Raw genomic sequence first — 72089 nt, forward strand, 5'->3', positions numbered from 1 at the left:
AAGAGACAATTTATGCAATCAGACACATAGCATATGCAATTAGAGATACAACTTGTGCAATCAGACACATTTATCCTCTCATAGCCTTTCAGAACAGGAGCTTATATTTCCATTTACTATTCAATATATAGGTGGCTCAGGAGTAGTAATCTAACTATTTTAGGACCCTTAGTATTTAGAGGTGACTACGAGTACGAATTACGTCTGGAACCTCTAAATGGAATTATCTCTAAACTCATATAAGACATCATTTTCCTTACCTTAATCCCCTTTCAAAGAGAGAAATAGGCAAGCTTTATATGTACTACTTATCATCCTATAGAAAACTTGAAAGGTGAGGACTCCACTTATTGCAGGAGTTCTAACATCCAGAAGTGAACAAGGGTATTGACTCCTACTCAATGCTTTATGAATGGAATGACTCCCAAATTTCATATATATATAACTTAAGTCTAAGACATGCCAAAAGAAAAGAAAGGGTAAGCTTCACATATATTTTGTGGATTAACTGTAATCGAGCTCGTCTCGTTACCTCCTTGACCTAATAACATGAGTGTAATACTGAGGTTAATGACCTTTCTCTTTCAGAATTCCAACTCTACAACAAGTACCCATAGGAATCATTTCCTTATCCAATACCCTTGACTAGTTTTTTACAAGTTCAAAAGTTACCAAAAATTGGACAGCATCTCTCCTATAACTTCAACATCCTCGAGATTTTACTTGAAAAAAATGTCAACAACCATACCAACAAAAAAAACTAGCAGAATATATATAAATAAATCATTTCAAAATTACCCAATACAACTCCAAACAACTAGCTCAAAACTACGATACCAAAACAGAATTTTGAATCTTTATTTCGTAAAACCTTTAACCATACTAAATGGGGGGTCGTGTGGCTGAAACCAGCAGAACCCACAAACTTTACAGAACCCTTTACATCCCTGCAACACACAACAACACCAGCTACAACCGCATCCCACAATCACAATACCCTACACGACTTCGATTTAGGTATGACGACTTCAATTTAGTTCATTTCTAACGTCAAGCACCCTTATGAAAATTTTCCACTTACAACCTTATTTAAGACATTTAATATACCTTATAAAATTATTATAAACTCCAATTTGAAAGGAAACACCTTAACTTGCCCAAAACTCGCCAAACTCGCCAAAACTCGCCTCGAAAGTTCCTTTAGCGCGACTAAAACTTTATGGCTGCTTGTTTTCCTTTTATTGCTGCCTCAAATCATAAATTTATATTACTAACACCTTCATACCTTCTTCGTATACCGTATATAACTAATTTATAGAACGAAATTGGAGAACTTACCTCTTTTTTCCTCCCCAAACCGTGGCTCTCTTTCTCATCTAGCTAGAGTTTCTTCTCTTTTTTTTTTTTCTAGAGTTTTCTAGAATTTTGAAGATAAGAATAAATTGTTGGATAATGATGATCATAAAACTTATATATATAGGTTACTTTAGGGGGTGACATGTGTCAAGCCCTAAGTAGTGACACATGTCAAGCCCTAAGTGGTGATATATGCCAAGTCCTCATTCGGCCAACACATCCCTTCCTCCTACCATAGGCTGCCACATGGCAGGTGGGGTCCACCTCTTGCTCCAGCTACTGCCATGTGGCACTCTCCCTTGATTCCACATGGCACTCTCTCATGCTTCCACATGTCACTCTCTTTTCCTCCTCGTGGGTTCGTAATCTCATTTTACTTTACAAACCTATGTAATACTTACTGCGTAAGCTTGGTATGTACTCAAGTAGCTTGAGTATGTAAGATTTTCAAGTAGGTAGCTTCCGTATGTAAGTCGAGTCGTACGACTCATTATTCGGTCTCCAACTTCCAGATTCTTATAACTCTATTTCCAATCTTCTCTACTATGGGATATCGCATTCTCCTTTCCTAAGAGTTGTTTGATAAAGTTAGATTACCCGGATCACATGGTAACTCTTAAGAAGTTTAAGAGTTCTTAAAAAGGCTTAAAAAGCTTTAAGAAACTTTAGGAAATCTTAAGAAACTTAGGGGGCTTACGATCCTTCCAAGAACTTAAGAGACTTTCAAGAGACTTAAGAACGAATTCCAAAGTACAAAAGTATGGGGTGTAACATCCACTATATGAAATCCTACCTCTAGATAAGGTACTAGAAAATAGACAACAAGAACATGCCCTCTTGGGGTCCCCAAACGTCTCTTGAACTATCAACATCACCTCCTTGGTAATGCTTATTATGAACTGGAAGGAAGCCTTCTCACGGGCTGATCTGTAACATAAGAGCTGAGAGAGAAGGTCAACACTCTCACAAACCTATGGACCCTCTCCTCCTTATCTGGAATCAAAGACATAGCATGGCAAGATTACTGCTAGAACGTGCCTCATACTCAGTAATAGATATGTCACCCTGCGTCAATCCCTCAAAGCTCAATCTGGTCTCCTCACGTATGCTTAAAGGAATGAAGTGATTCTCAAAAGTACTGGAAATCACATCCCACTCTACCAGAGGGGATTTCACTGGTCGGTATCACACTCTAGCCAAAAATGACCTCGACATCACACTCACAGGAAATTACCTCGACATTACACACTTGGCAACAATGACCTCAGCGTCATAAACTCGTCAAAAATTACCTCGACATCACACACTTACTGAAAATGTCCTCAACATCACAATCGCACTAAAAATGGCCTCGGCATCACAAGCTCACTGAAAATAACCTCGGCATCATAATTTCATCAAAAATGACCTCGACATCACAAACTTACTTGAAATGACCTCAATATCACACACGGTCATCTTATCACAATGTTCAGTAAAAATAATGCATTTTCACACAGTAATGAGAAAACGATGTGTTCAACACAATCACAATCACAACGAAGCTATCAAAGCAAGTTATAGGATACACATCAGCATCAAATTCAAGTTATATCACACTTCTAAGTTATAGAATTAGCAACACGTTGCCTTTTTCTTATCCCATATTTCATTTAGGATTAGTTCACATGAGAATATACCCATAACCTCATTTCCATTACTCCCCAACATGTACAAGAAATGAAATTCGGGAATTCTACAAGTTTCACGGAGTTTTAAAAGTTCACTTGCTTTAGACAAAGTCTCGATTAATTACATACTTGAGCCTTCCCTTTTGATTATAGTATGAAATACCACAATCTATTCAAATAATGATTTACAATTAAATTTCAGAACTAACAAGACCAAAATAACAAAATTTAGATAAAAGGGTCAAAATGACTCAATAATTTGATTCCAAAATGGGGTTTAAAATTTGGAATTATTTGTATGTAAATGATCCTCAAAGCATTTGAAATCTATTGGTGAAAATCAATTCAAATATGGAGTGAAAACCAATTCATATTCAACATTTTTATAAAATATGAGCTTCTTGAACTAAAACCCCAATTTATTCAATTCAAAATCACTAGTTGGATGCTAAAATCAAGATATAATCAATTGGTTATGAAGATTATGAGTTAAAATAACTAACCCAATTTATTTTTCCACAAAACCCTCTTTGAAATTGCCACCTACTAGCTCCCTAGATCCAAAATATAGAAAAATGGCCAAATCTCTACTTTTGGGAAGAGCTACTATTCAGGGATTTGTTTAGCCCTTTGATATTGTGGCTCACTTAGCCCGCAAATTTGATGACCAAGGTATTACCCCTCCATGATCGCGGCCTTAACCTCAAGAATGTGAGGGTCAAGCCATCTGGCACTCCGCGATCGTGAGTGTGGCATATAGCCTCATGGATGCACCGAAGGTGAACTGACACAAGACAACAACAACACTTAGCACACACACAAGTCACAAAATGAATCCTCGGAATTCGTTCGAAATCCTGTGAACACAAAACAAAATGCAATCCCACTAAATTCGATGTTCTGGACTCAATAGAACCATCCAAATTCAACTTTGAGGTCTCCTTGGCCCAAAACATGATATGTCACAACCAAACTAACTTTAGGCCTCAAAATATCAAATCATGCTTGGGACCTCTAAAAATTCAACCACGACCACTCCTATGTGTAAAATCATCCCCCAAATCCAATGGAGTCACCAAAACTTAATTCTGAGCATCTAATCTCTGAATGTTGACTAAAGTCAACTTTATAGTTAAAAACTCAACAATTTCTAATTCAAGGCCTCAAATCCCCAATACAACCCCAAAACTAATCACATTGACTCTCCTAGGTAATTTTCATATTTCAAAACTAATGAAAATGATGGAATTCCATTCCAAGATCCAAAACTCTAAATGACATCAAAAACCATTATTTGGCAACTTAAGCCTTTGAAACTCTAAACTTTCCAAAAAATCTTAAATGTTTTCTAGGAATTTCACAAAACTAATTTTGGATAATGATCAAACATGACTCGGGGCAACAAAATAGAGGGGTTAAATGGTCATTTTATGAAAATTACCAAAAATGACTTATAGGATCATTACAAAGATGAAAGGAAAAGGGTGTCAATTGGAGTTGAAATGATCCATGATAGCTAACATCATGATTAGACAATAGTTCAACACTTTGAGTGATTGAATTGCTCTCATCTACGACAAAAATAAAATACATAATTAGCCAGTTATAGTATTCTTTAATATATTTCTAAATTGGGATATGAAACATTTAGGAAATATTTTGTTATATCAATGTGAATGAGCTCTAAAATTATCAAAATGTAAAATTATAAATATTAAAATTTATTAATTTAATAGAGCAACAGAAAAAGAAATAGTGTTTCCATTTTTTCTCATTTTCCTTTTTTCCCTTCTTCTAGACAACACCATAAACCTGTTAAGTTGGTCGGGTCAGGTCATACTGGCCCACTAGTATAAGTGCCCAATGGGTTACCAAATCAGGCAAGGTCAAACCCTCCATAACTGGGTCGATCAGCCCATAACTGGGCCGATCCCGTCCGGCCTCAATAGTAAAAACAAAAACCTTGATGGCCCAGCCCATGACCCATTAGGGGTACTATGTCGGGCCTACCGGTCCGGGTTTATTGCCCATCGGGCTTAATGGGCCATTTTAAAAAAAGTTTTATCGATGCTTACATATTCAAAAATTAGAGTCAATCATTAATATAGTGTATCTGAATCTATTTAATTTAGAAGTAATTATAAATATTTATAATAATGGAATACTTACATTATATTATTTATATACTTAATATATATAATTATATACTTACATTATATTACATATATACTTATAATATATATCAAATATACTTATAATATACTATCTATTATAATATATAGTTAACTTAAATTATATATACTTGCAATGTATACAAAATTTTGTAATGACCCTCCAGGCACTGACTGTTATGTCCCTCGGTTCTTTGTTTGGATTTTAGGCCTGTTTCTCTATTTTGGAGCATTTATAACATGAAAAGTTAAGTTCGGTCATTACTTCAGGTAAATGACCTTAGAATGGAATTCTAATGGTTCCATTAGCTCTAATATTGCCAAATTAGGCTAGCATTATAGTCAGCACAAGTATCGAGGTAATCAATACCAATTTGAGTCCATTTGATCTGTTAACCTTTGAAATTTAGTCTAAGGTTGACTCTAGTCAACATTTTTGGTAAACGTACTTCGATGAATTTTTTTCAACATGGTTAACTCCAAAATGTCGAGTTTGATCTAGAAGGTCACTTCGTTTGCTTACTAATGCTTTTGGTCTAATCCTGAGGCTCGTAGTGGAATTGGGCTAAATATGACACTTGGTTGTGGAACCAACTTTTTGTTAAAAATGACCTCGTATAAAAATTTTGAATGTGCCATTGAGTTTGGTATGTTGAATTTGGTGGGATAGTATATATATTTTCCCCGCACGAGATTCTGAACGAATTTCGAGCACCCCGTATGAGAATTTAGACTTTGCCAAAATAGTTATTGCTGCACTATGCTGTTGCAGATGACTTCCTTCATCACGATCGAAGTGAAGCCTTCGCGATCGAGAAGTGTCACAACACCTAGTCCTCGCGATCTCATGGACCTTTGTCGTGATTACAAAGGAGTGTTGACTGGGGTTTCACCCCAAATAGTCTTCGTGATTGCAAGACCTGAACCTCGCGTTAATGGTGGACTTCTTGGTTTATGGTCGTGATTGAAACACTTTTCCTTGTGATCGCGATGATCGAGCTCATCTAGTCTTTTAAATAAAGACCAAATGCGATCAGCTCAAAGTCCCACCTTTAAATATTCATATCTAGAGCTAAAGAACTCCAAATTAGAAGATTACAACTATTATACATCCGTAAACTTCATGTATTTATGGGTGACTAGTCGGAGATCATCACAAAAGTGTCATTTTAGCTAAAAGACCATTTTAAATTGATGTCCTAGCTTTCTTATTGTTCTTTAATGGTGAAAATACTGCATGTGTTGTTTGAGACTATTTTGGCCCCTAACTTGTGTTCCATTTTGGAGCATATGTTTGAGGTAGTGATTAAGACTCTTTCACGGATAAATTTTGCATTACTAAAATGGGTCCCACATTCTCAATTTTTACTCCAAAATTGGTCCATCTTGGGTTTTAGTAATTTTAATGGCAAAATGACTTTAATAATATTGTATATCTATTTTTGATAGCTTGGAAATGTTTAGAGGATACATTTTCCCCTTCTTTAGAATAATCTTGAGAATAGAATTACATATTGATTAGTTGGAATTTGGGATTGGGTGGTATTGAATCTTGGTTAGACGTTAAGAAATACTGTTTTAGGCCTTTTTTGAGGTTTTACCGGGTACTTGTGAGCATGCTACTTGTCTTGCTGATTATTCATGTCTCTTGTTGTATTTGTCTACTCATTTTATTTTCTATGTTCGGGCTTAGTCTAGGTTTGAGTGGAGATTCCCTTAGAAATGCATGATTCAGATAGATAGGCCTTAGTTTTGCCTCAATGTCATTCGGCCATCTTAGCTCCTTGTAGACTTGTATAGAAGACTTGAGTCTAATAGTTTAGGCTCTAGCTAGGCAATACGCTTGCTCCGATGACCTTCTAACTCAACTTTCCCAATTCCACTGCTTCACGAGTTTTGGCGGCAACATCGGGCTTTGTTCTATGATTCAATATTGGTTTGAAGTTCAGTTCAAATGGTTTTATTGATTAAATAACTATGGACGGTGATCCATGGAGTTTGGAATCTATCGATCTTTGAGGAGCACTTGCTGTAGTAATATTGGGCACCTTTGTTGGGCATCCGAATTCAAGGTCCAGCCTTTACCATGTTAGCACTTTTGAAGAGCATCCGGTTAGAGGTCCGGCCTTGGACCTTTGGATCCTTATAAAAAGCAGTCGGTTAGAGGTCCAACCTCAATTACTTGATACTTGATCATCTTTTGGATACTTTTGGGGAGAATCTAATTTGAGGTACGATCTCCATACTATCAAATTCTACTACATTAGGTTGAGATTCTGGTTCTATAATCTCTATTCTTGGGTTCTCACTTGCTTTTCTCAGTGGTTGTAGCTATTTTGTGTATTCATCGGGCTTATAGGGTCTGGTTGGGGTTTTCTTCAAACTTCCACACGAATGTACCTTCTAGACTTATGGGGGTCCAGTTTGATGTAGTTTAGTTGTAGATTACCTAGTTACTTCTCTCTAACTTGTGTGCATTCCTTTACTTTACATTAAACTTCCACTCTTGACCACTTTTCCATTTTATTCCCTCTTTTAATATTGCTTTTACTTTTCAAGTTTAGTCGGTATGTGATACCTACTAGGTACTATTGTTTTGGTACTCATACTGTTCTTTCAGTTGTGTAAGCCTTCCACCTCTCCTTCCACCACAGAGCAAGCCAGTTTGCATCGGTTGGTGTGTTCCATAGTCTAGTGTTGGAGTATAACAAATTCTGCCTTTTTTCCTCCCACTCTTTCTGTTGGTCAACAACCAACTAAATAGGTGTCCCGAAATGATTTCAAGAGGCACGTACCCAGCCGTGGATTCGTCCAGGGCTTCTTCATCTTATAAGAGGACGCTCGAGAGCATTCAATAAATCGGATACACACAAGAGTATTGAGTCGAACCCCTTTCCTTACAGTTAAGTGGCCCAAGGGCCCCCTTTAGAGAAGCTATTTCTGACGGATAGCTATGTTAGCTAGGCCACCTGCCTGATCAGGTCACTTTAGCATCTATTTTTGTGATGTAGGTCCGAGCACAAGTGGCCAATGTTGATTCCATCTTTGAGCGGTTTGATTTGTAGATAGAGGTAAGAACTTAACATTTTATACTATTTTGGTCTCTATCTATATATATATAGACTACTCTTGTGCTATTTGAGACAGGTTTTATTTCAGTGATCCACTTTTGGGACTTGTACTCTTTTGTCTAGTCAGCTTTTTACTAGTGACTTTCAGATTCTGGGAAGGATCAATTGTATATACATTCATTTTGGTTTGTCTTCCACTTATTTATGTTATTTATGTTAGAATTGCTTATTCATGTTTAGTTTCTACCCTTATCCCATTACTTGTTGTTTCGGGTTACGGGTTGGCTTACCTACTGGTGGGTTATAGTAGGTGCCATCATGGCTCAAGAAATCAGGTCATGACAAGTTTGTATTAGAGCCCAAGGTTATCCGGTAGCTTTTGTTAAGAGCTAACGTCTAGTAGAGTCCTGTAAATCGGTGCAAATACGTACGTGACTTATGTTTAAGAGGCTATAGGATGTCGTTAATAAAATTTCCTATATTATCTCACTTTCGTACAACACCTATCTTATTGGTTCCTTGAAATCTTACTTGTTCTACTATTTCATAGGATGGTTCGCACGCGAGGTACAACAAACAAGGATGATGTATCCAAGCCAATAGATAAAGACCTAGCTAGGGGTAGAGGCTGATATAGAGCTCATGAGAGGGCTACAACACTAGAACATTACAATGAGGAGGCTCTTAAGCTTTAAGAGGAGCCACAAGCAGCAAACCTACCTCCACAGTTAGTAGGGACAAGACCAATCTAGGCACTACCCGCACCAGGTACAGCACCAGAGATTCATGCCATACTCACTAAGATTTTGGTAGCTATCAGTGAGATGAGATAGGCATCAACTCTAGTACCATAGGGTTAACCTATAGTAGTAACCTTATAAGGAAAGCCCCTACCAGCTCACCTAGATTCACAACCAGGTATAGATGATTGGGTTATGCCACTACGTGAGCAAAAGATGCTCAGGGTATTTAGAGGCTTTCACCAATGATGTTTATTGGAGAGGCCGAGGAGGATGCCCATGAGTTCTTGACTACATGTCAGGAGAATCTTCAGTCCTTAGGCCTTGTGAAGTCGAGAGGATCCAACTTCTTTTCATATCAGTTCTGTGGTCCCACTTATAGTGGTGGCGGTCGTATTTACTGTGTAGGCTAGTGGGTCGCCTCCTGTATCTTGGGATGAGTTTTCAGAGACCTATTTTTATCTAGAACAGGCTTCGTAATCACTTTTCTAGATTGGAGCAGGGTTCCATAACCATTTTAGAGTACGAGGTGAGGTTCCATAAGCATTTCTACTATGCCACTATGATTTTACTCATGGAGGAGGAGAAAGTTTTTTTTTGTACTTAGGTTATGGTATAGAACAAGAGTTGATATACATCATCTGGCTTTAATAAGTCATTCATTTTTAGATGTAGTCGACATGCCCAGTCTGTGGAATATATTTATTGCGAGGCCCAAGGGGCAGCGATAAGAGGCCTTGCTACTAGGGCAGCTACGATGTGTCTCAAACTAGAAAGGGACTCATATGGTAGGTCTTGCTAGAGATTTCAGCAGATTCAGTCCAACCAGCATGTTCAGGCGGCATTACCTGCTTTTGAGGGTAGTTAGCGTCACTAGGGTGGTCCTAGCATGGGCCAGAGCTTAAGGAGATCAGACTCGCTCCCTTTCTATCACGGTCAATTTATTATGGAGTTTTCATCTTTAGGGTGTTATGACTACAGTTCGTTTGATCATTAGTCCCGAGAGTTCCCATAGCTAAGAAGAGGGGCAATTGTACTAGATTCTCTAGTAGCTAGACTAGTGATAAAAGTGCCTCATCTAGTCAGAGGCGGAGTTCAGGTTCAGGATCATTGTAGTGGTAGACAGGTTGCTAAAGGTAGAGCTCGAGGAGGCGGGTCAAATGCATTAGGTAGAGGTGCTCATGACTATTTCTATGCATCTTTAGCAAGGGCAGAGATTGAGCCATCTGATGATGTCATTACAGGTACACTTTTATTCTTCCACCAGCCTAGTACAAAATTGTTTGAGCTAGGGTCCATTTTTTCATATGTATCTGTGTATTTAGGTGCTCAATTAGGTATGCGGTCCTAGTCCTTAGTAGAGCCAATTAATATTTCGACCCTGGTAGGTAAGTCTTTAGTAGTGGATTAGGTATTGCAGTCGTGCTTAGTGATCATCCTAGGTTGTGATACTAGAGTCGACCTTATTTTGTTAGATATGCTAGATTTTGATGTGATTCTGGGTATGGAGTAGTTATCCCCTTACCATGCAATCTTGGATTGCTACTCTAAGACTGTTACCTTATCCATTTCTGGCATTCCTCTGGTGTTGTGGAAGGGTTCTTATAGTCACACACTGATAGGGATCATGTTTTTTATGGCACCTCGATAGTTAGTTGCTTCGGGATGTCTAGCTTACTTGGCCTATTTGCGGAATATTAGTAGAGATAGAATATTTGTTGACTTAGTTTCTATGGTTAGATATTTTGTGGATGTATTCCCTACAGACCTACCTGGCCTTCCCCTAGAGCATGATATAGATTTTTCCACAAACTTAGATCCAGGCACTCAGCCTATTTCTATTACACCTTATCGGATGAAACCAGCAAACCTAAAGGAACTCAATGTTTAGATTGAGGACCTCATAGGTAAGGGGTTCATCCATCTCAGTGTGTTAGCGTGGGGTGATCTTGTGTTATTTATAAAGAAGAAAGATGGGACTATAAGGGTGGGTATTGACTATAGGCAGTTAAATAGGTGACTGTGAGGAACCATTACCCCATGCCTTGCATTGATTACCTATTTGATTAGCTTCAGGGTGTCGCGGTATTTTCTAAGATAGACTTGAGATCCAGTTACCATCAACTAAGTAGGGTAGTAGATATCCCTAAGACCACATTTAGGACTTGTTAGGGCCACTATGCATTCCTAGTAATATCTTTTGGGTTGACTAATTTCCCTGCCGCCTTCATGGACTTAATGACTCGAGTGTTCAGCCTATACCTTCGTTCTTTTGTCATTGTCTTCATTGATGACATATTGGTGTACTCATAGAGCTGAATTGAGCATGAGTAGCATTTAAGGGTGAGGGCTTCGTGATATATTGTTATGTATTTGGTATTTGTTTGGATTGTGTATTGATGCAGCAGAGCATAGCTATTGCTTATGCATTGAGGCAGCTTAAGTTGCATGAGTATAACTACCCCACTCATCACTTAGAATTTGTAGCGATAGTTTTCATCCCTAAGATTTAGAGGTACTATCTTTATGGAGTTTATTGTGAGATGTACACTGATCATATGAGCCTTCAGTGTATAATGAGCCAAAGGGACCTTAATTTGAGGCAGCGTCGATGGATTGAGCTCCTGAAGGACTATGACCTCTCTATTCTCTACCATTCAAGCAAGGATAATTTAGTTGTGGACTCCTTGATCCAGAAGGCAGTAAGTATAGGAAGTCTAGGCTTTCTTTTTATTTTGGAGAGACCTTTGGCTTTGGACATCCAGTCGTTAGCTAACCGGATAATTCGACTTGATATATCAGATTCCAGATGGGTATTAACCCATGTGAGCGTCAGTCATATTTACTTGATCGGATCTGTGGTCGTTAGTTTGAGGATTTAGTCTTTGGTGGCACTCAAAGATAGGGTGTTGGCAGGTGATGTTGGACATACTACTTTAAATTTAGATGGGATTTTGAGATTTACTAGCTGATTATGTGTTTGAGAGTTGGTAGTTTGATTCATTTTATCCTTAGCGAGGCCCATGATTCCAGATTTTCCATCCATCTGGGAACAACTAAGATGTATCATAATTTGAGAAAGCACTACTTGTAGAGTAGTATAAGGAGAGACATGTCAGACTATGTGTAATGTTGCTTGTGTTTCTAGTAGTTTATGGTCGAGTATTTGAGGCTTGGTAGTGAGATCTAGAGATTACCCATTTCGAAGTGAAAGAGGGAGAATATCACCATGGACTTTATTGTTGGTTTTCCTTAGATTTCTAGAGACACTAATAGTAACTGGGTCCTCGTAGATCGATTGACCAAGTCAGCACACTTCCTACCCATTCATACTACCTTTAGTGCCGAGAGGTTGGCTCGTATCTACATTCGAGATATGATTCATCCTTATGGTGTGCCTGAATCTATCATCTTAGACTGGGGTTCAAAGTTCACTTTCAACTTTTGTAGGGATTTTTAGGAGTAGTTGGGCACCCATGGTCACCTTAGCACAATATTTCACCCGCATACTGATGGATAGTCAGAGCGTACTATTCAGCTTCTTAAAGACATATCTTGAGCCTGTGTTATGGATTTTAGGGGGTCAGTGGGACCTATTATTTCCCTAGGTGGAGTTTGCATACAACAACAACTACCACTCTAACATTCAGATGAACATATTTAAGACCTTATATGTAGGCGTTGAAGCTCTCTAGTTGGTTAGATTGAGTCTATAGAGCCAAGGCCTCATAGGAAACGCTTTCTTCAGGAGGACTTGGTTCGAGGGTGATTTAGGTTAGGCTTAGGATGGCTTAGAGTAGACATGAAAGTTATACAGATCACATGCATGGCCATTGAGGTTCACAGTAGGTGATTGGGTATTTTATCGAGTATCACCCATGAAGGTCGTGATGAGATTTAGGAGGCGGGGCAAGCTCATCCCTAGGTAAATAGGGCTTTTTGAGATTTTATGGATAGTTGGTGAGGTTGCCTATGAGTTAACCCTACCTCCATAACTATCAACTATCCACCCAGTCTTTTATGTTTTTATGTAGCATCGATATATTCCAGATGACTCTCATATGCTCTAGTATGATTCAATTGAGTTGGATAATCGTCTGACCTTTGTGGAGGAGTCAATGACCATTCTAGATAGACATGTCAGGCAACTATGATCGAGATCTATTCTTGTTGTTAATTTCTATTGGTGGAACTATCCATTTGAGGAGACTACCTGAAAGACCAAGTAGGAGATGTAGGAGCAGTTCCTTATCTTATTTGAGCCTTTAAGTACTTCTTTACTCTTACTTTCGTGGATGAAAGTCCTTTTAGTGGAGGGTTTTGTAATGACCCTCTAGGTCATTGTTTCCTTAATGCCTCCTTTTCTTTATTTAGAGCATTTCTATAGCGGCCCCAAGTGATTTATGACTTGCTGGTACTAACTGTTGGGTTGCCTGGTCGCTCATTTAGGTTGAAGGCCTCTTTTTCTTGTTTTGAAGCTTTTATAACTTGGAAAGTTGAGTTCGGTCATTACTTTTGGTAAACGACCTCTGAACGGAATTTTGATAGTTTAATCAATTCTGAAATGACCAAATTAAACTAGCAGCATGGTCAGCATATATATTGAGGCAATTGGGGCAAGTTTGAGGCCATTTGGCATTTTAGCCTTTGAAATTTAGCCTAAGGTTGACTCTGGTCCACATTCTTGGAAAATGCTGTTAGATGATAATCCCGTTAGCACAGTTAGTTTTGAAATATCGAGTTTGGTCTAGAAGGACCGTTCATTCGCTTTCTGAGGCTTTCAATCTAATCCAAAGGCTTATTGTGGAAATGGGCTAAATATAGCACTTGGGTATGGGAACAACTTTTAATTATAATGATCTCGTGTGGAAATTTTGAATGCATCATTGAGTTTGGAATGTTAAATTTAGTACGGTAGCATATCTCATTTGTGCGTGCGGGATTTTAAATGAATTTCAAGCAACCCATCGGAGAATTTGGACTTTGCCAAAATAGCACTGGTTCTCGCAATCACGTGACCCTTTCCCGTGATCACGAAGGAGGGTTGACCCTAAATGGTCTTCACAATTGCGATACCCGACCCTAGCAGTCGCGGTGGTCTTCCTGGTGGATGGTCACCATCACTACACTTGTCCTCGCGATCGCGATGAATGAGTTCGTCTAGTCTTTTAAATAACAAACAAACACGATCAGCTCAAAGTCCCACATTCAAATATTTATATCTAGAGCTAGAGACCTACAAATTGGGAGATTCCAAGTCCCAAACTCCCTTAAGCTTCATGGATATATGGGTGACTAATCGAGGATCATCAGGGAAGTGATTTTTAAGATAAAATGCCATTTTGAATTGTTGTCCCATCTTTCTTATTTTTCTTTAATGGTGAAAATGTTGCATGTGTTGTTTGGGATTGTTTCCGACCCCAAACTGTGTTTATTTTGGAGCACAAGTTTGAGGTAGTGTTTATGACCTTTTTACTGAGTTAATTCTGAAATTATCAAAGCGGGTCCCACATTCTTGATTTTGACTCCAAAATTGGCCAGTCTCTGATCTTAGTAATTTTAATGTCAAAAAGACTATAATAATGTTGTATACCTAGTTTTGATAGCGAGACAGGGTTCAGAGGGATTAGGAAAGGGATAACTCCGATTTCGTGAGTTTGGAGCACGCATGATCGGCCAATATGTACTCTACGATTTCCCCTTCTTTAGATTGAGCTTCAGAATGTGATTACATATTGATTAGTTGAAATTTGGGATTGGGTAGTATTGAATCATGCCGAGACGTTTAGAAATGATATTTTAGGCCTTTTTGGGGTTTTATCGGGTACTTATGTGCAGGTTACTTGTCTTGTTGATTATCCATGTCTTTTGGTGTATTTGTATGCTCAATTTATTGTATATTTGAAGCATGTTAGTCCGTAGTCTAGGTTTGAGTAGAGCTTGTCTTAGAAATGCATGATTTGGATAGGTAGACCTTAGTTTTGCCCTGACGTCGTTCGATCGGCTAGCTCCTTGTAGGCTGGTATAGTACACTTGAGCTTTATAGTTTGAGCCTTGTCTAGGCAATACCCTTTCTCCAATGACCTTCTAACTCTACTTCCCCGATTTTTCTATTTCACAAGTTTCAACAGCGACACCGGTTTCCGTTCTGCAATTCAATATTGGTTTGGAGTTCAATTCTGATGGTTTTATTGATTGAGTAAGTGTGGAAGATGATCAACAGAGTTTTTCATCTATCGATCTTTGGAGAGCACTTGTAGTAGCGATATTGGGCACCTTTGTCAGGCATCTAGATTCAAGCTCCGGCCTCAAACGTGTTGGCACTTTTGACAAGCATCCGATTAGAGGTCCGGCCTCAAACCTTTAGATCCTTACAAAGAACATCCGATTAGAGTTCCAGTCACAGTTACTTGATAGTTGATAAATTCTTGGATACTTCTAGGAAGTATCCAGTTTGAGGTCCGGCCTCTGCACTGTCATATTCTTCTGGATTGGGTTGAGGTTCTGGTTCTTTATTCTTTGGTCTTGGGTTCTCCATTGCAGTTCTCAGTAATTATAGCTATAATGTGTACTCGTCATTCTTATGGGGGTCTAGCCAAATTTTTTTTAAAATTTACACACAAGTGTACTATAATAACCCTGAAAGTCATTTTTGTATTTTTGACAAAGTTATCGTTTTACCCCTCCCTTTAGTTGCCTCGAGTCATATTAGATTGGATTTGAAGGTTGGTTGTGGAAATCTTGTGAAACATTGAGGTTTTGCTAAATAAAAGAGTTTTAAAGGTTTAAGTTGCCAAATTTCGAGTTTTAGAGTTATTTTGAGTTTTGAGTGTCGAACTCGAATTTCTCGATTCCATCAGTTCTAGAATAGAGAAATTGGTGTATGTGAGTTTTCGAAATCATATTTGGAGTTGAAACGTGGATTTTAGGTCGGAAGTTGGAAAATTGGTAAAAGTTTGGTTCAAGTTTAACGTTGGTCAACATTTGATGCTTGCACACTCGGATCAGATTTTTGATGGTTCCAATGGTTTTGGAGAATGAACATAACATTAGAACAGGCTTCGTTGTAATTTTTGGAGGTCCTGACGGTATTTTGGATATTTCAAGTGCCTTAGTTAGTTTAGTTGCGACGTATCGAATTTCGGATTAAGGAGACCACAAATTTGATTTCCAACGATTTCATTGAGTCTGAAATATCATTTCAAAGCTCGTAGAATAATTGGTTTGTGTTCGGGAAGTGCCGAATGAGTTTTGGGTGAGTTTTAAATCTTCTTGGATGCTTTGACACTATTTCAGCAAATTATGGAAACTAAAGGGTTCATTATTAGTTTTAAGGATCTAAAAATAATTCTAAAACTTCTGAAATTTTGAGCATGAATTATAACACTTATCTACAAAGTTTGGTGCATTTTTACTATGGTGAGATTGGATTTTAATGCAAAATAAAAAATAATTATTTACCTAGCAGAAATGATATTTTACAAGGCAAACGAGTTCAAAATTGAGTTTCGATTGAAGGAATAGGTCCGTATCATTATTTAAGATATTTTAAAAAAACGAATCGAGTCATATTTCTATTGTATGAGGAAGTTACGACCTTTTTAGTAAAGAATTAACTGCTGGTCTGGTGTGGAAACACAACTGGTACTGATATTTAAAATTTCAGATTGTGTTCATTTGGTATTCGAGCATATTGGGAATTCTAGATTTCGAAATAGAGTGATTCTTGCAGGATTATTTTTGAACTAATATGGGGGTTAGTATCGGATCCTCAAATCGATATTTTCTCATGATTTCTTCATATGGTTTTCTTTCCCTATCCATAAATTTCTTGGGAAAAGTTGGGATTTTATCTATTTGGATTCCATTTTTGATGAAAATGGTAAATTTAGGGTCCTTGTATTATGGGTAACCTGATTTTGGCATATATTTGTTGATTCATCGATTTTTTGATCATATTAACCGCGTATAATTTGGATTTTCTCGGTAAAGTTAAAGGTTGTTAAATTGAGGATTTAAAGGTCGGTTTTAACTCCATTTTTGCTAAAGTTTCATATTTGAACTTTCCTGGGCATGGGTAAGATATTCTTCAAGAAATATTTTTGATTTCAGTAAGGATTTCAGATATGAATATTGGGAGTTTTCTGAAGTACATGGATTTTAGAACAATTGGTGTTTGAGGGTTGATTTCAACTCCAAATTCAAATTAGGTTTCAACAATAGTTTCTAAATACTTCAAGAATTATTTTTATGTAAGAATTTTTGGATTTTCTATTTTTTTAAAATGAACATAAATCAAGGAACTTATGTCCTGTGGCGTTCAGGGGTTGAGCCACACACTCCCAAGCCTTAACATAAATGCAATATAAAATTACAAGGAGGGGGACATAAAACCTTACCTCTGATCCTATGGTGGTTCATGAGTTATCCAATCTACTAAGGTCAGCCAATTTATCCCCAATACTATCAAAAAGTACACCTAGACACTATGCACCTAGAATAGAGGACTCCTCTCAATACAAAGAATCTACGAAAACTTAAATAAGGGAGACTCTCTCATTACATAGTAAGAAAAGAAATAAAATCTATGATTTCTTGACTATACTTATAACTTAAACAAGAGAAAGGCAGAATAAAGAACATTAAGTAACACCAAAATGGGATCCATAGTGGTCTTCTCCAATGATGAATACCAGTAGAAATCTTTGGTGGTTTTTTTATCCTTTTCAACTTTTTTCTTCTAAAATTTGCCATTCCAAGTTTATACATAATCATATGGCGTCTAGTATCTTTTGGTAATTGACTTAAGCTATAGAATTGGTGTGTGGCGTGAATCATTTAATTGTATTTGAAAGTGTGTTTGCTGGAAAATTGGCTTTTCTGAATATAGGCTTGCACATAAAATAGTACAACATTGTGATTGACTCCTTGAGTTCTAATATGTAGTTGTTGGTGTTCCATGAAGAACTGAGCTCTTGCTTGATCGAATTAACTAATAACTTAGAGTCAATTTCTAAAATGATTCTACTATTGCAATGCTGGATACACCAAGTAATCCCCAGAATAGCAGCTCGAACTTTAGCAAGGTTATTAGACCCAATACGTAATGGTGCAACAAAAGAATAAATAAGATTATCTTTGTGATCTTTTAGAACTCCACTTGCCCCAATCTTACATGGATTATCAATTGCACTCCCATCAGTATTCAACTTAACATTATGAGGAGGGGGTTTTGACCACTTGACTTTGACTACTCTTATTTCATGTTGACAACTTTCTACCCATTGTAGAAAATCCTTCCATTTATGAGGCCAAGGAATATACGGATATGCTGTGAACATCAGCACGTATTGGTCCTTGATAATGGATAATTTCACTCTAGAAATGCTAGATTTCTTCCTACCATACTTTCTAGAACACCTATTCTTCTAAGCATTCAAGCAAACAAAGATGGGAGTGGCCTGAATCATGAGTTTGTGAACCTCATTGTTAGGTTTGAACATCCACCAGTTCATCAGAATATTTCTTAGTGGACCACTGCCATGGTGAACTCTCCAACAGCATGAGAAAATAATTCCATATGTATTTAGCAAAATTCCCATTAACAAAGATGTGATCATGTTATCCCACCCTTTGTATATGACAATAAGAACATTGTACTGGCTCATGCCCAATGAGATATTTTTTTTAACTAGTAGGAAGTTTGAATCTAATGGTCCTCCATAGAAACAAAGAGACATTGAAGGGTATGTTATTATGCCAAATTCTTGTATCAGTAAAAGTCTTAGTATTTTTCTTTCTCACATGTTCCCAAGCTGAAACAAAAGTAAATTTTCCATGAGGATTTAATTTCCAAAAAGCTTGATCCTGCAGATCTGGTTGGTAACTGAAGGTACCATTGAGAATTTTATGAACCAGATGGTGAGGGGCATGTTGCCGCACTTTTTCAGCATTCCAAGATCCATTGTTCATTAATTTGGAGACTGTAGTATTGTCTAGTCTTAGTAAGTAGTCATTATGATAAGATAAAGGTCAAATTACTAGCCAATCATCCCACCAAAAACTGCAACTTTCTGAGTTGATCTTCCACTGGATATGAGGCTCAATTTGGACCTTTTTGGCCATCATGTGTTTCTATATCAGAGACTGACCAGTATCTCATTTTTTTATGACTGGGTGGGTTCTTGGGAAAAGTTTTGCTTTAAGGAATTTACCCCATAGAGTCCTCTTGGATCTGAGAGACAAGCACTGTTTATATTGAAGAGCGAAAAGCACACATCTTTCAGCTTTTTCACTCCAATTCCTCCCTCATTATAAGGATAGCTAATTGTTTCCCATGAGGTCCAGTGATACTTCCTCTTCTCTTTATCCCAACCTTAAAAGAAGTCTTCCATAAGGTTCTTGATTTGCTTAAGAGTAGTAGTGGTAGGAGTAACGACATTCAAAAGATGTATAGGATGTGATTAGAGGACAGATTTAACAAGAGTAGTTCTTCCTCCATAACTAAGCATCTTTCTTTTCCAACCTTTGATTTTGGAGATCACCTTAGAACCCATACTTGTAAAATATATGATCCTTTGGCCTCCAATATATATTTAACACACCAAGTAAGTCATAAGACCATTTGTACATTTAAAACTATTGATAGTGATAACTCTATCAATAACAATAGCAGTGGTGTTAACAGGGGTCATGAACTGACTTTTTGCTTTGTTAATTAGCTGCCTAGAGGTTATTTCATATACTTGCAATGTTTTGATGATCATTTTCAAAGAAAACTTACAGGTTGATGTAAAAATTATGACATCATCAACAAAACTCAGATGGTTAATTTGAGGTCCCCTTTTTTCAATTTCAAAACCTTTATACATATAGTGGTGATGTAGGTTATTAAGCATCCTCGATAAAAGTTTTACTCCCAAGATAAACAAAATAGGAAACAAAGAGTCTCCTTGCTTGAGACCTCTTGTAGAATTAAAAAATACATGTCTCCCCCCATTAATTATAACTAAGTACCAATTATTGTGTTATACCCCTTACTTTTGTATCTTGAAAGACTTTTGTACCTTGAGAGGTTTTTCAGTTTCTTGAAAGGTTTTTAAGCTTGTTAAACTTCTTAAGTTTCTTGAAGGGTTCTTAAGCTTTTTAGAAGTTACCATGTGAAACGGATAAGCTATAACGCTATCAAATAACTCTAAGGAAAGAAGAATGTGATACCCATAGTAGAGAAGATTGGAAATAGAGTTAGAAGAATTTAGAAGAAGTTGGAGACCAAATAATGAGTCGTAGGACTCGACTTATTTGTGTAAGCTATTACTTTGGATGTGTTACATACTTGAGCTACTTGAGTTAATACCAAGCTTACGTGGCAAGAATTATGTAGGTTTATAAAGCAAGATAATATAACGAACCCACGAGGAGAAGAAGAGAGCGACACGTGGAAACAAGAAGGAGTGCATCATGGCAGCAGCTGGAGGTGCCACTTCGATGCAGCTGAAGCAAAGGGGTGGGCTCCACCTGCCACGTGGCAGCCCATGAGGGGTGGTGTGATATGTTGGCCCAACAAGGGATTCACACGTGTCACCACTTAGGGGTTGACATGTGTCACCCCCCCTAAAGTAGCTTATATATGTATGTTTATGACTTTTTATTTCCATCCTTATCTCATAAGTCATCCTTATAAAAAGAAAGTTCTAGAAAGAAGAAGAGAAGAGAGAAGAAAAAGCTACGGTTATGGGAGGAGAAAAAGGTAAGTTCTCCGATTTCGTTCTGTGAATTAATTATCTCAGATATACCATGATATTATTAAGGTATTTTGAATGTAAATTTATTCTTTGTAGAAGCCCCAAAACGTTAACAAACAGTCCCGAAGTTTCAGCTGCACTAAAGAAAATTCCGAGGCGGGTTTCGACATGTTTTGGCGAGTTTTGGGTAAGGTAAAGTTTTTCCTTTCGAACTGGAGTTTATGATGATTTTATGAGGTATATTATATGTCTTAAGTGAGGCTGAAAGTGGAAAAAGTGTATAAGGATGCTTGACGTTAGAAACAAACTAAATTGAAGTCGTAGTAGGTAAACCGAAGTCGAGTAGTGTGTTGTTGTTGTGGTGCTGCATGTTGGGGGTGTTTTAATTGCGTGTTGCAGGGATGGAAAGTACTCAAAAAGTGGTGTGGGTTCTGCTGGTTTCAGCCACATGACCCTCCATTTCGTATGGTAAAAGATTTTACGAAATAAAGGCTAAGAACTCCATTTTAGTATCGTAGTTCGGAGCTAGTTGTTTGGAGTTGTATTGGGTAATGTTGAAGTGATTTATTTATATATATGCTGCTGGTTGTTGTTGTTGATATGTTTGTTGATATTTTGGCTGAGTTGAAATCTCGGGAATGTTGAAGTTATAGGGGAGATGCTGCCTAATTTTTGGTAACTTAGGAACTAGTAATGAACTAGTCGAGGGAAATGGATAAGGAAATGACCTCTATGGAGACTTGGTTGTGGAGTTGGAATTGGAAAGTGAAATGTCATTAACCATAGTATTAATTTCATGTTTAATAGGTTCAAAAGACGACGAGACAAACTTATTAGGAGTAATCCGTAAGAGGTATTTAAAGCTAACCGTTCCTTCTTTTGGCATGCCTTTGGCATAAGTATATAAAGCTAACCATTCTTTCTCTTGGCATGTTTTGACAGAAGTATATAAAGCTAATCTTCTTTTTTGACATGGTTTTTATGAAATAAGTATATGACTTTTATATGATTCCATGGAAGTTCCTATTCATAGAGCCACTAGAATGGCCATCTTCTTAATTTTCCAAAGGATATTTTATCGTTCCTAGATACGTGTATATGATTCCAAAAGTTCTATTTGGATATAACTCATAGTGGTATTCAAAATGTACTTGATACAACTCTTGTCTTGATTTTTGAATAATAGCTCATTTTGCTAACTCCATCGAGTCTAAAAAATAATTTAAAGTGCATTTAGTTTCTCATTACTCCACTCGTGGATGCCTCAATGCTTCCTTCACCAAGCCCGGGTCAGGTTTTATTATCGTGCATACTTCTCTACATCATTCGTCGTGCCCTAATGTGAGGGGGAAGGTACGCCCTGTACATGGATTTGATTTGTGAAGTTATAATGTGCCATGTACACACATGATATAATATGATCTGATATGACCATCTGATATGATATGATTTGTTACGGAGATATTTTCTACTCTGGAGTTATGATGTGTTGTGGCACCGGTGATGGGGCAGCGACCACGTTTTGTTCACTCATTCCCATAATTGGGATGGATATGACATATGTTTTTATGCATACATTATCTGTGGTTTTGAAAAGAATTTTGATATTCTTGATATTTTGCTCATTTTTGCACCTTCTGTTCTAGTAATGGCTTTACCTATTACAGTTCATGCTTTACATACTCTGTACATTGTCCATGCTGACTCCTTTGTCCGCAGCCCTATTTTGGTACTAACATTTTTGTTGTACATTTGTACATATTGGTTAAGGGAAAGACAGGGCCCTGTTACGTCATATGACTAGGCTATCATTCTGTAGAGGTCTGTAGACTTGTGATGTCGGTTATGTATATATGTTTTGGGCTTTGTGTTGTGTGATGGCCTTAACGTACCTCTTGAGCTATATCTGATCTCATGCACTCTCTAGCGACCCCTTTTTGATTTATACTTTTGTTTATTCTGCTAACATACTAAGTGGGGCTAAGGGTAAGTATGGGTGCGCAACTCGAAAACAAATCACGGCCTACAGGATTGGGCCATGACATATTGGACATAATCCTTCATTCCATATCTATGAAGATCTCACCAAATTCCATCTTTCTCATGACTAGAAATATAAAGGACCAAGACATTCTATCGTATGACTTGGCTATGTCTTGCTTTATAACCACATATGCCCAATCTTTGGCTTCTTGGTATTGTGGATGATTTATTGGGCCAACATAATATTTTTAGAGATGCTCCTGCCTTGGACAAATCTAGACTGATTCTAAAAAATAAGACAAGGAAGAATAGGAGCTAGTCTAAGACAAACTAATTTGGAGATGACTTTGTTAGTGAAGTTGCTCATAGATATAGGTCTATATTCTGATAACATATTAGTATGGCTTACTTTTGGTAGAAGAACCAAACAAGCATGAGAAATGAACTTAGAAATTGAGTGTCCATAGAAAAAATATTGGATTAGATTCAGAAGGTCAGCACTAATAATATCCCAACAAAAGTGAAAATTTTTGCCACTTATCCCATCTGATCCAGCAGCTGAGTTGCTACTCATGGAAAAAACAACCTCCTGTAGTTCTTCTTTAGTAGGCATAGATTGCAGCATAAAGTTTTACTGATTAGTAATCTTGCTTAGTATACACCTAAGCACCCCTTAATTAATAGTCTTATCTTCCCCTATAAAAAAAATCAAAGTGAGAACAAGCAGCCTTAGCAATATTGTCATCACCCTAAATGGTATTGCATTTCTCATCAATAATCTTATGTATGAACAATTTCCTCCTCCTTCCTCTGATGATGTCATGAAAATACTTAGAGTTTGCATCACCCTCCTTAATCCAGTACAACTAAGTCTTTTACTTGAAGATGGATTGTCCAGTCTTAAGGTATCTGATGTATTAAGCATTAACATATCTTGGTTCTGTTTTCCTCCTTATTGTCTATAATGAGATCTTCTTCAGCTTTTCAAACTTTCTCTTGAAACTCTTTAAGTAAACCAAAGATGTACTCATATTGTTGTCTAGACCAGCTACTAAGAGTGTTAGCAAACCTTTTCAACTTTAGGTGGAAAATTCTCATGGGGTTGCCTTCCACTGGTCTCTCCCAACAAGTTCTCATAGTGTCATGAAAAATCTCAATGTCTATGTCACGACCCAACCCCATAGGCCGCGACTGGGGTCCGACCTGGACCCCCGTATACCTACCTATCTGTTATAGTCATACTGAACTATGAACAAGAGGATACTACTCGCCAAAACCCCAATGAGTTAAAACTTTTTCATGTTACTGTAGCCTCTTCCATTCGTATCATATCATGAAAGGGAACGCGCCGACGAGGCTGCCATAACATAAAAATATTTACAACATGTCGTACAGGCACAGTCAAAACAAACTTATAAATAACCCACATCCATATATCTACAGACCTCTAGGAATAATAACAATAATATATGGCAGGACAGGGCCCCCGCCATACCCCTAAATGTACAAATATATACATTAAGTGACCAGTATCAAAAATTAGGCTCCAGAACAATAAAGCACTTCTGACATAGCTGAGAGGAACTCCTAAGCTGACGGATCTCTAAAATGAACATCTGTACCTGTGGGCATGAAACGCAGCCCCTCGAGAAAAGGAGGGTCAGTACGATATATGTATTGAGTATGTAAAGCATAACACATCGTAACTAAGGCCATAACTAAAATAGGGATACAAGGGACAAGTATAACAACTTAACGAATTACTGTACCTGCACCTTAGGACACGTAAATCATACATATCATCATATGCTATGCCTGGCCCTCTAGTGAACTCGGTGTCATAAGCATTTTCTCATATTCACATGTCATCGTATCATCATATATTTTATTTCATCATATCATCGTATACGGTATCATATCATCATATACGATATAATCTTATCATGTATGTCATCATATTACATCCAGTTCACTACGAAGCTCGGGGTCTCAAATGTATCACTCTAATCTCATATGCATTCCTACATAAAGTATCCGGCCCTTTTAGTGAGGGACTTGGTGAATGGAGTGGTGTACGTCTATAGTGTACCATCATAATATACATACCATACCCGGCCCTCTAAGGAGGGACTTGGTGTTCCTTCCTTATTTCGTCACATATACTATTATATTATAGTTGGCCCAGGAATCGGTGAATAATCATATCGTCATAACATATAACATATATCACACCTCACGTACAAATCCGGCCCGAGATATGGTGAAAGAAATAGTAAAACTATGCACGATAACTATTCTCGGCCCATCGTGTGATGCGGTGAAGGATGGGTTACAGTATGCATGAGTAGATTAGTGAGAAACCATATGCAACTAAGTCATTATCTGAGACTCGATGAAACTGTCAAGTGAACCGTCACCTGAAGACTAGGGGAGTAATTATCCAAGGTACCCCTTTAGATGTCATTAGGGCTTACATCAGTTGGGGCTTCAGGGATCACAGACATGCATCAAGTTAATGCCACACAATTTATGCAATCAGAAATATAGTCTATGCAATCAGAAACACAATTTATCTAGTTAAAGGCTCAACTTATGCAATTAGACACATTTATCATTTCAGAGCCTTTAAAAAGAAGAGCTGGTACCTCTACTTACTATTCATTATATAGTAGGCTCGAGAATAGTAATTTGACTACTTTCAGGCTTTTAATGGTCAGAAGTGACTACAAGTCACAAATTATACTCAGAGCTCATAATTGGAATTTTCTCCAAATCTATATCATATATCATTTCACTTAAAATTAAGCCATTACAAAGGAAAGAAGAGATAGGTTTTACATGTACTAGTTTTCATCACATAGAAGACTTAAAGGCAATGACTCAGTTATTGCAGGAGTTCTAATATCAAGAAGTAAACGAGAGTCTTGACTCATACTCAGGGCTTTATGAATGGATTGAATCCCAAATGTCATATACATATCATTTATAGCTTACATCTAAGACATGCCAAAAGAAAAGAAGAATAGCTCTACATACTTATTCCAAAAATGCGCCAAAAGAAATCTTCACATACCTTGTCTGAATTATTCCTTATCCTGCTTGCCTCGCCGTCCTTTGAACCTATTCAACATGAAAGTAATATCAATATCAACCCTTCTTAACTTTCCAGCATCTTAGGTTACACCTTAGCATTAATGGAATCTATTTCCTTAGTCGTTTCCTCGACTAGTTCTTTAGTTTGTTAAGGCGTTAACGAAAATTGGGCAGCACCTCCCCTGTAATGTGCCCTATCCAAATTTCCAATTAGGTCCCTAATACCTACAGCCAACCAACAACAACAACTTACAGAATATTTTTAAGCAATTCACACCAACAATATACAACATAAACTCCAAACGACTTATTCAAAAATACAGTAGCACAATAGGGCGTCTAGCCCTTATTTCGTAACGTCTTTAATTATACGCAACGAGGGGTCATTTGGCTTCAACCAGAAGCACACTAACCCACATTAGAACATATTTAGTCCGTGCAACAACATATCACACCCCTGCATCAGCACCTCACACGAAAAACACTATACTTCGACGACAATTTAACTATAGCGATTCCAATTTAGTTAATTTCGAACGTCGAGCATTTCTACGACATTATTAAACTTCCAGCAGCATACAAGGGATGTAATACATCATATAACAACACCATAAACTTAAAATGGAAAGGAAAGACCTTACCTTTCCCAAAATTGGCCAAAACTCGCCAAAGCTATCAAAATGTGAATTTTGGACAACCTACTGTCTTGTATTGTCGCTTAGTTTTGAAGGGGTAATGGAAGGAAACATGATTTGTGTCCTCAATGAAAGTTATATACATGTGTCTTAGGGTCACATACAATTTAGAATTAACCCTACAGAAATTTTGTACAAAACGATATGCCAAAAATACCAACAATAGTCCTTGTAGGATTTCTAAAACGAAATCTGGGCAACAGCTCCCCCATGCTTCACCACCCTTTTTCGAGCAGAGAAAAGCAAAACTGGGTTTTAGAGTCTAAATGAAAGTTATATTCCTATGAAATATCATTCCAAAAAATCTTGAATCACTTGAAACTAAGCCTTACACAAGGAGTTATACTTATATTACTAACAACAGTTTAATTCAAAAATGGGTCTGTTCCCTAGCATTTTCTCTTTAAGCTTCTCTTAGTTTTCCAAGTGTAGAACTAAAAATATGGTTCCATAGGAATCGTAATATACATATATACACCTCCACATACTTGAGGAACACCGTATATAATTAATTCACGGAGAGAAAATTAGAAACTTACCTTAGTTTTTCTCTTAAGCCATGGCTGCCTTCTTTGGCTCTCTAACGTTTTCCTCTCTTCCTTTCTCTTATGTTTGCTGAACTTTTGGATAAACAACTTACCTTAAGAGTCATAAAACAAAAATACATGGGCTTCCTTGGAGGTGACACGTGTCATCCCCTTAGGGTGACAAGTGTCGAGCCATAATTGGCCATCATATCATGCTGCCAACTAGGGACTGCCACATGGAAGTAGGGTCCACCCCACAAGTAGTTGCATCACCAACTTGACCCTAAGTAGGTGCATCACTTGCTTGCTTGAGGTGCTTCCACGTGTCGCTCCTCCATTGGCTACCACGCGTCGTCTTTTCTCCTTCCTCGTGGGTTCGTAATCTCGTCTTATTTTAGAAGCCTATGTAATCCATGCTACATAAGCTTGGTATGTCCTTAAGCAACCCAACCATATAAGACTACTAAATTAGTAGCTTACGTAGGTAAATCGACTCCTACGACTCATTACTTGGCCTCCAATTCCTTCTGGATTCTTATGACTCTATTTCCAACCTTCTTTACTATAGGGTATCACATTCTCCTTTTCTTGGAGTCATTTGATATTTTCGTAGCTTATCCGACTCACATGATGACTTCTAAGAACCTTAATAGCCTTCCCAAAACTTAAGAAGCTTACAAAGCGTTCCACAGTACCAAAGTACGGGGTGTAACAGTCTACCCATCAATGCAGAAACTTGAAATATTCGATGGTACTGTTGTGTTTATCAGCACATTCAATAAGAAGTGGATAATGATCAGAACCTATAGATGCTAAGTTAGTAACAGTGGTGATAGGCATATCTTCCAACCACTTATCATTGACCATAGCTCTGTCTAACCTTTTCCAGATTCTAGCTTCTTTATCTCTATTATTGCACAAAGTGAATTTCTGTACATGATCCCCAAGTCAATAAGCCCAAAATCTTCAATAACTCGTATGAACTCAAAGTTCTTATTCATGTTATAAGGTTGACCCCCTATTTTTTCTTCTATGTCAGTTATCACATTGTAGTCTTCCATACTGCACCAAGGTTTGTCTGTGTTAGAAAATTACAACATCTTCTCCCACAGATCTCTCCTCATGTAGTCCTTACATTTTGTATACACAAAGGTAGTAATATAAGAAACTGAACAGGATACATGCTTGACTTCACAAGTAATTTATTTTTCATCTTGATCCAAAATATTGCAGTCAATATCTTGGTTCCAAAAGAGCCAAATTTTAATGTTGGAGTTTTGAGTAGCACTATCCATTCTAAGTTGGATTTTGTAGAAGTTGAGCTAAGATGTTTTTGAAAATGCTTCAAGAATAACAATCATAGAAAGATTGTGGTATTCCTTGAGTTTTTGAAGTCTGTCTAGTGCACCTTGAGCATCAATAATCCATGCATTCCATCATATTATGCCGATCATCAAATTTTCTAAGTTCTAGACCTTATGTTGATGATATTTTTGCTGGTAGCATTAATCTCTGAACTGTTGGTATTATATTTCTGCTTCTTCTTCTTTTCATTCTTACCTCTAGGGGACAAGCCATTGTTTTCTGAGATCTATTCGATTTCATCTTGACACTAGAACCAACGATTTTAGAAGTTGAGCACTTGTTTCATCATCATCATCATGTGAGAATTCAAGCCGATCTAGATCTTTTTCCTTTTCAGATTGTATTACCCTATATTTTGGATTTTCTATTCCTTTATATAATTGGGGTTTTCAGGTGTTTTAGGTCAGATTTTGTCGGATTTTCAAAAATATTGATTTGGGTATCATTAGACAAGTGTTCTTATTGGAATTATACATTTGAATAGATTATCTTGATTCATAGGGCCAACGTAAGGGAAAGGCTCAAGTTTTGGACTAGTGGAATTGGATTCGAGGCAAATGAATTGCTAAACCTATTCTGAAGATTGTAGGGTCATGTATTCGTATCTTATGTGTTGATGATTGACTGAAAGTGGTTTTAAGAACTATTGATATTCATATAAACTTGATAGTAAAGAGTATGGTAATAAATGAAAAATTGAGATGAGATAACATGTTATGTTCGATGTGATAGAATCTTTGGCTTGTGGTGGATATTTGGATATATTTATATGTTGTTGTTATGATATTGACTAATTAAGTGATTTTGGACTACATGGCATTATATGTGAATGTTCATTATGTATTCACTCATTACTTGTGTATATACTTATTTGTGATTATTGAAAAAAGTGATATAAGCTAGAGTTGGTTACTAGGCCGAGGTTTCTAATGGTCGAGGTGATTTACCAAGGTCTTTTCCAGCGATCGAGATATTTTTCGGTGGATATTATAGATGAGGTCTCTTTCGGTAGATACATGATCCATGTGAGGCCCCCATGGGTTCCAATCTTAGGTGATTAATGGATGTGTATCATTTAGGAAAAAATGCATCACGATATATGACATTGCATTACATTCCATTGAATCGAACATCGTTTGCCAATGTGGACTATTTTATCCATGATATTTCCTTTATCTGTATTACTCATTGTGCTGTTTGCTTGTGAATTGAATTGTACTATTTTTGAGGTATATAAATACTTTGCTGTTAGAACGGTTAGACCGGGTTTATTTCTATGCAGTTTGTAATCTGGGGGTTGAATGGTATGATGGAGTACGTGTATTTTACTACATTTACTTAGCCTTAGTTTTTTAATTGCTAGGTACCGCATTACTGGTACTCACTCCTTTCTAATTACACTTTTGTAGGTTCTTAGTTCAGACACTAACCCATCTTTTCTTATTTTCATTCAAAGCTTTCTTAGGTGATTCGAGAGGTAGATGTTGATGCCGGCCATCTTTCCTCGTATTCTTTACTTATAACTTTGTTCTATTCGAGAGACAAAGATTGAGACTTGTATTTAATTTGTATCTTGTAATTACAAGGCTTGTACATGTGACAACCAATTTATGGAGAATTTTTATAGTTGACTACGTATCCGCACTATCTATATTTATCTATCTAAACTATTTTTTGCTTTTATCTTTCGCATTTAGTAGTTTAGGATGACTTGTCCAGTGGGAAAGTATAAGTTCCATCACGCCCTGTTTCACGTTGTGACATGTACCTTCTGGACTTATAGGGTCAAGTTAGGTGTAGTTTAGTTGTAGATTACCTAGTTAGTTCTCTCTACCCTCATGTGTATTCCTTTACTTTAGACTTCCACTCTTGACTTCTGTTCAGTTCTATTCCCTCTTTTCATATTGCTTTTACTTTTCAAGCTCAGTCGATTTGTGATGCCTACTGAAAACCTATTGTTTTGGTACTCATAGTGACTTTCCGGGTTCTAGGAGGGATCAATTATATATTCATTTTGGTTTGTCTTACGCCAGTTTATGTTATTTATGTTAGAATTTCTTATTATGTTGTGGGTGTGCTTACCAACTGGTGGGTCATATTAGGTGCCTTCATGACTCGAGAAATCGGTTCGTGATAAATGTTTTCATAATATACAATCGATTATAATAATATACTTATATTATGTTATATATACTTACAATGTATATCAAATATACTCATAATATACTATCTATTGTAATAATATACTTACATTATATTATTTATATACTCACAATATATATTTATATTATAATACTATATTTACATTATCTTATATATACTTATAATGTATATCAAATATACTCACAATATACTATCTATTATAATAATATACTTACATTATATTATATATACTTACAATTAATATTAAATATACTCAAAATATACTATCTATTATAACATTATACTTACATTATATTATATATACTTACAATATATATCAAATATACAAACAATATTCTATCTATTATAATAATATAGTTGTATTATATTATATATACATACAACGTGTAATGAGCTGTCCACGTCATTATAGATAGGCCAAGGAAAAGGGAATTTGGGCAAGAAAACTTTGGATAGTAACTTCGAAAAAGTTTAGCCTGGGCCAAACTTAGATGAATTTTGAGTGAGGTGAGGTCTAGGGTTACTTGGTGATAGGTGGGTAATTGAATCAATGATTTTATTAAATTAGTTGATAGCTAAGACGATGCAAAGAATGAGAGATTGCCACGTGGCAGCATGAGAGATTGCCACGTGGAAGTATGAGAGAGTGTCACATGGAAGCAGCTGGAGCAAGGGTGGTGGACTCCACATGCCATGTGGCAGCCCGTGATTAGAGGAAGAGATGTGTTTGCCCAATGAGGGCTTTACATATGTCACCACCTAGGGCTTGACATGTGTCACCACTTAGGGGGTGACATGTGCCCCCTCCTAAAGTGGCCTAAATATATGTCGCTTAAGACTTATTAAAGTTCCATACATTTGTAGAAAACTCAAGAATAAGAGAGAAAGGAAGAGAAGAAACTAGAGAGGTAGAGAGAGAAGGCCAAAGATTTGGAGAGGAAAAAGGTAAGTTCTCCGATTTCATTTCGTGAATTAATTATCTAGGGTATAACATGATGTTATTAAGGTATTTTTAATGTAAATTTATAATATGGAGGAGCTCCAAAACGTTAACAAACAACCCCAAAGTTTTAGCTGCGCTAAAGGAAATATTGAGGTGAGTTCCACCAAGTTTTGGCGAGTTTTGGGTAAGGTAAAGCTTTTCCTTTCGAACTGGAGTTTATGATGATTTTATGAGGTATATTAGATGTATTAAGTCGGTCTGGAAGTGGAAAATGTGTAAAAGGATGCTTGACGTTAGAAACAAACTAAATTGAAATCGTAGTAGGTAAACCGAAGTTGAGTAGTGTGTTGTTGTTGGTGCTGCAGGTTGGGGGTGTTTTAATTGCATGTTGAAGGGATGGAAATTACTCAAAAAGGGATGTGGGTTCTTCTGGTTTCAGACACATGATCCTCTATTTCGTATGGTAAAAGATTTTATGAAATAAAGTCTAAGAACTCCATTTTGGTATCGTAGTTCGGAGCTAGTTGTTTGGAGTTGTATTGGGTAATGTTGAAATGATTTATTTATATATATGCTGCTAGTTATTTTTGTTTGTATGGTTGTTGATATTTTGGCCGAGTTAAAATCTCGGGGATGTTGAAGTTATAGGGGAGGTGCTGCCCAATTTTCGGTAACTTAGGAATTAGTAATGAACTAGACGAGGGAAATGGATAAGGAAATGACCTCGATTCCAAGTTTGTCACAACCCAAACCTATGGCCTAGACATGACGTAGAGAATGAAGAACCCAAATATACCTCAAACAAGCATCTTAGCATTTATTTAGCTCTCATAAGTAATGATAATAAACAATATGTGCAAGAAAAGGGGGAAAACGGAACTAAGGGAGAACATCATAACGTAAAGAACATGAGTAGATGCATGCATGAGATATTAAGTAAATAGCATTTGACACCTCTATTTGTGGAAAGATGACTATAACCAACAATAAGACCATGCGAGCTATTAAATGGAATCCAACACAACCCTTTACATTGGCATGGGGAGACTAATTGAAGGGTGGAACTCCATCACACTTCATTCATTTTTCTGAACTTTAACTTTAGATGGCTATACGTGGATACACTAGCCTAATAGCCTGCAAGGGCTCCTATATTGGTTTTATAGTTAATGAGACAGAAGGTTGCTACTAGGATTCCCTTACTAAATCCCACCTCAATGCCCCATTCAGTGCTAAGACAATCCCATAGAATAGTTTAATACTTCAAAATAGTCATATTATATACCTTGAGAATTCAAAATATCACATTCGGTAGAATAGCACATTAAAATCTTTATTGATTCAGATATGTGAGAATTGTCCTTATCACATAAAGAATTCTTCATTCATATCATTTCATCATTCTTTCATTTCATAAGACTACCTTTTCATCATAGACACTGCTTTCATAAATATTTATTTGGAGTCAAAAGCTTTCAAGTCAGACATTATTGAAAACATAGTAAAACTAGGTGGGTTCTTCTCAATTCAACTTTCAAACCATTAAAATCAACACTAGCTTGCATGACAGTAACGGAATGCACCAATTAAAACATACTTGAAATAACCCACCAATTAACTTTAAAATTTATTTCATACCTTCATATAAGAACCTTTGATAAATCTCCCATTCTATGAAATTAAGAGCCAATATAATCTAAATCTATACATTTGGAATCATGATATGAAAACCCATAAAATTCACAATGGAAATTTGAGCTACTAAGTGAGAAAATACTTGGGCTCCATGGGTGGAAGATCCCATGAATAAAGATCCACATACCTTGATGAATTCGACCTTGAAATTTGAAGAGGAGACCTTCAAAGAAATCTTGAGAGGAAAAGGTTTTATGGGGGAGTTAACGTGACAAATAAGAAGCTTGCAAAGTCTTAGGGTCCTTTGATAGGGTAGATTTGATTCGCCAAAATAACCACACTTCACTAATAAAACATAGGAAGGGACTGAAATGCCTTTTTTAAAACTAAGCCAGACAGACCCTACGTGGTCCATATGACTCGTAGAGGGGTCGACGAGTCGTAGAAATGACTCGTCTTATAGGGTCTCAGAAAACCCTAAGAATTTACCCTCAGGACTTTTCCTATAAATCAACTCTACAAGTCGTAGACTCTTCTATGATTCATAGAAGGGACTTATCCTGGGTGTGAGAAACCCTAAAGACTGAGTCTATGAACTTCCATCACGAGTCGTGTCAACAACTTGTCCAAAATATTACGACTCATAACCTTGGGTCATTGAATTCCCTCCTCACTTAGATTTCTTCCAACCCTCAACATTACTTCTATGATTCAGTCCTACGACTCGTAGAAATGCCTATGACTCATAGGTTGAGTCATAAAAGCTGACACAATCCATTTTCCAAAGTCTGCTCCTTTATTTTGACTTTTTGACTTACGGGGTCTTACAATATCTCCCTCTTGGAAACATTCATCCTCTAATGAGATACAACTAGCATAAAAAGGATACAGAATGAGGACTAGCAACCCAATGAATGCATTGACATAGAGACATGCATAAACCATGAGACTTTCATTCTTAACATAAAACATGACTTTAAAATCAACTTCATTAACATGCATGCATATGAAGACTTAGAAAAACTGAAACGTAGGAGTCTTTAACAATTCGAGAATAAATAACTTACTACAGGGTTGAGTAGAATAAAAAAGATGAAAGTATCATTTCATCATTTTCGCTTCTGCTTCGCATGTAGCACTTTCAACTTGTTAATTCCTACAAAGGACTTTGAAAAAAGCAAATTCCTTTTTCCTCAATCCCTTGACTTGCCGGTCCAAAATTTCAATCGGGACCTCTTTATTGGGAAACGTTTCTCCAACATTCACTAATTCTAAAGGCACAATATAACTTGGATCACCCACTTATTTCCTCAACATAGATACATGGAATACCGTATGAACCATAGCCATTTAAAATGGAAATTCCAACCCAGAAGCAACCTTGCCAACCCACTCAATATCCTAGAAGGCCCTATGTATCTAGGGCTTAACTTTCCCTTTTTTCCAAACCGAACTACACCCTTCATAGGTGAAACCTTCAAATATATCCAATCATCCACACTAAACTCAAGGTCCCTTCTCCTAGTATTGGAATAGGATTTTGGTAACTTTGAGCTACCTTCAACAAAACCTAACGACTTTTTCCTTTGCCAAAGTATCTAGCACCAAATTGTGATCCATCAAGGTGATGTCACCTACTTCTAATCAAATAACTAGAGATCTACATCGCGTTCTATACAAATTGTGACATCTCAATACGTGAGTGGTAGCTATTGTTGTAAGCAAACTCAATGAGTGGTAGATGATCATGCTAAAAATAATAACTAAGAGACTTCTCAAACTCAACTCATTTTCTAAATGATAATTCAGAGACTTTCGAACTCAACTCATGGTCAAACGCTTTCTCAATAAATGATGATAATAATCATTCTATAACTTAAAACAGTGCACAAAAATATTAATACAAAACTCAACTAGGGTTCATGTGAATGCAAACATTAATCCATAATATCAAAAATCAACTCATAAAAGTATAATCATATGTACATACTAGAACTCAATAAGAAATTATATAGATACTCAAGAATTCAATTTATTCGAATCATAACTCAAACTCAAAGCTCAAATTAACTGTACGAAGATGTAGGCATGAGGACGAACATAGTACATCATTAAGATAGCCTTACATATTTGGAACGAAGATTATCTACGCAAAATTTGGTGACCTTGCTCAAAACTCTTGAATAGTAGCTCTTTTTCTTCTCTCCAATTCTTGATCTCAAACGACACTAAGTGATAATGAGAGTAAAACCCCATTGGGTACAGATAAGGGACTAATTTTAGTTCAAAATAGTTTGGGTTATGTTTAGGAGAGGTGGGAAAAATACTGGAATAACCCTCATTTAAATAGACTAGGCCGTGTATGGGCCCTTTCTACGGACTGTAGAACATGACCCGTAGGAACTATGTTCCAAAATAGGGACCTACTAGAAGTTAGGCATTGGGTCTACGACCACCTTTCTGTAGTTGTAGACCCTAAGACATGTCTTTCAAGGTCTGTTATAGATTTTACTGAAGAAAAAGGCTTTTGGGTCTATGGATAATCCAACAATCCATAGGAACTTCTACAACACATAGGACAAATTCGTGGAACTCATTACACATTCCAGTAGCTATTGGAATAGACATTTGACCCTATAATGGACCCTACAAGTTGTAAGTCATCTGATGGGTTGTAGCTCTTATTCATAGGAACTGGTCTCAACTTTTGAAATTTTGCTAAGTGTTAAGGGCTTCTACGAGCCCTTCCTATGACTCATAGAACTGTCTAATGGTCGTAGGTTGGGTCATAGACCACTGCCAGTAGCCTTTTTCTCATTATTCTCAAGGTTCTCGGAATTAATCTAAGTTAAAATAGTATTGGGTGTTACAAAGAGTCCAAGGATGTCTATGACGTCGTGTCTTGTAGATTCCTTATTCGTGTGAAGCATCATATCTATAATAGAGAGTCTATGGGACATTAGGAAGTATCACCCTTCTTTTATACTCTAAGTTCAGGGGATAGAGTATTGACTCTACAAAAGTTTTGTCTAACTCATATTTTTACGTATTTTTAGATCATACCACCAAAGTGTATCATTAGTCTTAGGAACGTCGCTAATACTTGGTGGACTTAGATTCCACCAACTACCATGCCTCAACCTTTGAAAATGAAGACAAGGAATAGAGCTTGCCTATCTGACCAAGCTAATGATGGTAGAACATAGGAGGTTCCACGGACACCCTCTGCACATCCATCCCCTACTTCAGAAGCAGAATTTAAAGTAGTAATCACTATGCTCACTAAATTGATGGCTACCAAGTCAGGCTGTCAGAGCAATACAGTCATAATCTCTAGTTTCTAGGAGTCTTTGGCTACCAAAAGGATTAGAGACCTTTTAAGGATGAACCTACCAGTCTTCACAAGGTCCAAGGTAGAGGAAGATCCCCAAAACTTCATTAATTATATGTGGAAAATTCTCAAGGGTATGCATGTTACCAAGATTGAAAGATTTGAACTTATTTCTTTCCAGCTCAAGGATGTAGCTAACATCTTTTCATGACCCAAACTAGGACCTACATGTGACACAGTAATTAGGGTTCCCAAATAAACTCCAACCAAGCCTCTTGGAATATCATAAACGTATAGGTAACAATTAAGCAGAAACTCATAAAAGTCAAAAAGACATAGCATAACTAGAAAAAAAATTAAGACAATATAGACTTCTTACACATATGCCTAACATGCCTCTACATGACTACATATGTGTGTGTTGCATCCAAATGCACACGCAAGTGTACGTGGTCTCAAAAGTAATATAGTGGCCCTTAATAAGAGTCGAAGGTCGAACCCATAGGGAAATTGAATTAGGCGTAGTTACCTTTTCAATGAATCAAATTATGTGAGTATGTTTCAAGAGTTGAGATCATTTATGTCTTCAAAATAATTATGTCAGAGATGAGATGAGAACTTAATTTAATGGTATTTGAGAAAATGTATCAATTTAGAGAAGAGTCCCTGGGTTGTAGCATTTATAGATTTTCAGTTTATCTCCTTTACTCTGGTCTCCAATGGGTTTTTCATTACTAATTTATAGGGTTGACTTTACAATTATGGTCTTCCAACCTCTAATTTCCTACCTTTGTTGACAACTTAACTACATCATTGAGTGAGGATAAGCATGAACCAACAAAAATGCATTAATATCATCATCCTGTTTAATAATCAAACATGGTGTGTAGATATGTGTCACATCCATTCCACACACAAATTATTTTAGGCTATTATAGAACAAATATGCTTCTTATATGCTAGTGTTGTATCCCTTTTCCATGTTCCGAGTTCCGGGTGGACAACAAATTTAAGCATTAGAATAGTAAAAAGAAGAATATAAGAGTAATCATACATAAAAAACCATTTTCAACCAAAGCAAGCAAGACTTAAACCTCCATCTTATGGCTACAACCCAAGAACAAGGGAATTTAGCCACTCATAGTTTGTGACATACTTACATAAATCATTTGTAACATAAACTTGAATTCAAGATGAAATGAATGGAGAAAATATAACCAAAACTAGGGTTTCCTTCGTCTTCTCCAGCTTTGCTCTGACAATGTGCAGTGCCTACTTTAGAATATGTAAAAGTACTAATTATAGTGCCAGAAAACGCATTGGTAAAGCAACCACACTGAAGTCTGCGATGTGGACTTGGGTCATTCCAATAGAACATTTCATTTTCCTGATTTTGGGAAGAATTTAGCTTACCCATGTCCAAGGTATGCGATGCAAACTTATTACGGACAACACTGCCTCACCAAATAATTTCACGCTTCAGATTTTGATCAACACATTTCTAAGGTCCGCGAAGCGGACTTGTCGCGGATCACACTGCCTCGTTAAAGAATTTCATTTCTTCGTTGTTTATACTTATGGCCAGGTCTGGGAGGTGGACCTGGTGTGGACTACACTATTTTGGACAATACATTCCATGTTTTGGAATAATACTATACGTCATTATTATGTGATGTCGATTTATTTTGTTGCAGTATATTTTTGTCGCCTTGTGATTTTATTTCTCCCTTGAGTTGCAATTTCCATCAAATCATGCTTCTAATGTCCATTTGTTCTCAATTAGACCTAAAAGTTTCTAATGATGCTATTTAGTTACAACAATACGAAATATGTATAATATGTACTCAACTTTAGGAATTTGTTTTCAAATCTAGCAGTAATTTATGGGGTTTAGTTGCTATTGGGCACGTAAATGTGTCCAACATAACCACCCCACACTTATGGCTTTGTTAGTACTAAAAAAAACTCCAGTTTTATTTCTAAACTAATCAAATATATGATATATAAAGTAATTCTTCCCAAACCACCAGAGTGCACAAATAGCTTGTTTCACAATCATCTTTTGTCTTAGCACTTAACTACTTCACCACCTCATAAACTCAAAAGTTAACTTTGTGGTGTAGCAATTCACAGGGTTTGACGAATTAAAATCTTCTTTAAATTGTCATTCCTTTATTAAACATGAGCCCTCACTAAGAAAGAATTACCCATACTCTTACAATTATATTCATGGGTATTTAGACCATAATTCGCTCACTCTCTCAAATGAAATCACAGGTTTCTTAAGATGAACCATAGGCTTGCCCCTTATGTATTAAGAAGATCTATTGATGCAGCTAAGACTTAAGGATCACTTAGGAATTTTTGGGTTGTAATGTGGGCTAGGGGATAAGTGGGTACAAATCTGGACATTTATATTCTTGGTTCCAAGCTCTTTCAACACATTACATTCTTTTATTCTATTCAAGTATTTCATAACCTTATTCCAACTACTGGTTCTTTTGTTATCTCAACTTTTCACTTCATTTTCCTTGTGCAGAGGAATTTTTCTTTTATAAACTTCAATCATGTTGTGGTTGGTATTTTTTTTATTTTCCAAAGGTTTATCTTCTCCAACATACGATGTTTTGTCAATTCATAGCACCCTTGATTTTTTTCGCAACCCAAGGTTATGGATCTCCTATTTTCTCACTTCATCTTTTCTAAAGCGCTTGGCTTCTTAGATCAAAAGTATGGTCTCAGAAAAAGAAATGGAAATAGGTTTCAACTGTGCTGCCAAAGAATTAAGTTAAAGTTTCAAAAAGGCTAACTAAGGATTTAACTTCAGGTAGGTTCACAGGTGGTTTTAGAATGAGGTTACCAAAGAAATGCGTAGATCCTTTTCCTAAAGTCTAAACTTTCTTTATTTTCACTTACTCAAACACGCAGGGCAAGTTATAGCTATCAAAAACAACCATGATTATACAATTTTCCTAACAAACATTGCACATGTTTAACTTCAAGATGACGATTCTTTAAAAATTTTTAACCACAGTCACATGAATTCAACATCATTCAAAAGCTAAAAATCAAGTTTTAGGTGCTCCAGTTGTCACTTTTTCATGTTCCTTCGTCTGTGAACTCTGGTAGTTTGGCAAAAACACTTTATATACCTTACAACTGTTTAGAAAATGAAAAAACCTATTTTTTGTGTATGGTTCAAAGGGACTATCCATGGCCAAAGATCCCAAAACAAATGCCATGGAACCCAAAATCAGCAAAAATCCATTTAAAACAAACTTAAACTGTCATATAAATCTACCAAATTTATCACTAACTATCAATCCAGATAAATCAAACATTAAATAGTTAAGCAATTTAATAGAAAAAAATTAACAAAATAAAAATTCAATAAGTTATACATACTCCACCCCACACTTATTATTGGGCACTGTCCTCAGGGCTCAAGATAGTAGACTTCCCTATTTACTCCTCCATGCGACCACCTTCATCTATGTCCTCTACTGCTGGCGGTTTAAATTCTTCAGCTTCCAGGTACGATTCCACATCTGAGTCGGTCCTCCTCTTGTCTTCAGCCATAGGGATGTTATATTTAGTTGGGTCGTAGACATCTGGTCCTAATCTAAGAATAGACATGGCGTGCTCATTCAACAAGTATCATCTCTCGACCTCCTAGAGATCCTTCTCAGTTAATGGTCGTCCTCATGTACGATGGCGCAACATTTCAAGGCCAAACATATGGGCCGTGATCATGTCATCGCATCATGTACGTTTCTGTGTAGTGAAGACTAGGCCATGAGTGTAGGCAGGCCCCTTGATGTTTGTGACATCAAATAAATTTGATGGGAGGGCTGCCATATAATCATGTTGCTCTTCTAGGACCCCTACGCGCCGGTAGATATTTGTAATAAGGCCACCGAATGCATATCCCCTACCTCTATGCACGCTAAACTTTTGGATGGTGCACTTTATCACTGCACCAATATTCACTTCTATCCCTTTCATGAAGGTATAGACCAAGCATACCCTATTCCTTGTCAGCTCGGTGAAGTGTAGGACCGGGATCAGATTGTGTGTTATAATCTTTGTCTATAACCGCGCTTCTTTGTTGAGATGGTAACAAAATGTGTTGTGGTAGCCACGCAGCCCATGACGTACCCACTTACCAGTCGATAGAGGCCCACACAGAGTGTGTCTGATATCTTTGTATGGTAATTGAATATTCAGGTATGTCAGTGCAGTGGTTGGCATCTCCAAAGTACCGAAGTGCGACAAGATGGGATGAGTGAGACAACACTAAGGTATTTCGTGTATTCTCTCATATTCTTGTAAAGGTAAAGAATGACAAGAAATGTGTCTAGAAGGTTACAAGCAGGGGTAAGGAAAATTATGAAATAATTTAAATAAGACAGGCATAACTAGATAGTTACTATAGGATTAGCGAGCTCATATATCAAATTCCTTCAAAATTATGCCAGCTAATGATAGGCAGAGCTCAAAGTGACTCTTAAGGTCACTATATGAATGAACTTTAGCACTACTCAGTAGCTAACCCTAATGAATGGGTGCATACGAAAAGGGGTAAATATAATAGGAAAAGTTAAATCAAATGACCAAAGAAGGAAATGGTCGTGTTGGAACTAAAGATCAACCCCTATACTGGTTACAAGATAATAGAGGAAAGGGCAAGGCGAAACATGTAGAATAGTAAGACGATGCTGAGGTAAATCATGGGCTGATTTGAGTGCTTTGCACATTATTGCAAGGAGTACAATGGAATATGACACGAGGACTTCCAAGGGAGGTCACCCATCCCAGTATTACTCTCACCCAAGCACACTTAACTTCGAAATTCTGGTGGAATTTAGTGTGTTAGTGCTGGTATGATCGCGCGAGATGGAAGAGTTTGACCTAGAGGCGAGGAAACAACATGAGACTATGAACCTAGAGTATTATAAGATACGTGAAGGAAGTTTTAAAAAGGGCTTAAGCAAAACAAGAAGGATTAGCTGATTACTATCCGATGGTGGACTTATATGCCAAATTCCTTCAGAGTTATATCAGGTAATGAAAGACGGAGAACAGAACAATTATGAAAGCCAACTCTAAGGTTGAAAAACAAAACCCAAAAGGGTGAGTGCCAATTAAAGTTTTGAAAGGAGTCAAGAAGTACTATACGAGGCTAAGGAATCCCAAATTATCAACTTCATTATGAACTATTTTATACTCTACGAGAGTAGGGTACTATATAGGTTATTATGAGTAGGCTACCGAATCAGCCCATTTACTTTCAATTAAGACCACTTATGCAGTTGAAATTAGGTGAAGTTATAGGTCAAGGAGGTAGTAGAACTCCATGAGGTTCCCCCAACTATAATTAACATCTGGGGATCACTCCAAGAAGAGATAAGGAACATAAGTAAGCCTTAGTACCACCTTACACCCTTAAAATTGGTAAACAGTTTAAGCATACCACATAAACAGTAGACGATATGTCGCAAGCTGGTGTTGTTGACTTCGAAGGTAGCTGAGATGGTTATCCATCACTTATCAAGTTGCCAAATGGCCCCGTATAAGATTGGTAGGACAGGACATGTAATTCCCCTATTGGTTGGTCGATGTTAGAAAGACTAAGCTAGTAGGCCCAGGCATGATTGAGCGAGCTATTGACCAATAGCCCAAAGCTGGCAGAAATGATATATAGATAATCAACATCGACATTCTGAGTTCAAATTGATGATTGGGTGTTCATAAAGGAGCCACCCAGGATGGGGGCAATGGAATTTGGAAGAAAAGAGAAACCTCACTCAAGATACATTGGTCTTTATTAGATCATGTGTGGAATAGGCAAAGCTGCCTATGAATTTGACCATACTATCTGGTTTAACAACAATAAATCCAGCTTTCCACCCGTCTATTTTTCGTAACTATATAAGTGAACCCTTCCAGAATATCCTCCATGGATGAAGTTGATATAAGAAAGGAGTATCCTATGAAGAGCCACCTAACTTCATTCTAGATCGACAAATTAGAAAATTATGGATTAAGAACCTAGTTCATGTCAAGGTGTTGTGACAAAATAGGAATTCTGAAGAAATAACCTGGGAAGCTGAAGAGGACATGAAACACAAGTGTACGCACTCATTCCCAATGTCTAAAGGTAACCCCAACTCCTGAAACTCGTATATTAATTACTTGGATGGAAGTATGTGCTATTATGATAGAAGGAGACCTCCCTACAATCTGTATAAAGTCTTAAGGGATGTTTTATTTAACATTCGGGGACGAATGTTCTAAAAGGGGGAAGGATGTTACACCCCACACTTTTATACTCGGAATGTCTCTCAAGTTTTTTAGACATTATCATGTGAGCCGGATAAGCTACAACACTATCAAATGACTTTAATGAAGGAAGAATGAGATACCCAATAGTAGAGAAGGTTGGAAATAGAGGCATAGGAATCCTGAAGGAATTGGAGGCCAAGTAATGAGTCGTAGTGCTCGATTTACCTACATAGTCCACTAACTTAGAAGTCGTACGTACCTAAGCTACTTTAGGATATACCAAGCTTACGTGGCTCGGATTACATAGGTTCTTGAGATAAGATGAGATTACGAACCCACGGGAAAGGGGGAAAAATGATGTGTGGCAGCCAGTGATGGAGTGACACATGGCAGAACCTCAATCTAGTAGGTGACCCACCTTCTTGGGGTCAAGTAGGTGACCCACCTGCTTGGGGGAGGTGGGCCCCACTGCCACATGGCAGCCTCACCTTTCTTGCATGGACATAGTGGCCCAATAGTGAATGGAAACGTGTCCCCCTTAGGGGTTGATATGTGTCAGCTCTTGGGACCACCCATATATGTGTATATGTAACATACAGAAGTTCCTACACTTAAACATCAGAAAAATATCAAGAAAACAAACACTAATCCTAAAGAGAAAAACGTGACGGCTCTGGGAGAAAACTAAGGTAAGTCCCGATTTCGCTCTATAAATAAATTATCTAGCATATACCACGATGGTATGGAGGTATTAATACTATAAAATCATGGCTTGGTTCATCCCAAAACGGACAGCAAGCAGCCACGGCGTTTAAAGCGCACTAGAGAAGTTTTGAGGCACAATTTGGGCGAGTTTTGTCCAATTTCGGGTAAAGTAAGGCTTCTCCATTAATTTTTTACTTTATGGGGTCGTTATTAAGTGTATTATACACATTTTATACTGATTTAAGTGTAAAAAAGTCGTGTAAATGCTCGACGTTCGAAATAAACTAAATTCGAATCGTTATAGTTAAATTGTAGTTGAAATGAGGCATTGCGAGTGTAGGGGTTGCTTCTGGTCGTGTGACGGTGTGTTTTAGGGACTAAAAGTGTTCTAAAGGAGGTGGGGGATCTTATGGTTTCATCCAGATGACCCTTCACTTCGTACGGTTAAAGGTTTTACGAAATAAAGATTAAAGACTCTATTTTGGAATAGTAATTTTAAGCGAATTGGTTGGGGTTTGTATGGTGTAATGTTGGCATGTTTTACATGTATATGAGCTGAAGGTTGTTTTTTTTGGTTGTTTATAGTTATTAGGGAACTAATTGGAAATTTGGATAGGGCAGGTTATAGGGGAGGTACTGCCCGATTTTTGATAACGCCTTAAAAAACTAAAGAACTAGTCAAAAAGTCGAGCAAGAAAATGAATTCTATGAATACTCGTATACAACTTAAGGTGGTGAAAATTCGAGGGTTTTTGATATTCATATTGCTTCCACATTGAATATGTTCGAAGGACGACGAGGCGAACGGGATAAAGAGTAACCCGTAAGAGGTATGCAAAGCTTTCTCTTGGCATGTTTTGGGCAGAAGTATGTAAAGCTATCTTTCTTTCCTTTTGGTATGTCTTAGACCTAAGTGGATTGTGTATGAAATGTGGGGATAATTCCATTCCCAGAACTCTGAGTATAACTCATAATTCCGATCCACTATTTGATGTTGAAATCCCTACAAGGCTTGGGTACTGCCTTTCAAGGCTTCTACGTAATAAAAATTATTGTAAGTAGAACTATCCTTCCTTTCTCTTGAGATGTATTTGGCATGAAAATGGGGTTATGATCCCATGGTTTTTCACCAAACCCCCCGACGTGTCTGGTACAAAATATGTATATGATGATCACCTAAAAGAAAGTACAGACTATATAGAGCTTACCTTCTTTCTTTTTTTGGTATGTCCTAGTTGTAAGTTAAATATGATACAAGCTCCGGGTTAATTCCATCCGTAAACATCTCCTATTTACACTTTGAATATCGAACTCATATAATAGTTGAACTATTTCCCCGGAGACTTATATATGATAGAAAGATAACAAATGTACAGGCCCCAAGTCTTACCGATTATATGATAACAAACTTATCTGGCTCCATAAGCGATTTGGCCTTACTTTAGTACAGGTCTAGGGTCCCTGAGATCCTAATTGATATAGCCCCGAGTGACAGTTAGAAGGCACTTGATATAATTACATTACTACTCTAATTCTCAGATGATAGCTTATTCCTCCTATATGGTGGAGTCTCTAATAATGATTTAAATTGCATATAGTTACTCACTACTCTACTCGTGTATACTGTAACACTATTTCACTGAGTCCTAGACCAGTTATTAGATTTGTACAATTTACTTCATTGTCCACCGCCCCTCACTAGATGGCCGGGATAAGTATGTATATATATGATGATGATGTGTTGTAATAAGGGGATGATGGCACTGGGCCTGTGATGATCTTACAAATGCATTCACCGGATCCCTGATACGGTCGGCTATATGGTATAATTTGAACACGCATGATTTTATAATAAAATAGGATATAGGTATAGAGGTTTCATATATGACATTTTATCCCCTGTTCTCTATTTCAGATATGCTTCCAGTCGTATTATGTTATGTTTTACATACACAGTACATATGTCGTACTGACCCCCTTTCTCGAGGGGCTGCGTTTCATGCCCACAAGTACCGGTACAGGTTTTAGGAGCCCGTCAGCTTAGGATTTTGCTCAGCTCAGCTAGAAGAGGATCCATTAAATCGGAGCCTTGTTTTTAGCAATGACCGCTGATGTATATAACTTTTTTGTTTAGTCAGGGGTACGGTAGGGGCCCTATCCCACCATATATTATAGTTAATATTTTTAGAGGTCTGCAGACATGTATATGTGGGTTGTGTATGTCAGTTTAGTTCAGCTGGGTCTACATGATATTTGGTACATGTTGGTGTGTTATGTCAACCTTGTCGGCTTACGTTCCCTTTCATGATGTGATACCAATGAAAGAGGCTACAAGTTTATGAAAATATTATCGCCCAATAGGTCTTTGTTGCATGGTATTATTTTATGTACAGTCAACTTTACAACAACTGATAGTTATGTATTCGGGGGTCCAGGTTGGACCCCAATCACGGCCTACGGTATTTGGTCATGACAATTTTGGTTTCAAACAGAGATAAAATAAGCCAAACACAAGGTTTAGGAACACCGACGAATCTAGAAATTCACAAACATTGGTAATTATGGATAAGGTTGTTCATGGGAGCACAGTTACTTCCTAACTAAGGTCAAACTACCAAACTATAGTCTACTACACCATTCTTCAAGGATCTAAGCCCATCGGAGTGATGAGGGGGCATCTAAAATAAGTTTTGACTAGCCTACACTAAGGCCAACATCATCGTAATACCAATAATATAAGACAGAAACCAATAACAAACCACGAAATAACAACAATAGTCACATACTTTCTAGACCTAAAATAAGACCTAATGACTTCTACCTAAGGCATGTAAATAATCTACCCAACATTGCAACAATTTCAATATGTTTTCACACAATCCAGCTTAATACAAAGAAAGAAAAGTCGTAGCCTACATGTACGCCGATCGCACTTGTTCCAAATCACTTTGTTCAAGCTTTTCCTTTTCGAATAGCTTTTGAATGCTACCGCGCTATCCAAAATACAATCACAACGTCACTATGGTTGTTTAGACACTATGATCGAAAGAAACAAAAATGAACCAATTTCGAGGTCAAAAATGGAAAAAGTGGGTCCGCATATGCAATTTTTCAATTGGCCCCAAAAACTGCTCCAAACCAGCAACCCAAGCTTATATCCCAAAATGGGACACATTGGGGCCCAAAAGCACCCCCAAAGCAACGCACAAGAAAATCCAAAATTTAGCTTAAAAAATCTAACTATTATAGTAGCAATTTATGAGAAAATACAAGAAATGAAGTCTCCACAGATAAAACCAAGCACACCCCAACATTCCCCACTAAAACCCTCACAATTTTGCCTCAACAATTGTTAAAAATAGACTCAAAATGCTCAAGATACCATATCTCAAAATTCATCAAAAATCTAGAAAATAGTGTAGAAAAGTACTTTCCAAAACAAAACCTCAACAATGAAAACAATCACACCACAACCATCCTAATGAAAACCCCTGCAATTTAGACTATGGAATAGCCCAAGATGGATCTAAATTGGTCAAGAAATTACTTTCCAAAAATTCTCCTTATATCTAATATGAAAATAGGAAGGGCAGTAGCTATAATATAAATCTTACTTTAAGTGACGCTTTCAATTAACTTTTCAATCTTACTACCACATTCCTCTCGAATGTTCCTTCAATTTCAACTGTTGAATCACTAAAATAGGGTTTATACAGACTAAGAAATTAATTCCCAAAGTTCTTCAAAAATACACTCTAAAAATACCCAATGTAGTAGCAAAAATCATGATTTACTTCAATCGAATACCCAAAATTAGTTTTTGAGCTCACCACACGTTCTACTTAAAAATATCATAAATGTGCCTTTTGAATCACCCTATTTGGAGTTCTATAGCTCGAGATATACAATTTTGAAATTTAGAGAAAAATATGAGAATGGATGTTTTATAGAGCGAGGGTGCACAAGATAAAGTGCACCACCGTACCAATAGATTATTCCTATTTTTAAAGACATTGATGGGGTGTTCGAGATTCATTCAGAACCCCTTGCACACAAATAGACTATTCTATCATTACCCAACCCCGCAGGCCGTGATGGGTGCCCGAACTGGACACTCACGTGTACCCCTACTAACTATAAGTACACCTGCCTCCTATTTGAGTTATAATGTACCAATAGAAAACATAAGGCAACACAATGTATAAGCCGACATGGCTATCATAACATGTAGGGTGGTTTTATAATGAACACACACGCGAGCCGACAAGGCTGCCACGACAAAGGGAATGACCCAAAACATAAGACGTATAGGAACAACTGTTCACCCATACATATACAATCCACATACATGTCCACATAGCTCTAAGACTAAGAACAGTAACATAAGGCGGGACAGGGCCCCTGCCGTACCCGTGAATAAATAAATATATACATTGAAGGTTAGTAACAAAATCTACACCCCAGCATAATAGAGTGCCTCTGAACTACGTAGTGGGACTTCTATGCTGGTGGATCTCCAAAGTGTGTATCTGTACCTGCAGGCATGAAATGCAGTCCCCCCCTTGAGAAATGGGGGGTCATTACGATATGTGTACTGAGTATGTAAAGCATAAAACACCACAAGGAGCACACAATTGACATAGGGATGCAGGGAACAAGTATAACAATTAATAAATCAATATACCTGCATCTTGTAAAATGACGTTATGTATCTTAGTATCATTTTCTATAACCAACCCGTTGTGGGATTCGGTGTTACAAATATATCATTATGTCATCATATGCGTATATATACCTTACCCGGACGTTTATGGGACCCATTCAATAATTATGTCATCTTACCATCGTATACATATATCATACCCGACCCCTTATGGGAGTCGGTCATACCCGGCCCTTTATGGGACTCGGTCATACCTAGTCCTTTATGGTATGTGGTCATATCCGTCCCTTTATGGGACTCATTCATACTCGGTCCTTTATGGGATTCGGTCATATCCGGCCCTTTATGGAACTCGATCATACCTGTCCCTTTATAGGATGCAATCATACCCGACCCTTTAGGGTACTCGGTGAATACTTATGTCATCCTATATTGTATACCTCTTCACTTACATTAAGCTATTTCAAGAGAAAGAAGGGATATGTTTCACGTGTACTACTTTTCGTCATGTCGAAGACTTACAAGGCCATAACTCAACTATCGCAGAAGTTTGAACATTGAGAAGTGAATAAGATTTACGAACCGTACTCGGGGTTCCATGAATGGAATTGTTCCCACATAACATATACAATCCACTTAAGACTAGGACATGCCAAAAGAAAGAAAGAACAGCTTTACATACTTATGCCAATAACATGCCAAGAGAAAGAAGGTAGCTTCACATACTTATGCCAAAGATATGCCAAGAGAAGAAACGGCTTCACATACCTCGTATGGATTACTCTTAACCATGTTCGCCTCATCATCTTTTGAACCTATTTAACATTAGAGCAATAATAAGGTTATTAAACTTTGACTTTCCAATTTCTAACTCTACAACCAAGTATCCATCGGAATCATTTCCTTATCCATTTCCCTCGACTAGTTTATTACTAGTCCAAAGTTATCGAAAATTAGGCAGCATCTCCCCTATAACTTGCCCTATCCAACTGCTAATCTTAGCAGCAATATTACCAACAACAAAAATCAGCCATATATGCAATCACATCAATTCAACATTACTCAATACAACTCCAAACAATAGCTCAAAACTACGATACAAAAATAGAGTTTTTAACCTTTATTTCGTAAAACCTTTAACAATACAAAATATAGGGTCATTTGGATGCAACAAAAAGTAACCACACCCCTTTTAGAATACTTTCCATCCCTGCAACATGCCATCCAACCAGCTGCAACTGCAGCACCACAATCAGAATGCACAACTCGACTTCGGTTTAACTATAACGACTTCAATTTAGTTTATTTCTAATGTCAAGCATCCTTATACAAGTTTTCAATTTCAAGAATCATATATACTGCATAACAACATCATAAACTCTAATTTTAAAGGGAAAACCTTATCTTGCCCGAAACTCGCTAAAACTTGCAAAAACTCACCTCGGAAGTTCTTTTAGAGCGGCTAAAACTTTGTGGCTATTTGTTAACATTTTGGTGCTTCTAAAAAACATACATTTACATAAATAAAACCTTCATACAATCATGGTATACCTTATATAATAAATTCACCAAAAAAAATCGGAAAACTTACCTTTTTCTCCTCTTGGCCGCCACTATTTTCTCTCTAGCTTTAGGGTTTCTTTTCTTCTTTCTTTCTCTAGAATTTTCTAGAATTTGTTGGAGATAAGGATGAATTTTTTATAAGAATGAGTCATCCAACATATATATATAGGCCACCTTAGGAGGTGACACGTGTCAACCCCTAAGTGGTGACATGTGTCAAACCCTCATTGGGCGAACACACCACTTCCTCCAACCATGAGCTGCCACATGGCATGTGGGGGCCCACCCCCTTGCTCCAGCTTCTGCCACATGGCACTTCCAGCTTCTTCTATATGGCACTCTCTCATGCTGCCACGTGTTATATTTTTTTTCCTCTCGTGTGTTCATAATCTCGTCTTACTTTATGAACCTATGTAATCCTTGTTACATAAGCTTGGTATGTACTCAAGTAGCTTAAGTATGTAAGATTTCCAAGTTGGTAGCTTACGTAAATAAGTCGAGTTCTATGACTAATTACTCTATGGGGTATCACATTCTCCCTTCCATAGAGTTGTTTGGTAGCGTTATAGATTATACAACTCATATGGTAACTTTTAAGAAGCTCAAGAAGCTTTAAGAAGCTCAAAGAAACTTAAGAACCCTTCCAGAAACTTAAGAACCTTTCAAGGCTTAAGAAGCGTTCCAAGGTACAAAAGTACGAGGTATAACATCCTTTCGCCCTTTAGAACATTCTTCCTCGAATATGAACCAAAACCTTCCACAAGATCTTATACACACCATATGGAGAGTTTTTCTATTCCATTGCAATAACATATACTCTCATCAAGCAATCAATATCAGAGTTCCAAAGGTTGGGAATACATGTAGACATAGGGAATAGGTATGGGTACTTGTGTTTCATTTCCTTCTCAGCTTCCCAGGTCATTCCTTCACGATTCTTATTTCGCCACAACACTTTGATGGAAGCTATGTCCTTAGTCCGCAACCTTCTAATCTGCCGATCCAGGATGGCGATAGGTTGCTTCTCGTTAGTTCAGATTCTTCCACGGTCCTTTTCTCAAATTTGGCTCCAATTTTCTTGTTGTAGGTTACATTATGTTTCCATTTCTGCAATAATGTGCGAAGGCACTCAACTTAGCCCAAGATTTACCTTAGCATCATTTTTCTAGTCTTTAGGTTCCACCTTGCCCTCTCCTCTTTTATCTTACAACCGGTATCTGGGTAGATATTTAGTTCAAACATGACCTTACTACCTTTTATACAGTCCTTAGATCACTAAGTCTTACTCTCTTATTGTATTCACCCCTTTTGTATGCACCCATCCATTGGGTCTATGCTAATGGTTCTTCGCACAGTTTCAGATATCATGGCTTCTATACATTTATTGCTGGCCTTTAGCCCTTGCTAACTCGTGCCAATATGGGATCTCGCTTGAAGTTGAAGTCTTCCCATTAACATCTAAAAGTGTCAGTTGACTTCATCTTACACTTGTATTTCTCTTGTCCACTTCCCCCCTTTAGGGTGTACCAATGTCATCTTCTTTTAATTTTCAACTGTTTATACGCATATGATTTTGTTCCAACATATTTGACATACTGCACCATATCTACACCTTCTGTTAGATCATCTATACTTTAGATTGCCTGTATAAGAAACCTTAATACACCCATGGGGTGCTTAGTATTCTCGATAACTAGTACCCAATCTATTCCAAATACTAGTACTCGAGTCATATAATTAATGTAGTAGTTTATCCATAGCCACATTCCTTTCTTCCCCACCAGCAATTAGCTAGCACTCATGATCGTTGAACTTCTCCATTCGGAAGTACTTGTACCACCGTGATACCACTTGTTCCTCTTAATGGACTCGCAACGCATCAATGGTTTTGCAGAGCTACACCCCCTCATCCTTGAGGGGTCTTTATATTTTCCACAGCGGAATCACATATCCTTAATACTTCTTTATATCTCATAAGCTTTTATCCTTGTCGGGTACCTGAGATTAACTTCCAATTCTTCTCAGTCCCATGTCAATTTAACTTTAATACTGGTCTTATCTTCTCACTTTTTCATACTACACCTTCAGTTCATAGCTATCCATACCCTTTTTCGCCAGATATTCATACTTAATTGATCATGTCTATATTAAGTGCTCCCTGTAGTAGTTCTTCTATTCTTCCATTCCATGGCCATTTTTATGCTCGAGGAGTTTCATGTTACCCTTATATCCTTGGAAAAATCATTCCTTGTTATCACCGACCCTTCTGAATCCTTCTAGTATGTTATCCAATATATGAAGCACATGACTCTGGACAACCCATAATTTCATGTCTTCCATCCATAGGTTACTTCAGTCACTTAATAACTAATAAAAGGTAACCATAAAGCATTCTCCAACCACTACTAGAAGGAAATTAAAAGCCAATAAGAACCACAATACTTTTTAGTGCTTAACTCGTATGGTTTACCTCTAGGTTCATTCTTGAGTTGTGAACAACTTATCTAATTTACCACTAATGGAAACCAATTACTGGATACTTTGCCCTCCAACAGGAGTTTTCTTCCAAACTAAAACTTCCTAAATAAACATGCCCTCCCCTCTTTCCAACAACACGGAGGGTACCCCTACAGCTTTAATTCATCATAATAAGATACTCAGTATCAACTTCTAGACCGTATGATGAACCTGTATCTCATTCCCATTTTATTCCAAAAAAAATTCCACAGAGTTCCCTCTATATTTATTCCTATCCCAAACCTGCACTCAGGAAATACTAGCAACGCCATGCAAGGACAACGTATATATACATCCATATCGTATCATATCATAACCATAACTCCTCACAGGGCCAATATGTATATATTCATATCAAAGCCACCCAGGGTGCCCAATATCAACCACAGTATAAAATGATGGGCTTACCTTGTAATTCCAACTCGAACTGCACCTGTTACACTTTCCTGTCTACTTTTCCCTTCAATTTTCAACTTTACATTTCAATCGTATTTCAATCTTCTAACCTTATCCAGCATGCCTCTTTCACACCATTACTTACCTGTATATTTGTAGCTTCCAATATTATCCGTCACTTTCTTATGTCAATGTCATTCTTCAACTTAAACCAAAGGTTAGTAAAAAAAAGAATTTCATTTCCTATGGTTAGGCTCTATCGCACGATCTGAGACAAGAAAGAAAGATAACATCCTAAATGCCCTGTAGCCTCCTATTTATAGATGTGGCTCACAACACACCGATAAAAAGGACTCTACTAGACACGATCTGTAGATATTAATTTTGAGCACCACAGACCATGAAGGGTCCCCATGAAGTCTTTTTTGGCTAGAATTTTAAAGGGGCATGTTTGTCTTTTCCTGCGTTTTAATTCAAAATGGTGTCCTTTTGGAGGCTGAATCCTTCTATCTAAAGACCTAAAACCTTTAAACCCTCATTCTTTATACTTATACTAAATATACTAAATTCCCCTCTTCTAAAACTCTCCCAAGAGCATCAAGGCAAGGTTAGGGTTTTCAATTCAAGGCATTCAGGTCTCCATTCTTCCTAAAGTTCTTATAGGGAGTTTGTGTCCCCAAGGTATGTGGTTTTGATCCATGGGTTCTTCCATCCATGGAGCCAAAATGTTTTCTCAACTTATCATCTTAATCTTTAATGATGAAATCTTATGGGCTTTTACATGATGATTCAAAATGCATAGATTATGATATATTTGAAGTTTATTTACTTATATTGATACATATTAACTCTCAATTTCATGAAATGAATGATTTGCTAAAGTGAGTATATGAAGGCTTGAACACATTTTCATTTACAAAATAGTAATTTTTCTGATACATATTATTTATGTATTAGATCCGCTTGGATAAAGATGTTATGATTCTGATACTTTATTTTTATGGATCATATTCATAAGTGTCAAGTTTTGCGAATTCTGATACATATTATTTGAGTATGAGATTTTCATGCATCAGATTGTCCATAAAGTAGGCAAGGTTGCTTATGAGTTGGACTTACCAACTGATTTAGAAGTAGTACATCCAGTATTCTATGTGTCTATGCTTTGTAAATTCATTGGTAACCCTTCCAGAGTATTTCCCGTGCAAGACATTCAGGTGACTAAAGAGCTGTCCTACGAGGAATAGCCGATGGCCATCTTAGATCGTTAGGTAAGGAGATTGCCCACCAAAGATATGCCCTATGTTAAAGTATTATGGCGCAACAATCACCGAGAAAAAATGACTTGGGAGGCTCAGAAAGAAATGAAGAAGAAGTATCCTCAGTTGTTTTCTACACCCACAGGTAACCTAAATTCCTTATTTACCTATGTTGGTCAATTAATAAATTATGTGAAATTACCATATAAAGAAACTCCTCCCTAAGATATTCATAAATCCTATAGGATCAATTTAACATTCGAGGATAAATGTTCTAAAGGGGAGAGGATGTTATAACCTGTATTTTTTATATTTGGATATTTTGGGATACTTTTAACGAGTTAAGGATAATGCTATATTTTGATCTTGTTTGATATATATAAGTCGGTTATGAAAGTTGGAATTTGGAGGTGGAAATACTAGAAAAGGTTAAGGGCAAAATTGGAATTTGGAAGTGGAAATATAAGAAAAGGTTAAGGGCAAAATTAGAATTTCACATAAGTTGGTTATTGAATTTTGGAGGTGGAAATATTGAAAATGACTAAGGGTAAAATTGGAATTTCACAAAATGTAGTTTTATGAAAAAAATATGAGCTAAGTGATTAGGCTTGGAACTTAAAAAAAAAAGGACAACAAGATAGGCCCAACCATAAGCCATGGTCCAAAAGGGAAACAAAAAATGGGTCCAAGCCCATGTAATTCATCCATGGGTTGAATGAATAAAAGGGACACTTAGTCATAAATTTTCTAGAAGTTTCAAGACTAATTGAGAACGAGAAAAACAAAAGAAAGAAGAAAAAAAAAGAAGATAAAATCGGCCAACATAGGAGAATTTTTCTCCTTGAAATCTTGTTCCAAAAATTATTTTCTTCTAGTATTCCCGCTAATTCAAGGGTCCTCTATAACATGGTGGAGTTATTTTGGAAGATAGGATGCTTTTTCATTGATTTAGGACCTTGGTCATGTGAAGGACTTGCAAGGAAAAGGTAAGAATTAATTCCTTTTTATTATGTCATGAAGGTTTGCTTATGTTGTAGTACGTAGAAATGGGTAGAAGTTATGGAAATATGGAAGTTTGCATGGTGGGTGTGCATAAGTGTATATAGCCATGTATGTGTATTATTGTGTAGGAAAGATGAATTATATTTTATGTAGTATTCTAGTAGTAGTTATTGTGGATTTTATATTAGAAATGGAAGTTGAATGAATTTGGTTGAAGTTGGAAATGTGATGTAGGGTGATGAGATGGAAATGAAATAATATTTTTAGTATGTTAGTGGTGTTGTTGTGATTATTATAACGTAAATGAAGGTTAAATGGCTTAAGTTGGCATTGAAATAGATTGTAGGGAATTATGTCATTTTAGCATGTTTTTATGATATTATGGAAATGAAGTTGTTAAAGTGTGGATTGTTGTTGTTGATTATGAATTTGAAAGTAGAAAATGCGTCATGATAGTTTTGTTGCATATATAGAGATTTTGGTTGAAATATGAAAATTGGTGAATATTGTATAGATTGCTTGGAATATTCTTGGCCTATGTTTGAATGAGCTTAAATTAATAAATGAACATGAAAATATTCATATTGATTTGAAAGTGCAAAGTTAGGTTGGAAATTATTGCACTATTTAGAGAAAAAGATAATTTATGTTTTGATGTGTTTTAAATCAATTGTTGATGTTATTGGTATTATTGTTGGTATGGTTGTTGACATTGATGGCCGAGTTGAAATCTCAGAGATGTTGTATGAATAGGGGAGATGCTACCCAAATTTTTGAAGACAAGTATTGGTTAGGATTGAATTCTTAAAGTCTTATAATTAGTAATTGGTAAATGTGACCAATTGTAGATTTTGGAGGAAACGGGATTTAAATTCGGACAAGCGTAACAGGCCAATAAAGTATGTAAAGCTTTACCTTTTCTTCTCTTGGCATGTCCTAGGTGTAATAGATTTGGATACGAGCCTCGGGAACAACTCTACTCTTTAGAATCGATGCCTAAATTTGCCCATTTTCCATTCAGTAGAATTGAATTAAATGTTTATGAATTGTCTGAAAAGAATTATCTAAACTTCTAGAACTTGCACAAATAGGACCCGACTACCTTAAAACTCCTATAAGTAACGTTAGAAAGTTTAACGCACGTAATTTGTGTATGCCACCTCATTTGGCCCGAGGTGGGCCCACTATTCCTAAACTTTTCTTTGTTATTCCATTTGACTTATGTTGAGTGGAATTCAAAATATCAAACGACTATTATTTTAATTATTCCATTAAGCTCCATAATATATTTTGAAAGATGGAGTCAATTTCAGAAAGATTATTTTGACATAGACTAACGTGATATCAGAAAGACATGTGCTATGATTATTGTTCAATTTTGTTTATATGATTTGTCATCAAAATTATGGTATTAAGTCTCTATAAGTATTTTGTATTTTAAATTGCATTTAGTTTCTCACTACTCTACTCATGCATACTGTAACCATTCTTTCACTGAGCCTGGGCCATGATATGTTATCAAGCATACTTCTCTGCATTGTTCACCCTGCCCTGATGTGAGGGGGAAGGTATGATAGATACATGGGTTTTGGAGTATGCTGCGCTATGTACACTTATACGGATGTTCGATGATATGATATGATGTGTCCATCTGATATGATATAATATGTTATGGAGATATTCCCTACTTTGGAGTATGTTGTGTTGTGGCGCCAGTGACGGGGTGGCGACCATGTTTTGCTCACCGAGTCCCATAAAGGGGACCGGATATGTCATATGTTTTCTGCATGTATTCTATGTGTTTATGATAAACCTTTTGATATTATGGACTTTTCGTTCAGTTCTTGTACATGCTGTTTGGATTATGTCTTTATTTATTACAGTTCATGCTTTACATATTCGGTACATTTTCTGTACTGACCCCTTGTCTTCGAGGGCTGCGTTTCATGCCTGTAGGTATAGATGTTCAATTTGTCAATCCGCCTGCTTAGGACATCCACCTAGCTGTTTGACAGTGCTCCTTTTTCCGGAGCCCACACTTTGGTACTAACTTTTCTATTGTATATTTGTACATATTGGACAGGGGTACGACGGGGCCCTGTCCCATCCTATGACTAGACTATCGTTCTATAGAGGTTTGTAGATGTTTGTTGTGGGATCTGTATATGATCTGGGTTTTGTATTCCGTGATGACCATAGCGACATCTATGTGCAATATCTATTTTTGGTTTATTGTAGCAACCTCGTTTGATCTCTATATTTATTTATTCTATTAATATGCTAATTTAGCTAAGGGTACGTACGGGTGTCCAATTCGGGCATGAGTCATGCCCTATGGGGTTGGGTCGTGATAGCAATAAGGCACCCAATTTCAACCAAAGGGTGGACAATGCAACAACCGATTTTATACCCTTCATGCTAGGCAAGATGTTGAAGAGACTCCCGATATGCTCATGGGTATGTTATAGGTCTTTAACTATGATATTTTTGCATTGCTTGTTCCGAGTGCCAACTTGTGGTAGGTTATCCCTTACCTTGCTATGAGATTCGATGTATGCCCCGAAGTGTTGTTAGAACCATTTTCGGTTTATACTCCCATTGGTGATTTAGTGGATGCCAAGAGAGTTTATAGAAATTGTTTCGTGTTGGTTTTGCATAGAGTTTTACCTTATGATCTTGTTGAACTAGACATGATCTATTTTGAAATTATTCTTAGTATGGATTGGTTGTATACCTCTTATGCATCCATTGATTGTAGAACCCATAGGATCAAATTTAAATTTTCTAATGATCCTATTCTTGAATGGAAGGGTAGTGATTCGGTGTTTAAGGGTCAATTTATTTCATATCTTAAGGCCCTAAAAATGATTTCCAAAGGGTTCATTTATCATATAGTGCGAGTAAAGGATGTTGATTCTAAAACTCCTACTCTTGAGTCTGTCCCTATAGTCAATGAGTACCCCGATGTGTTTCCTGATGATTTACCCGATGTTCCTCCTAAAAGGAAAATTGACTTTGTCATAGATCTACTTTCCAATACACAACCTATTTCTATTCCTCCCTACTGTATGGCTCCGAAGGAACTTAAGGAGTTGAAAGAGAAATTGAAGGATTTATTGGATAAGAGTTTTATAAGGCCAAGTATTTCATCATAGGATGCTCTTGTATTGTTTGTTACGAAGAAGGATATATCACTCTGAATGTATATAGATTACCAATAATTGAACAAGGTCGTAAATTATTTATTTGATTAATTGCAAGGAGTAATTTACTTCTCTAAGATTGATATCTGTTCCGTGTATCATCAATTAAGGGTGAGGGAGTATGATATTCCCAAGATGGCTATTCAAACAAGGTATAGTCATTTTAAATTTGTAGTTATGTTATTTGGGTTAACTAATGCTCCCGCTATTTTCATGGATTTGATGAATCATATTTTTAATCCATACTTGGACATTTTTGTAATGGTGTTTATTGATGACATCTTGATCTACTCATGGAATGAGAAGGATCATATTGGTCACTTGAGAATTATGTTGCAAACATTAAGAGACAAGAAAATATTTGCCATGTTTAGTAAGTGCAAATTTTAGCTAACGAAAGTCGTATTTCTCGGCCATGTGGTATCTTGTGATAGGATTAAGGTTGATCCAAACAAAATGGAGGCGGTGAAGAATTGTCCTAGAACATTATCTTCTTCGGATATTAGAAGCTTTTTGGGATTAACCGGATACTATAGAAGGTTTGTTGAAGGGTTCTCTTCTATTGCTTCACCTTTGAATAGGTTGACCCAAAAGAAAGTGAAGTTTCAATAGTCTAAGGAATGTTAGAAGAATTTCCAAATGTTGAAGGATTGCCTTAAGTTGGCTCCTATCTTGAAATTGGTTGAAGGTGTAGATGGGTTTGTTGTTTATTGTAATGCCTCATGTGTCAGTTTGGGTTGTGTTTTGATGCAACATAGTAAGTTTATATCCTATGCTTCTAGACAACTAAAGGTACATGAAAGAAACTATCCAACCCATGATCTAGAACTTGCGATGCTTGTATTTGCTCTAAAAATTTGGCGTTATTATCTTGGAGGGGTTCATGTTGATGTGTTCACCGACCATAACAACTTGTGATATGTGTTTAGCCAAAGAGACTTGAAACTTAGGCAAATGAGGTATCTTGAACTCCTAAAGGACTATGATATGAATGTGTTGTACCATTCGGGTAAGGCAAATATTGTAGATGATGCTCTTAGTCGATTGTCTATGAACAATATTACTCATGTTAAGAAAGGTCAGAAGAAGTTGGTTAAATATATTCATATATTGGCTCATCTAGGTGTGCATTTGGTTGATTCAAATGATGGGGGTGTTCTTGTGCATAATGATTCAGAATCATCTCTTGTAGAGGATGTTAAGGCCAAACATGATAAGGATCTAGTTTTTTTTAATCGAAGAAGTTGGTTGCCGAGAAAGTGATTGAGGCTTTCTCCTTAGAGAGAGATAGAGTACTTCTCTACCATGGTCATTTGTATGTTCCAAATGTTGATGAGTTAAGAGAATTTATATTAAATGAGTTCCATAGTTCTCGGTATAAGATCTATATGGGATCTACCAAGATGTATCATGATTTAAGGGAAGTATATTGGTATAGTAATATGAAGAAGGACATAGCAAAATTAATGGTTAAGTGCCCAAATTGTTAACAATTTAAAGTTGAGCATCAAAAAGCAGGAGGTTTAGCCCAAGACATTGAAATTCCTACTTGAAAGTGGGAAGATATCAATATGGATTTTGTGATGGGGTTGCCCCATACTAGAAGGCAATATAATTCCATTTTGGTTGTTGTAGATCGAATGACTAAGTTTGCTCATTTTCTATCGGTTATGACTTCTTATGGTGCCAAACACTATGCTAAGTTGTATATTCGAGAATTAGTAAATATTTATGGTGGTCCCATATCCATTATATCGGATGGAGGTACTCAATTTACTTCACAATTTTGAAAGTCATTTCAAAAAGGTCTTGGCATGAAAGTTAAGCTAAGTACCGCTTTTCATCCTCAAAAAGATGGACAAGGCAAAAAAATGATCCAAACTCTAGAGAATATATTAAGGTCGTGTGTGATTGACTTTAAAGGAAGTTGGGATGAGAATCTACGAATGATTGAGTTTGCCTACAATAATAATTATCACTTTAGCATATAGATGGCTCATTTTGAAGCATTGTATAGAAGAAGATGTAGATCCCTGGTGGGATGATTTAAAGTAGGATAGGTGGAATTGATTGGTCCCTATTTGTTAGTGGAGGCAATGGATAAGGTAATGCGTATAAGACAAAAAATGAAGATGGCTCAAAGTCGTTAAAAGTCCTATTCGGACATTAGAAGAAGAGAGACTTAATTTAAGATTGATGATTAAGTGTATTGAGAGACTTAATTGAGTCCTAGATATGTATGACCTTATAGAATGTTTAAGCGTTTTCGCAAGGTGGCATATGATATAGATTTGTTGTTTAGTTAGGTATGGTTCATCCGGTATTCCATGTGTCGATGTTGAGAAAATTTGTGGGTGATCCGAAATCTATTATGCTATTGGAAATTGTAAACATTGAAGATAATTTGACTTATGAGGAGGTTCCGGTGGAAATTTTAGAACGGAAAGTAAAGAGGTTAAGGAATAAAGAGGTTGCGTCTGTCAAGGTGTTGTGAAGAAATCAACAAGTAAAGAGTGCTACGTGGGAAGATGAAGCGGACATGATAAAGCATTATTTGTATCTTTTCCTTCCACTCAGTCAAATGTACTAAGTTCTTCACTATAACATTGATTATACTACTACTTTTCAGTTTCGTATGTCTTTCATATGCATGCATGACAATGAAGTTGGTTTTAAAAGTATGATTTAAATTAAGTTTGAAAATCTCATGGTTTATGTTTCCTTTGTTTCATTGCATTCATGTTGGGTTACTAGTCCTCGTTCCAAGTCCTTTCTATGCTAAATTAATCTCATTCGAGGATGAATTCCTAAGGGAAAGATATTGTAAGATCCTAGAAGTTGAAATGTGAGAACAAAGAAAGAATCACAAGGAAAGGGGACTGGCCTTATATTTACGAGTCAGTCTATGACCCGTAGAGACTATTACAAGTCATAAAGAAGACTCATGGAAGTGAAGATGAGGCTGGAAATTTAATAAGGAAACTGTGTGGGTCTACTAGTTGTTTGACAATTCATAAGGAAGTCTATGACTCGTAGACACTAGTCATAGTGCAGGGTTTGAATAACCACAACTACTGATCCTCAAAACCATTTCTACGACTCAGAAGGATGAGTCGTAGAGAGTACTATGACCTATAATAGTGAGTCGTATACAAACTTTAGAGACATGGTTTTCAGGCATTTTTCCAAAACCTGTAAGACAAGTCATTAAGTATATGTTAAGTATGATTACTATGTTGTGTATTCCCTGAAATTTGACTTAGCAGCAAATGATGACTTGATGTGGGGGTTTGACCGACAGGGTCCTTATATAAAGTCCTTTGTCTCATAACTACGTGCCAACATAGGTTGCCTTTATGTCTTAGCTAGTGAATCCACATATACCATATGTGTATGAATCGCCTAGCGGGGTAGAGTCTACCATGGCAAGTAGATTCCCTTTTTTCCGTTGTATGGGAAGACATCGGAATTCTATGTTATAGCTTGCATGGTCTTATTATCGGTTATAGTTCCTATCCCACCTATGTATACTTCTCTTAAGTTCTTTTATTATTTCAACTATGTCTTTAGATGCTTTGATCACTATGGTTCTTCTAAATGATTTACTTATCCTCTTTCATCATATATGATATTTGATCATTGCATTCTATATTTTACATTGCATTTCATGCCCACATACTTAGTACTTTCAAATTTACTAACGCATATTGTTGCCCACATTGTCTCATATTGTAGGGGTTTAGGATCATATCCCCGCACGTGGCTAGTGAGCTTCTATTAAGTGAACTTTTGGTGAGTCCTTATCTATCGAGGACTATTTATATGTAGGTTGTTTTCAAAGACTTATTACTTAATCCATGCTTGAGGGTGAGCTAGGTACATGTCTTAGGCCCTACCTTTCTTTTTTAGTAGAGGCATTCGTTAGACAAAAGTTATAGACTCTATGTATTCAAATTTACTATCTCTTTATGATTCATGTTTAGAGTCTTTCTTATGGTATGTTATGATTTATGTTACCTTATATATGCTTATGATAAGTTAAGAGGCTTGGTTGGAGCCCTTCGAGTTTTAATCGATGTGTTACAATAAGGCCCTATGTCGGATCGTGACAAACTTTGTATCAGAGCACAAGGTTTAAGACATCCTAGAAATTCCAAATGCCGCATTGAGTAGAGTCTTATTCATGGTTGTTAAGTGGTCCACATCTATGAATAGGAGGCTATAAGACGTTTTAGGAAATCCTGACGTCCTTCATGATTTATGTCATGCTATAGAGTTTATTCAAAAACTTCCTTTCTCTAACAATTGTCCTTTTCAATTTTCATAAATGCCTCTAAGAAAAGAAGCTATGAAAAGAGGGATCAATGCTAATAAGGAACAAGCTCCTCCGGTCTCTCAAGACAATGGTCCCCTACCCGACCAAGTTACTAATGAGGAGTTCCGAACCTCTATCACCATTCTAGCCCAAGTAGTGGCCAACTAAGGGGTTGTGGCTGTTCTTAATGTTCCTACTCCGGCCTCTAGAGTGAGGTACTTTGCAAGAATGAATCCTCCCGAATTCTATATTTCGAAAGTGGATGAGGACCCCTAAGAATTCATTGATGAAATGTATAAGATAGTGAATATTATAGGGTGACTTTGAAAGAGAAAATGGAGTTTGTGGCCTACCAACTCAACTATGTAGATCAAGTTTGGCTTACTCAACGTAAGATAGAAAGGGTTGATAAAGGTCCTATTAATTGGGAAGCCTTCAAACTTACTCTCCTGAATCACTTTTTCTCTCTTGATCTAAGGTAACCCAAGGTGTTGGAGTTCATCAATATTAGACAAGGAAAATTGGGTGTGAGAGACTATTCCCTCAAGTTCACTAATCTATCCAAGTATGGTCCTTAATTATTTGCCAATCCACGTGCATAAATAAGTCAATTCTTATAGGGACTGTCCGACTTGGTTGCTAAAGAATGATGTACAGCCATGCTTGTCAAAGAAATAGACATATCTTAGCTCATGACTTTTTTCGAACGAATTGAGGGATAGAATCTCAAAAAGATGAGAATAAAGAATTCTTAGAGGGTTCGGTATGAAGGTGGGTCCTCTAATATTAGGACCAGTGATGGTGGTAGTGGCCTCTCCTAATAATGCCAAGTATTAGGAAGAGATTTATTGAGGATAGGGTGTCATACACGAAGGTTCAAGGAGTAGATGTGAATGCTAGCAACCCTTAATTTCCAAAGTGTTCAAAGTTTGGGAAGAATCATAGAGGAAAATGCTTGATGGGAATGGGTGCTTGTTATTGATGTGGCAAGATCGTCCATAAGCAATCAGATTTCCTATGTTTCCAACAAAGGTAGAGACAGTCGTGCTCAAGTAGGCCAAGTGCAACAAGGCGCCCAAAGCTCAACCAAAGAGTGGCCAGTGCAAGAACCGATTTTATGCCCTTCATACTAGGCAAGATGTGGAATAGAATCCCAATGTGGTCACTGGTATGTTACGGGTCTTTAACTTTTATGTTTATGCATTGCTTGATTTGGGTGCCACCTTTTCTTTTGTTACGCCTTACCTTGGTATGAGATTTAATGTATGCCCCAAAATGTTGTTAGAACCATTTTTGATTTATACTCCTATTGGTGATTCGGTGGTACCCAAGAGAGTTTATAGAAATTTCCCCATATTGGTTTTGCATAAATTTGTCCCTTTTGATCTTGGTGGACCATACAAGACCGGTTTTGATATTATTCTTGGTATGGATTGGTTGTATACCTCGAATGCATCCATCGATTGTAGAACCCGTAGGGTCAAATTTCAATTTCCTAATGAGCCTATCCTTGAATAGAAGGGTAGTGATTCAGTGGTTAAGGTTCGATTCATTGTACGTCTTAATGCCAAGAAAATGATTTCCAAAGAGTGAATTTATCATATAGTGTGAGTTAGGGATGTTGATTCTGAAACTCCTACTCTTAAGTCGGTCCCTATTATCAATGAGTTCCCTGATGTATTTCTCGATGATATTCCCAGTGTTCCTCCCTAAAGGGAAATTGACTTTTAAACAGAACTCTTTTTCGATACTCAACCTATTTTTATTCCTCCTTACTATATGGCTCAGGCAGAACTTAATGAGTTGAAAGAGCAATTGAAGGATTTTTTGCCCAAGTATTTCACCATGGGGTGCTCCCATGTAGTTTGTTAAGATGAAGGATGGCTCACTCTAAATATCTAAAGATTACTGGAAATTGAATAAGCTCACCGTTAATAACTAGTATTCAATTCTGAGTATAGATGATTTGTTTGATCAATTGCATGGAGAAATTTACTTCTCTAAGATTGATATCCATTACAGGTATCATCCATTAAGGGTGAGGGAGTGTGATATTCCTAAGATGGCATTTTGAACAAGGTTTGGTCATTTTGAATTTGTAGTTATGTCATATGGATTGACTAATTCTCCAGCCATTTTCATGAATTTGATGAATTGTATTTTTAAGACATACTTGGACATGTTTATAGTGGTATTTATTGATGACATCTAGATCTACACTCAGAATGAGGAGGATCATATGGGTCACTAGACAATTCTGTTGAAAATGTTATGAGACAAGCAACTATTTGCCAAGTTTAGTAAGTGCGAATTTTGGCTAAGGGAAGTCGCATTTCTCATCCACGTGGTGTCTGGTGATGGGATTAAGGTTGATCCAAAAAAAATGAAGGTGATGAAGAATTGTCCTAGACCATTGTCTCCTTCGGGTATTAGAAGGTTTTAGTCATAGCCAGATAATATAGGAGGTTTTTTGAACGGTTTTCCTCTATTTCTTCGCCTTTGGATAGGTTGACCCTAAAGAAAGTGAAGTTTCAATAGTCGGACGAATATTAGAAGAGTTTCCAACTATTGAAGGATTTCCTTACGTTGGCTCCTATCTTGACATTGCTCGAAGGTGTAGATGGGATTGGTGTTTTTTGTGATGCCTCAAGTGTCGATTTGGGTTGTGTTTTAATTCAACATGGTAAAGTTATAGCGAATGTTTCTAGACAACTAAAGCTACATGAAAGGAATTATCCAACCCATGATCTTGAACTTACGGCGGTTGTGTTTTCTTTGAAAATTTGGCGTCATTATCTATATGGGGTGTATGTTGATGTGTTCACCAACCACGAAAGCTTGCAATATCTATTTAGCCAAGAAGACTTGAACCTCAGACAAAAAAGTGGCTTGAACTCCCAAAGGAGTATGATATGTGTGTGTTTTACTATCCAGGTAAGGCAAATGTTGTAGCCGATGCTCTTAGTCGGTTGTCTATGAATATTGTTACTCATGTTGCAGAAAGTAAGAAAGAGTTGGTTAAACATGTTCACAGATTGGCCCGTCTAGGTGTGCGTTTGGTTGATCCAAATGATAGGGGTGTTCTTGCACATATTGGTTTAGAATCATCTCTTATGGCGGATATTAAGGCCAAACATGACCATGATCCGGTTTTGGTTGAATTGAAGAAGTCGATAACCGAAAAATCCATTGAAGCTTTCTCCCAAGACGGAGATAGAGTACTCTTCTACCAAGGTACTTTGTGTTTTCCTAATGTTGATGAGTTAAGAGAATTGATATTAAATGAGGCCAATAGTTCTTAGTATTCGATCCACTGGGATCCACCAAGATGTATCATGATTTAAGAGAAGTGAATTGGTGGAACGGGTATGAAGAAGGACATAGTAGAATCCATGGCGAAGTGCCCAAACTTTCAACAAGTTAAAGTTGATCATAAAAAACTGAGAGGTTTAGCCCAAGACATTGAAATTCCTACTTGAAAGTAGGAACATGTCAAAATGGACTTTGTTACGGGGTTGCCTCATACTAGAAGGAAATATGATTCCATTATGGTTGTTGTGGATGGAATGACTAAGTTGGATCCTTTCCATTATATTGGATAGAGGTAATCAATTTACTTCATATTTTTGGAAGTCATTTAAAAAAGGTCTAGGCATAAATATTAAGCAAAGTACAACTTTTCATCCGCAAACCAATGGAAAAGACAAAAGAATGATCCACACTTTGCAAGATATGTTAAGGTCATGTGAAATTGACTTTAATGGAAGTTGGGATGAGCACCTACCATTGATTGAGTTTGCATACAATAATAGCTCCCACTCTAGCATACAGATGGATCTTTTTGAAGCATTGATGGAAGAATATGTAGATCCCCGGTGGGATGGTTTGAAGTAGGATTGGTAGAATTGATGGGTCTCGATTTTGTAGTAAAGGCAATGGAAAAGGTAAGGCTTATAAGAGAAATATTAAAAATGGCTCAAAGTCATCAAAAGTCCTATTCGAACATTAGAAGAAGAGAGATTGAATTTGAGGTCAATGATTGGGTGTATTTGAAGGTTTTACCTATGCTGGGTGTAATGCATTTGGGTAAGAAAGGGAAATTGAGTCCTAGATATGGGTTTTATGATCTATACTCCTATTCCATGAATTATGATTCAAAGTATGATCATGAGTCTATTTTGATATAAATTTATGGTTATTGCATTAAAATTGAAGAGGTTTCCCATGAATTCTCTTATTTTGATCTCTAGAGTTCATGATGAAAATTATGAGTATTTTCAATTATACTTCCTAATGTTATTATCTATATGAGTTATGTATGGGCTGATATAAAGTTTATGATCATGCATGTTTTCAAGTCAATCACATGAATTTCAAATCTATTGATCATGCATTGATGTCTTTCCTAAATTTCAAGTATAAGCTATGATTATGAATTTCCAAGTATGAATTATGATTATGTATTTCAATTATGATCATGGACTATAAGTATGATTCGAAGGTATGAATTTCATGCAAGTTATGAAGTAAGGTGACTTATGGCCCTATGTGGTGACCTAAGGCCAAACGATATGAATTATACAAATATGATTGTAATGATGAAAGGACAATTCTCACATTACAAGTATGTTATAAAAATGAGCTAATCTATAATTTCAAACCTATGATAATGACTATGATATATGAAATTATGATTTTTATGCTATGTATGTATTCTGTGGGATTTGACTTAGCACCAAATGTGGACTTTAGTGGGGGCTCCGAATATGGGGTCCTTATATAAAGTATCTTGTCTCATAACTACGTGCCACCATAGGTTGACTTAATGTCCTAGCTATTAGATCCACATATAGCATATGCATGCCCCTCATAGCGGGGTAGAGTCTACCTTGGGAAGTAGATTCCCCTTTTCTTCATTGTATAGGGATACAACGGGATTTCATGTTATAGCTCGCATGATCTTATTATCGTTTATGGTTCCTATCCCACATATGTATGATCTATTAGGTATGCTATTATTTTAAATTTTGCTTTTTAAATACTTTGGTCAATATGATTTTCTCATGTCTTTACTTACCTCATCTTACCATTTGATTTACTTGACCATTTCATTTCATGATTTACATTGTATGTAACGCCCACATACTTAGTACATTCCAACGTACTAATGCATACATTTTTTCTACATTGTCTCATTATGTAGGGGTTGAGGTTGAAGATCACACTTATCTATGTGGCTAGTTAAGCTTTCCTACCAGCGGTTGTGGTGAGTCCTCATTTATCGAGGACTAGTTATCGAGTTAGTTATTGATTTCAAAGACTTTTGCTATATTTCATATTGAGGATGAGATAGGTTCATGTCTTAGCCCCTGCCCATATTCATGAGTAGAGGCATATAGTTTGACAAATGGTTTGAGTCTATATTATAATATGACATTCCTCATTTACTATCAATGGTTTAGACTCTCTTATGATATTTCCGCTTTTGCTTTACCTTATTAATGTTTATGATATATACAAGTGGCTTGGTTGGAGCCCTTCGGGGGTTTCAATCATCGTGTTATGACTAGGACCTAGGTCAGGTCATGACATTGTGTGATCAAATTTAAAGGTAATTAGGATGACTATTTTTTATTAATTGTGTCTTCCTACAATAATAATTATCATTCAATTATCCAAATGGCTAAATTTGAAGCCTTATATGGTAGGAGGAGTAGTTCTACTATTGGATGGTTTGATATTGGTAAGGTTTCTTTGATAGTCCTTGAGTTGGTATGTAAAGCTATGGAGAAAGTATGACTCATTTGAGAAAGTTTGAAGATTTCCCAAAGCCGATAGGAATCCTATTCGACCGTGAGGAGAAGATATCTTGAATTTGAAGTTAATGATTGAGTTTACTTGAAAAACTCACCTATGAAGGGTGTGATGCATTTTGGCAATAAAGGGAAATTTAGTCCCGTTAGATAGACCCATATTATATTTTGAGGCATTTCAGCAAGGTGGTGTATGAGTTGGATTTGCCTTCGAAATCAACATCAGTGAATCTGGTGTTTTGTGTCTCTGTGTAGAAGACGTATATTGTGATCCTATGTCCATTATGCCATTGGATAGTGTTGGTGTGAAATAAATTCTATCTTATGAAGAGGTTTTGATTGAGATTTTGGTAGTTGGGGAATAAGAAAGTTGTTTCCGTCAAAGTCTTTTGGAGGAACCAACTAGTGAAGGGTGCTTCTTAAGAGGCCTATGCCATATGATGTTCAGTTATCATCATTGTTTTCCCTCCATTTCAACTAGAGGTATTTATTTTCCTCATTTTCACTCTTTTAGATTCATCTTTCTCAGTTATTCTCATGTTTCCATATGCGTGCATGTTCATGAAATAGATTCTTAAAGTCATGTTTTAGCTTGGAGTCTATTGCTCCTTATTTTATGCATTTTAATATGTTATTGCATTCATGTTACGTAGTTAGATCTCTTTCCTACCCTATTCATACTAGCTTGATTTCCATTTGAAGAAGAATGATCCCTAGAGAGATATATTGTAAGACACTAGAAGTGGGAAAGTCAAAGAGAAAGGAAAATTTGCTGAAATAGTTGTTGATGCAAGCTTCTACGAGCCAGCCTACAGGTCAAGTAGGAAGACTTACAGACCATAAAATGGTCTAGTAGGTAAGGTCCTACAAAATGTAGACAGTTGTCATCCCCAATCCTAGGTCCTAGACGTGACACAGTGAATGAGGAATCCGAAGGTGCCTTACCCAAGCCTCTTAGCATTCATTTAGCCTTTTATTAGTAATGACAATAAATGTCAAGTGGAAGAAAATGGGGAAAGAGGGACTAAGGGACAACATCATAAAATAAGAATCATCATCAACCTTAGATCATCATATATTTATGTCCAAACATACCTCTACTAATAGACATGGCGGGGGCTAAGACATGTCCCTAGCTCACCCTTAAATAAACTAACAATGAAGTACCAAAATAAGTGTCTTAATGCCTCAACATAACATATGCTAGAAAGGGGAGGAGTATCCATAAAATAATGGGAACTCAACAAAAAAGGCCTTCAAACAATCTAACTAACCACGTGGAGGAGGAGGAACACCGGTCCCCACATGGTGATATCATGTAGGCAAAAGAGATTACATTAGTACTTAGAATATACTAAGTATGTGAGATATGAATGAACAAGTAAGAGAATATAATCAGTATTCCATAAGATGTATGACCAATCATAATGAGCATGAGTATAGATTAAAAGCAATATTTAAGTGTAAGAACTTCTTGGTCAATGAATATCATAAAACTTCAAAGTAACACTTACTTCATGTCATATAACTTCTGAGATAGGACCTTTAACCTTATAATAGATCATGGACATATGAAATATATTAGTATTCATAGTAATAAATACCTTAAACATCGAAAGAAGGACCTTGTAACTAAGTGAGAGAGACCGTTAACCGACATAAACCATGTGAGTCATAACATGGAGTCCCAATTTTTACCCATACATCGGAGGAAAGGGGGAGACTACTTGCCAAGGTAAACTCTTATATGCCTAAGTGGATCCACTAAGCTACATGAAGGATCGAGCCTCATCCTCTAAGGAATCAAGACTCTACTATGGGGGATCCTTTATCCTACTGTGGCACATAGATATGGGACAATGGGATATTTCTATGGGTCTCTTACCTTTTCTAAGGGAGAGAATGCCTATCCCAAAGTCCACTCGGTGCTAGGTAAACTCTCAATGGAATATAAAAACCATAAAAACATAAACTCGATCATCATGTGGGAGGGGCCATATTTACTACCCATCCACTTTTCATAAGAACAAAATCATAGAATAGCTACTTAACTTTGTCTCATGTGCTATGAGTGTAGACCTTTCATCATCACGTATCTTTATTCATAAAACATCTTTAGGGGCTTAACTCACCCTATCATTAGCTTGCTTGAACATTAAAGAATCATCATTCACAAAATGTATTTGCAAAAAGCACCTATAAACTCATTTGTAGACATTTTCAAACATTCACTTGGAGTCAAACCTCATTTCAACTTTGCTTTATCAGAAACTAGGTGGGTTCATTTCATAAAGACCTTCAAATATATTTAAAGAATACTTGTAGGCATGAGAGTAATATAAATGCATCAAATCAAACATCTTAGAAACAACCCACCATATGCACTTTAAAACTACCTCTCAAACCTTCATATAAGAACCTTGATAAACAATTTCATGTAAATAAGAATCAACATAAGACAATATAGGTAAATAAACTTCAAATATTCAAGAACCTATACATTTGGAATTGTAGTATGAAAACCCATAAAAATCATCACTTCAAATTGAGAGTAAATACAATATATATTGTCTTATATATATATATATATATATATATATATATATATACCTCAATATGAGTAAATAAACATCAAATATACCATAATCTATGCATTTGGAACCATTATATAAATGCCCACAGGATTTCATCATTTGAAATTAAAATACTAAGTTGAGAAAATAATTGGGCTCCATTGGTGGAAGAACGCATGGATGAAAACTCACATACGCTAGAGTAGAACTTGAGGAAATCTTGATATTAGGTCTTCAATGGGAAGCTTGAATGCATGAGTTTGAGAGAAAATTTGTCAGAGATGATTTAAGAGAGAAGAGGAGGAAGTTTCGGGTTTTGGGGGGGAAAAAGACTGCAAAATGACCCCCAAAATGCATCCAAGTTCATCTATATATGTTCAGGGAATTGTACAAGTTGCCCTTACTTGAAACTAGAAATTTTCGCTAAATTTTGAACTAACAAGGAACAGGTCCACGATGCGGAGGTGTTCCCCCACAATTCATTTTTTTTTTGAAATTGAAATTTGAGCCAAGATTGACCAAGTCTGTACGCAGACTTGGCGCGCACCCTTCTGGTTAAGAGGACATAACTTTTTACTCAAAACTTTAAATAATACAATCTTGGTTGAGTTGCAAAGAAGACTCAAAGACCTTTAATATGATAGGTAGTGGGACACCTAATTGTATATATACTAGGATATATTGGCATTCGAATTTGACCCTATTATGAACTTATACGTAGACTTAGCCGATAGAAATTATTTGGACTCGGCTTGGTGTTAGAGATACCTTATGACCCTACACCACATCTAACACTCTGTAAATACTTAGAAATTGATCTTAACTCATATATACAATTAGAATTTATCGGGTTCGAGATAAAAAGGGTCCTCTGAAGCCATTTCCCCCTACTTACCTAGTATGACACATTCCAACATTTATACCATGTCAGACCTTACAACATTGAAATGGGGTGGATGGATCAGTACTTCAGATTTAGAGAAATTGATATTTTGGGTTACTTGGAGTTGTATAGGATGAGAATGTTGAAGACCCATAGTGTCTTTGACGACCTATAAACTAGAGTTCATAGGGTCAAATGTCCAATTGCAGTAGCTTTAGCATTGGGACATGGTTTCTATGGGTCATTCTGATAGACTGTAGGGTGACCTACGACCCATAGGTTCGGTCTGTAGGGAACTTTGCAGTTTTTAAGTTAGGGATATATTGGTCATTTCCTAATATTTTAACTCATAAACTATATTATTTTGGACTATTTTGGAAAACCTATATCTACCCAAACCCTTCAAACTTCCCCCATTCCCTCTC

The 72089-nt window shown here is 36.8% G+C and overlaps 1 pseudogene; it reads right to left on the reverse strand.

Moving 5' to 3' along the window:
* Window positions 1-41262: 41262 nt before the first annotated feature.
* Window positions 41263-41382, reverse strand: LOC129904748 (5S ribosomal RNA; annotated as a pseudogene).
* Window positions 41383-72089: the final 30707 nt, after the last annotated feature.

This window comes from Solanum dulcamara, chromosome 9, assembly GCF_947179165.1.
Source record: "Solanum dulcamara chromosome 9, daSolDulc1.2, whole genome shotgun sequence".
NCBI lineage: Eukaryota > Viridiplantae > Streptophyta > Magnoliopsida > Solanales > Solanaceae > Solanum > Solanum dulcamara.